The sequence below is a fragment of the Salarias fasciatus genome, chromosome 19 (assembly GCF_902148845.1).
Source record: "Salarias fasciatus chromosome 19, fSalaFa1.1, whole genome shotgun sequence".
NCBI lineage: Eukaryota > Metazoa > Chordata > Actinopteri > Blenniiformes > Blenniidae > Salarias > Salarias fasciatus.
This window is the reverse complement of record NC_043763.1, coordinates 9,657,706-9,723,575: the sequence shown is the minus strand read 5'-3', so window position 1 is coordinate 9,723,575 and position 65,870 is coordinate 9,657,706. Positions and strand designations below refer to the sequence as shown.

General features: G+C 44.1%; 1 protein-coding gene across 1 annotated transcript; it reads right to left on the bottom strand.

Annotated features, from left to right (window-relative positions):
- Nucleotides 1–10,923: 10,923 nt before the first annotated feature.
- cdin1 (CDAN1 interacting nuclease 1) lies at nt 10,924–60,961 on the bottom strand. Its single transcript, XM_030117046.1, has 12 exons — nt 60,908–60,961; nt 60,533–60,646; nt 49,930–49,975; nt 48,889–48,953; nt 47,956–48,016; nt 44,864–44,936; nt 37,965–38,044; nt 37,670–37,719; nt 36,158–36,225; nt 34,809–34,874; nt 34,525–34,630; nt 10,924–11,308 (listed from the first exon to the last, which is right to left on the bottom strand). The coding sequence occupies exons 2-12, from the start codon at nt 60,631–60,633 to the stop codon at nt 11,128–11,130; spliced, it is 897 nt and encodes a 298-aa protein (XP_029972906.1). The 5' UTR covers nt 60,634–60,646; nt 60,908–60,961; the 3' UTR covers nt 10,924–11,127.
- Nucleotides 60,962–65,870: the final 4,909 nt, after the last annotated feature.

The following is a 65,870-nucleotide window of genomic DNA, read 5'->3' as shown; positions in this document are numbered from 1 at the left end:
GTTAATAATGCTTATGTTATTGGCTCTCTTTCTTTCTTTCTTCCTTTCTTTCCTTCCTCCTGCAGAGCATCTGGTGGAGACTAAAGTGGAGTTTATGATCTGGGAGAGGAATAAATATTTTTAGATATGTAAGTGCATCTTCAGAGAGCGAAAGGAGGGAGGAATTCATTACCAAAAAGAAAAGAAAAAAGAAAGTTTTGCTTCTTCTTTGTTTTCCTTTCAAATTTGCTGATTTGGATAGTGGTCATAAAAATGAGCGCGCGCAGGGGCTGAGTGTCCTTCGCTGTGCAGCTGGCTCTCCCCAAAATGGCTTGCTCTGGGGGACAGTTTGTAGGTGTGTGTGCGTGTATGTGTGTGTGTGTGTGTGTGTGTGTGTGTGCGCGCGTGTGCGTGTGTCTGCCCTCCTTTTTTTCCCAACATTTCAGCAGTTTTCTCTCCTCTTGCCATAAGGTGTTTCTATGACTACGTTATGTAGGCCTGTGCGCGCGGGTCAGAGGCGGGGGTCCCTGGGAGAAAAGGGCCGCATTTGGCTGATCATTTATCAATGTCAACCGCATAATGATTCTCCCTGCAGTCCCCCTATTGATGAGGATAATTACATTAGCTCAGAGTGACTGATCAATAAAGCCCAGGGAAAATGGTTTATTATAGCACCGCCGAAAAGACTTTCTGGAAGAGGGGAGAGGGGACTGGCTGTTTTCTTTTCTCCCCCCCCCCCCCTTTTTTTTTTTTAAATAGAAGACAGACTTGATGTGTGCAAAGACAATTGAGGCAAAAAAAACTTTATCTGGTTGTAGTTTTCGCCATGTTTTTGTTCTTCAGTCTCGAAAATATGTTTATTCTAATTATTAAAATCAACATGGGATGTAAATTACTATTTGAGCTATGCAAAGATAGAAAGATAACTCACAGTTTGGAGGATTTTGTCAATCTGGAAGTTAAACGAGCATAATTGAGCGTTTTTTTGTGTTCTTTTTGAGGCACCTGATGCAGGAGAAAGTCTTTTAAATGAAAGGCAATTAAAAAAATACCATATAATATACAGAAACAAGCCAAGCGGATGGGCAGTGAACGCATCCCTGACCTCTCCTTCTCTCTCTCTCTCTCTCTCTCTTTCTTCCTTCCCTCGTTCTTGTGCGTGTTCTTTAATTGTCAACAACTTATCCCCTGCAGGAATGTTGCAAACTCTTTCCCCTTAATTCTCCGTGGTGCTGTGCGCCAGCTCCCATTTACCGCTGATGAACGTGTCTGCAGGAGACAGCTCCATTATCTATTTATCATTTATGGTAGTATTTCCTCAGACAATGGGAGAAAGAAAGCGCGCCCGCGAGAACCTCTGCATGCGTGCGACCACCGCGCACCGTGCGTAACGGGGCGCGCTGCCCTTTTGCAGGCTGCTCGTTTATCCCGTGGCATTTTGATCAAGACAGCAATTATATATTTATACATAAAAAAAAAAACAAATAAAAAAACTCATATGCTTATTTTTTTTTAAATTTAACTACACGTTTAGTACTTTGCAAGTGCCGTAAATTTAGAAATGCATTAATAATAAGTCTGTAATTTGATTTAAATCTGGCTTTTTTTTTTAGGTGTACTTAAAAAAGGGTAAAATTCAAAAAAAAAAAAAAAAAAAAAGAAGAAGAAGAAAGAAAAATAGAGCATTATAGACATTATTTCATCCGGTAAAAGAAAAGCAAAAACAAATCTTCCAACTGGATGGCTGCTGATATTCATGACTGTTTGCGCTTGGCCGCTGCTTGAATTAGAGGCGATTTTTTTTCACACTTCAGTGGGACTTGTCTTCTTAAAAATGAGTGACTGTCACACACACACACACACACACACACACACACACACACACACACACACACACACACACACACACACACACACACACACACACACACACACACACATCCCCAAGACACTCTCACCCCTACTAAATAAATCTTAATGATGACAAAAAAAAAAAAAAAAAAATTATAATTAGTCAGATAACATAGCTACGGGGGTTTGGAATTAACAGAAAGTGAAAATTGCAGTGGCCACTTGTGAAGCTGCTGGAGAGGCAGAAAGGAGGGCAGAATAAATAAAGCGCAATAAAAAGGGAAATAGCCGGAGTTTAGTCAAGCCTAGAGGTACTCAAACCTTTATTTCAATCAGTTAAGATTTAATTAGGCAAGCCCCGGGCCCGGCCGTCTCTTTTTTCTCTCATTATATTGCCTTTTCCAGCGCTGTGTGTTACAATGCCCCCACCCTTTAGGATGTCAACGTTTGGCCGTTTTTTTTTTTTTTTCTATTTTTCCGGTGAAATAATCACAGTTTACGGCTTGGGAACCCCTATAAGATTCACAAATAAATCCGGCGTTATTTCATTATAAGACAGACGTCCTCACTGTGCGCGCTGAAGATATCGATCCCTCCTAATTTATGGGTTGTTGTCCTAAGTTGATTCTTTTATTCCTAATTTCCCTCGGTTATTTGGAGAAGCTTGGAAGGAAAAAAAAAAAAGGTTAGAAATATCTTGCGGGTAGCCGAGGGCAGCAAAGTGAGACATTTCACAAGAACTGTAAATAACAGAGGGAGGGAGAGAGAGAGAGAGAGAGAGAGAGAGAGAGAGAGACAGAGAGAGAGAGAGAGAGAGAGAGAGAGAGAGAGAGAGAGAGATGTTGAAACATAACTTTGACGCTGATTATTGATTCACCAAAAGCAGGACGCACACGTTTCTGATCCATTAATGAAAACCCTCCAATATTCGTGAATAGAAAGAAAGAAAGAAAGACCCCCCCCCCCCCCTCATCCTCATCCCCCCCTCCCCTCCCCTCCCCACCACACCCCTGGGCGCACTGTTATTACATGATGGCGACCCCTTCTGGAGGCCACAGTAAACGTGTTTATAGACAGGGAGGCAGGGGAAGAGGCCGTTTGTCTGTCTTTCATGTTGTGACACCAGCGCCGGAGGAGCTTTCATTCACATTTCTGCTGTAAATATTGAGAAGAGCGATCAGATCTGTACCCTTCCTCCCCCCCCCCCCCCCCCCCCCCCCCCCCCCCCCCCCCACCCCCACCACACACACACATGCGCAAAAGCTCATGCAAAAAAAATGTTCCCTCGCCATTTTTGCTCCGTGAGATGATAAGACCCTGACCCGCCGCCGTAAACGTGACCTCCAGAGACTCTCATCTCATATTTACTCACAGGTATAAAGCTCCTTATGCATGTATTAGGAGGGCACGTTGATGGGAAAATCGATAAAGATGGATTGTAGGGTCAATATTATGCTTTGCACCTGGGGACTTGTTGCCCTGCTCCCCTTCCTGGGAGTGTGTGTGACACCGAGAGAGGGAGGGAGACGCGAGCAATTCATAATATCTCTGCACAGTATACGCACGAGTCTGCGTGTGTGTGTGTGTGTGTTTAAAGAAGAAAGAGAGTGTTTGAAGAACAGGGCAGCAGGGCTGGAGTCATCCAACCAGGGGCCTGGAGGACCTGGGGAACGCTGGCATCATTAATCAAGGCCCACTTGAAGATTATGACTGAAAGTAGAGAATCGGCAACCATTATCGTCTCGGATGGCAGCTAAAACATCTCCTTATTTTTCAAAACATTGTAAATGCACCCAGCTTTGCACGGAAAAAAGGACTGGAGAGTAAAGAAAGGCAAATAAGAGGAGGACTGGAGTCTGTCTAAAGTTTCTACGAGGTGGTCCTTTACAGTATATTGGAGTAAAATTAATAACAGCAAAAATAATAATATTCTTATTATTATCATCACCATTAATAATAATAATAATAATAATAATAATAATAATAATAATAATAATAATAATGTTTTAAATCGAATTTATTATTGATATTGTGCAATCTGTATCGGGTTTTAAGCTTAAATCAAATTAAGTCATTACGAAAAATTCGTTTGTAATTTAAATCTAACGTCTTTTTATTGTCAATAAAAATTCCGAATAAAGACTCATGAACTTAAAATCGATTTTTAGAGGATGAAAAAGAACAGTTTTGTCAATATTTTTCGACACTTTGGAAAAATAAAACATGAAAAAAACGATCGTGCTAGTGATTAATTTAAATTTATCCTGCGGGGAAAAAACATGAAGAAACAGCAGCAAACACAACATTTGGACATTATTATTGCTATTTTTCATTGTCCATTTCCTTAAAAAAAATCAATGTCGGGCTGTTTCGTGAAAATCATATTTTAATTTTAAATCCAAAGCGCGTTTTATATATAATGATTGGGAACATGTTCCTTAAAAAGCATAGATTTTTAGTCAACCTTCGCGCTTGTCTTTGGTATTCTATTAAAAAAAAAAAGTAATATATTGATATTCGGTGTAATGTGGAATCTGTTCATGCGGACTTTTGTGCGCGGTCTGTGCAATAAGTCAATGATATATTTCGGGTATTTCAGCCAATGAGAGCTGCAGGACCGGTCAGCCTGGTCCCTGTTAGCAGGAGGAAGCCCCAGTGATGAAAAGCAATAGCTGGTGTCAAGAACTTTTTTAGCACATCACTGCAGCTGGTGGGAATAAATAGAAGTCAAGTGAAGAGGAGGAGGAGGAGGAGGAGGAGGAGGAAGAGGAGGGGGGGATGGGGGCAGGCTGTGACATAAGGCTATTTGGGTGTGTGACCACAGGGAAGCTGGGTTTTTCATATCTCCCCCCTGCACAATAAGAGCACTGTGTGCGACTGTCTCACAAGTCCAACTCTGTTTCTCAACAAGGAGTGTAAACTGTTGTCAATATTCAGATAGCCTTCATCTGCCAATAATGACAGGCAGCCGGCTTCCTATCTTATCTGCGGGCCAGGTAGCGCCATACCTGGGGGGAATAACTGCTGCGATAAAGAGCGTCTGGGCCAATAGAAAGGCTCTTGTCTGTCTGTGAGGAGTTAATGGAGAACGCCACTGGAGACAGGAAGTCCTCAGAAAGTGAAAAGCACTTTATTGCACACCTGAATGGCCCGGCGTAGGGTTTCCCTCAAACCCAATGGGAAAACCACATTACAGGTCCTTACACAGGGTCATTACAACAGGGCAATGGAGTTCAAGTGATCCATTGCATTTGAATGACAACATCACATCGCTCCATTCATTCCTCCCTCTTGTGTGACCCGGCGATGATCCCTGTGGGATTGGGAATGTTGTCAGTGGAGTGACGTGCTGAAGTTACAGTACAGAGCGAGCGGGATTCGGGTCCATTCAAGTTCCCTTCAAAGTGAGTGTAACTCAGTCCAGCACACATGTTGCCTTATCCATTTGTCACTGAGTCCGAGTCCAGACAGTTGTGGCGATTGTTGCTTTCTCGCAGCTACAGGTTCACGTAGCCCGTAGCCTGACATCGCCGGGGCCTCTCGGAGTGAACCGCATCGATCCCTCGCAGGCCCATCTCCCATAAGTCAAAAAGTAGACAACGTGCCACATGTGTTTGGATGGAAGTGTATATTTACCTGTCACCAGGAACTCAAGGACATGGCAGCAGCAAGGTTGTATCCAGCCGCACAGTGAAATGTTTTTTGGGGGTGAAAATGAGTTGTAAAAATGACAAATGGCCCCACATTTCTCCAGCTAAAGGAGCGCCGGGGCTGGCACCATGCTTTCAGCCACACAGTTAATTGCTCCGCTCAGTGAAGGGCCCACAAAATACCCATAAAGCATGACAAAAAAAAAAGAAAAAAAAAAGAAAAAGAAGTTACATCCAGTCAGTCTCTTCCTCTCTGCCTCTTCCTCCTGACTCCACTGGCTAAACGACCACTTTCATCCCTTCTCTTCACAATTTCCCAGCACAATAATATTTTGTTGCCTGTGGCAACAGTTCAATAGAACACCCAATCACATCTGCTCTCTCAAATCTTTCCAAAATTAAGCTGAGTCCGTACATAACGGAGAAGTCATCTTTTCTGCGTGTTAGGATTTCAAGCCAGGATTTATTGCTCGGTGATAAATGATCGTACGGCTTGTTTTGACAAATGGAAGGGTCCTCCTGAATGAGCGGCGGGGCTGGCACAGCGTGCAGGCCAAACCCACTCTTATCAACTGGATTAGCGGCTCTGATTGTGTCCTGGATTCAGGCTCCGCTCTCAGCACCAATCAAAAGCCCGTGGCCCGCGCATCCCATAATAGCTCCCCTCGTCTCCATGGCTGCCGCCGCCCTTGTACTGTAACCCCGCCTCCTCCTAAGTGTACTTATTTCGTAATAACAAGCTCGCGACAGCTCCCGTCAGCCCGTCACGCTCACAAATGCAGGACAAGGAAAAGGGGGTGAGCCGGGGTTTGTTTTGACTGAAGCAAATTTTGTCTCCAGCCTCGTGTGAAGAACATTCCCCCCCCCCCCCTCCTTCTCTCCACTACCTCAGCTCATATTTTCCCACCACACGGCTTAAATCTTTGAAGGATGCCACTGGTGATCATACTGCTGGCTCTTCCTCCTCTACGTCTCCTCTGCCCTGCTGTTCCCGGCTCGGCGGACGTTCCCGGCCCTTCCCGCGGACCCTCGCTGTGAACAGGAGACGACACAGTTTCTGGGTCACTTCTGTCACGGCCCAAATGCCACTCAGGGGGGGCTGACCTTTCAGGAGCGGCCGGCCTTCATGCAGGTTGTCACCCCCTGTGGTTCCAACCGCAGGTGCCACGCCGCAGTGTCCTCCCGCTCCCCTTTTTTTTATTCAGGATAACGCAGGCGAAAAACAATGGGGACGAATTAAACCCGAGCAGGAATAGCCTCTTTAAAACACGGCCGATGTGATATCTTGGCTAAACGCAGGACTGTGACAGGCCCGGAGCGATGGCCACAGACACGTGCTATATCAGGTCTCGCTGGGAGGAACTCCAAATATGTTTCCTGGATTTATTCGAAGGTGTGGGTTACGCAGCCAGTGCCACTGTTTTTACAAATGGGAGCTTAACTCTAAATGGAATACCTCAATTAGCAAGAAGCCCAGTCAACACCTTTCTCTTTAACACAGTATCCTCTGAGGCTCGCGCTGCCAGGGGGGGAAGCAGCTTGAGTCGCTCATTTAAAGCTGGCAGAAAAAGGGATTTTCACCGTCCACATCCTGAGCGTGTTTGATTTAGTGCCACGTCAGAGTTAAAAGTGAATTTTTTTTTGCAGCCCTCTTGGCCACGTCTTGTCCAATACTGTCAGCAAATCCTTAGAAAAATAAACTATTACCCATATCTCTCTCATCCTTGGAGTAAATGTAGGTATTATGCTCCATCTTCATTCAGCTTAAGCTTACAGAGTACACAGCTAACTGGGCAAACGGACTCGAACCATGGATCCGCTCACTGTGAGGCGAGAGCGACAACCACTACCCCACCATGCACACTCAACCCAGTTTATTCAGACATACCATCTGTCCCCCATCTTGTCAATCAAACATCCTCTGCTCCGCCGTTTCTCAGTCCCCCTCCCGACCATTTTTCTCATGATCCATTGTTGTTTTTAAATAACAGCCTCTGATTAGCGAGCGGAGCATCCTAAAAATAAAAACTCGTATCTGCTCCAGCTCCGAGCGGAGAGACCTCTTTTTTTTTTGTTTTTTTTCCGATCTCCCCATTCTGTTATTCAAACCCTCAGAAAAAAAAAAAAAAAAAAATCCTTTTTTAATTTCAAACTGACTGGCTCTGACTCTTCCAGGAGAAGCTTTATTTCTTTCCAGCCTGTGATGTCTCGCCGGCTTGACGGAGGCTGAGAGGATCCCTGCTAAAAGCGCCGTGCTGCCTGGGGCAGAAACAGGCCGGAGCTCTCTCCACATAAATAACACAGGAGCGTGGAGGAAGTCCGTTTGGTGGTCTGCCGGGGAGCCGGCCCTTCGCTCCCCCGGTTCCGTCCTCCTCCCTCTCGCTGCTCTGCGTCTCAGCGGTCTGCACGGCAGCTTGGCCGAGGAGGCATTAAAACAGCGGGACGCGGAAGAGATCGGGCCAAGAAAGACGCACATCTGAGCGGGCGAGCCGACTTCCAACAGCCTGCAGGCCTCGTCCAGACCGGGAGGATGCTCTGAGCTACATCACACTAATCTGACACATGGGAGAGGCCTATATTAAAAATGTAAACCAACACCACGGCGTAAAATGAAGTGTGTGATTAAAACGCAGGCATTAGGGAAATTATGATTAATGACATCCTCTCATTTTCAGCAGGATTCATATGTTCAAATCAGCCTGTAAATAAAAGTTTTGTTCTCATTTCAAGGCCTCTTGAGGATCAGATTTCTCCAGATCGCGGCTGTTCTCAGCCCCAGGAAGTGACCTCTCCAAACTGGCCTTATTTGGAGAGCGCTCGAGTGCCCCATTGTTGTGACAAGAACAATGAATCTAAAAAGGGGGTGGGAGACAAGGGCAAGGAAAACACTAAATAAAACGTCTGGCTGCTAAAAAATCATCCGATGGAAATTTTTTCCCCCCTCTTTTCTATATTTGCACTCGCATCATGGAAATCTTGTCAGTTGACGCCGATCCAAGTTGTCGCCTTTGAAGTAGGTTTAAAACAAAAAAAAAAGAAAAAGCTGTATATAGTGCACATTGTGTATGGAACCTAATTTATAGGAGTTGACCCGGGCTACTCTTTTGTGCAACAGACATCTTGGAAAACAATGGCAGGAAGGCTTGAAACTTGAGAGGAACTGAATCTGCTGTTTTCCATTTTTTCTACTCTTATTCAGTGGAGGATTTTTTGTTTCCCCCTCCCGGTGTAAAACTGCTCTGTTTTTTGTGTCCAACAGGAGCCATAAAGTGATGTCTAAGCATACCACGGCCAGGCAATAGGCCCGAGTTTAACTGGACACATGGGGACAGTTGTTTTGTACCACATGGAGCGCGGGAGTGTGGGGGGGGGGGGGGGGGGGGGGGGGGGGGGGGGGGGCTGACGGAGGAAGCTGTAGCCGCCTGGCGACCCCGCCGTGACCCAGTGGCCTCCTCGCGGAGGGATCAAGGCCTAGAAGGGAGCTGGCTGAGGGTTAGAGGTTTAAGGGTAACAAATCAAGCAACACTTATAGCGGTATTTAACCCCCACATACCGTATCTCTCTAACTGCTCGGGAGGCTTATTTCTATTCTGTGCTTAGAAGTTGAGGAACATTTATAGAGTCCAGAGAAACGACGGGCATCAGCACATCCGAGCGCTTTTACGATTTTCATCAGAGGTCAAGGTGATTTCTGAAGCCTCCTTTATAAAATGCCTTCTCCGAGGTGACGGCAGGTTCCGCTCACCTTTTCACTTTCTTTCCCACTCCTTATCGCTTTAAAAAAAAAAAAAGGGAGGGGGGGGGGGTGGGGGTGGGGCCGGGACACGGACCCCCCCTATAGGCAGCGCATATCTTCCCTCTAAAAGCATCACTCAACTTTATGTGCACTTCTGGTTCCTCTCGCTCAGCTGTGTTTCTTCCATTAGCAGCTCCTTATAAAATGTATAAAGATGTGCAACAGATAACAGTCACACACACACACACACACACACACACACACACACACACACACACACACACACACACACACACACACACCCTCTCACATGGAAATCACCTGCAGGCTCTCCTGTGTGAGTTTATGGTCTTAATATCCATGAGTACAAACACCTACAAGCTCCCAGCTCAAAATGTGAGCTGAAACCAAGAAGGGGGGGGGAAATTGTTATTTTTATATTACTACAGGTGATATAAATGTAATTAATTTTGCGTGCGTTTGTTTATTATTGCAGCCTCATCTGTCTCAACCGATCCATTAATCCATCCGCGGTGATTATTTGCCGCTTACCGCAAGTGATTCGTGGCTCCCAGAAAATTAATTGCAAACCATTTTGATACACTTACTAATTGGTTGACACATTTATCAAGCAGAAAATACAAGGTTAGCAAACGCAGGAACAAATGGATTTTATGGTGAAGATTTTTGGTGGTTGGACTGGAAGTTACAAATAAACAAGATTTAATGTGAATTTATTCATCTTCACTGATCAATCGGGAATAATAAACAATAAAAGAGGGTATTTTAAACTCATTTGTCTCTTCCTAAAAAATAAATGACTTGATGGAGACAATCACACAGTATTGTGAGCATGAGTTGGGATTCATTTGCAATAAAAATCACAATTCTTCTTGTTTTACATGCTTTAAAAAATATATATCAAAGGCACCAGCTGTGATTTACACCAAATCACATTCAACTACGTAAAACTGTATTCAATAACTAAAATTGTATTTACGCTGTGGATAAATATGGTTTTAAGAATTTGTTTTTCTCCAAAATTTTATGGACAAGGAATCCCTCAGACCCCCAGACGTCACCGGCTGTTGGTCTGAAAAACACTGAAACACGGACGATATAGTTTGTTTAACCGGCTAAAAAAACAGATTTGTTGATGCACTAGAGTGAATGAAAACACTTGTAGAGTCACTATTTATTATTTACATTAAGGCAGCATAGACACTATTAAATCAGTGTCCCGAACTCAAAAAAAGAAAGAAAAAAAAACATACTGTGAAAAGGGTCAATGTGAGGTCGGCCTCAATCAGAAATGACTGTTTCCCCCCCAGGGAGGCGCTGAGGGGGCAGCGAGTGACGCAGGTGAGATAGAGGCGTCGGCGCAGCGCGGAGCGGCGCCCCGTCCCTCTTATCAGTCTATGGAAAAGGACGAGGAAGGAGTGACGAAGGCCAGGGCTCCGGGCGCGATAAGGAAGGGCCCGGTGTCGCGCTCCCGCCCCGGCTCGCGCCGCCGCCGAGGCCGTCCAGGGGCCAGGTGTCGGCCGCGGGCCGAGAAGCCCTCCGAAGCCCCGCGTCTTCGCACGCGGGTACGACTCCGACCCCGTCCCGCCAGGTATTCAGAAAGCTGTTGTGTGTTTACGCGCGGTCGCTCCGGGGCGGCGAATGGAAGGAAGAAAAGTGAGAGACGGCGAGAAACAGAAGGTCAGGTGAAGTTCAGGGCGCTTTTTTTTTTTTTTTCTTCTTCAGCCGTCTCACACTGCAGGAAAGCGAAATTGCTTCCGGATCTCAGTATCCACCCCTGCACAGTCGAGAGTTCCTACCCTCCCCACCTCCTTCTTGTCCTCACTCCTTCCTCCCATTCATCCTCCCGCCTTAACGTTTTTTTTTTTTTTTTTGTCTTTTGCTCCACTTCTAATCTCTGTCTCGCTCTTTGTCCTCGTCCTGGCGGTCTGGCAGGCGGTCCTGCTGGGCGGCGTGGCACAGGGTGACGATGTCCGTCGGGAAGCAGTCTTTGAGCAGGATCCCTCTGTCTCGCTGGCAGTCCAGCTCGCCGATGAAACCGTACCAGTAGATCACGAGGCCCGGGCCAAACCTGCGGAGCATGACAAAAGCAACAAAGCCCGGCGACTTGTTAGGACATCGCCGCTGTCATCCAGAGGGATTTTTCAAAGTAGCTAACAAGTGGTGCAGCTGTTTGAAATTCAGATTTGCAAAATGCTTACGGCTGTTGATTTTGGTTATAGCAATCATAATAACAACAACAACAAAAAGAAGGAAAAAGTTGGTGAAAAGACAGAAAAAGTGGGAAATGGGTGTGATGGATCGGTGAGAGATGAGGCGGCTTAGGTTCTTTTTGTTTGATCGTGCTCCAGGAAACTTGCGCCGAATCAAACAAAAACACCGCCGAGGAGATAAAGATCTTTCTGACAGGGTGATACACACTCGATCACATTACAATGGCAGCGGAGTAACAATAATCTATGAAATAACAAAGCGCCGCGCCGCGGCCTCCGGATCCTGCCGTCAGAGGTCTCTGGCAGCGAACGCAGCGCACAGAGTTCAGCACGAGAGTCTGGGACTTGAAACACGCTGCGTCTGGAGGATAACGCCGGCCGGTCCGTCAGTGTCCAGCTGCTCCATTCACACTCAGGACAAACTTTCCCTTACTTGGCGTACATTTCGGTTCCTCGAGGATATTAAAAAAAAAAAACAACAACCCAGAAGTCATATCCATAATTCTAAAATGAAAACTTTTTTTCTGCACTCATCATTTTGCAGCTATTGTTCGACGCAGACAGTGGAAAAAAAAAAAAAAAAAAGATCTGCCGAAACAATTAAAACAGAGGTTTTCTTCACCGAATGTGGAAATAAATCATCTTTGCAGCTATTTATTAAGCCCCAAAGAGCCACCGGTGGCCCCGCTCTGCCTCATATAGATCATGCCTTTTTCTTTGAACGTCGGCCGCCGCGCATAAAGACTTGTCACAGTTGAACTCTGGGCGGAGGAGCGCCTCAGCTCCCACGTGGAAGAGCAGATTCAGGGGGGCTGACAGTCCTCCGGTCCCAGATACTCTATCCTCAGACAGTTAACAACGCCGCGGGGCCTCTGGAGACCCGGACAGGAAGCTCGCCAAAGGGCCACAGAGGTTCAGCTCCAAGGTAAAGTACATAAAAGCGTGAACCTGTGATCAATCACTTCACATTTTAAAGTTTTGACGCGACTTGTGGCTCTATTTTAGCAACCATTATGAAAATCCTCCCTGTTTTGTGCGGCCGTAATTTACGAGATTAATATAAATGCCGGGATGGTTGAACTTACATCTCTGACAAGGTATTGTGACCACATAAATTATAAATGTGAGTGCAAGTCTCAGCTGTTGTGGCATTGTCAGCCCGGCCGGGCCTGGAGGCAGTGCATGTTCTACATACAGCGCTCGCATGGAGACAGACACATGTACAAGAAAATATGTGGCTATACATGTGCACCCCTCCCTGCGAGAGGCCCTCGCAGCGGTACATGCTTCTGCGCCCCGTCCCTGCATTCTGCGTTTTACAGTGTGTGATTTACGGCGCTCTATCTATGAGCAAACAGGCCCGAGCCCAACAGCCCGGGAGAAAGCCTGCAGACACACACTGCAAGTTCACCACAATGTCACACACACACACACACACACACACACACACACACACACACACACACACACACAGCTCAGGATCTCGGCGCTGCGCAAAAAGCTAAAGCCCCACCGAAACTCTCATCATTTCCACGCTCCGCCGCCGCACATGGCCAACTCTTAATATGGAAATGTTATGGAAACAAAAGCTAAACATTTACATTAGATGACTTCGGAAAGGAGGTTATGCTGTACTTTTTTTATTCGAGCCGCCGTGCCGTATGCGTTTTCCTGCCTGATCTCTGGACGGGGAGGCGAAGTTGAAAAGGCGAGCGAAGGGGGAGAGCGGAGAGAGAGAGAGAGAGAGAGAGGCAACCTTCTGAAAAGGTTAAAACTGTACATCAACAGATAAGGCAGCCGTGCACGATACATCATGTCCCCGGTCTGTCAGGGGAGGCCGAGCACAAATTGAAACAAGCAAAATTATAAACACTGGGGAACCATGTCACCAAGGCCTTTCCATACCGTAAAGAAAATAAATGGACTTTGAATCCTACTCAGGATTAATACAAGTCAATGCTTTAGGGAGCTGGAGGTAAAAATCTGGGACTGGAAACAAAAACACTGAGAGGGAAAAAGGAACGGCCGGGGTGTTGAAACATCTTGAGAAGAAGGTTTTGAAAGTGAATCCAGATTCTCTGCATTATAAAGCTTCAGAATGCCTCTGAAGTTTATGTTTTGCACCACCTGAGGAAGTGAGTGGAAGTTCACTTTAAATTTGTAGACAAATTATGGTTTATTATGTGGGCTGGCTCGCTTTAACCTGGCATGTGCTTATTACGCGCGCAACCTCCGAGTTGGAGTCAACCATCTTCCAATAAACACCTAACTATGTAACGAGTTGGTGAAATTGTTTGTGAAATGTAGCTAATTTCGGGCGAGAGGGCCCACTTGACGAGCCTGGGCGTGGACGGCGGCTGCCAGCCACGCTTTCGTTAGTGTTAATGAGCGGCTGGTGGTCGCGTTTCAAGCAGGTGCCAAGCAGCTTACTGCAGCCGCTTAATGAGAGCGAGGCACTCAGGAACAAAAACCCCTGAATGGGGGAAGAGGGGAGTGTTATTAGTGTCTGCCTGAACACACACACATGCATACACACACACACACACGCAGCATGCCTTGTCGCCAAGTCTCACACAGAGCTGAAGCAAAGAAGGAAGAATGCAAGAGCCATACTTATATTACTTGTATAGAAGAGAGGTATAAATACACATAAAAGTATAATAAAACAGTGACTATAACCTTCAAAAGAATGTGCAAACTTTCTCATTTTAAGGTGGCTGAAGGTCAGACGGTCCACCTTCCCCCCCCTAAAAAAAGAAGAAAAAAAAAGTCCTCAACGTTTTCACTGAGCTCACAGATCAAGGTTAATCTGATTTGCCACTTTTGGTGAGAAAGAGCGTTACTGAAACCGGGGGCCGAGCACTTCTGCCAAAACGCATTACACGACACGAGGGATCATCAATAAAATCGAGACGAATTTACGCCGGACTTTAAAAAAAAAAAACAAAAAAAAAAAACGGCCTCACTTCATTTTACATACCACACAGAACCATTAAACAAATGCCCCGGCAGTGATTTAGACAGTGTGAGCCTCCACCTGAGGGTGAACTCTGTGTCTCCGAGGTCTCTCCACAAAGACCTCTTTGTTTTCAAGCATCCATACATCAGGTCACAAGGTAGGGCCACTAAAGCTCTGCCAAACATTGGTCTTTTCTCTGCTTTTCTGAAATGTAGCTTTGGAATCTGCTCAACCCCGTTTAAGACAGACGGGACTGAGTGATCGCGGGGGCGGCGCGGAGGTCGAAAACTCTCTGGAAGACAGAAAAAGAGGTGTGCGCACAGCAAGGCAGACAGAGGAAAATGTGGAATTGTGACAAATGGCCTGTTTTTTTTTTCGAGATTGCTCAATAGATGTTCGGATAATGTTGGTGTGACGTGTTTGTGTGTGTAGAGGCGAGCGATATAATCCTGGAAACCATACGGAAACCGTGAACTAATCAGAGATTTATAAGGCTCTCTTCCCACAGAGGGCATCTCAAACAGGGAGGTAAATAATCCTCTACTACCAACACAACATCTCACCGTCCATAAACAACAACAGAATAGTTAACCTCTCACTGACAACTTATTAACATGAGCTAAGAATAGCACAACTTCCTTTGTTTCTCCACCCACTCCTTTGTTTTTATGAGTAAGGAAAAGTTCAATCCACCCGCTGTATGTAAAGCATAAATGACCAACTGCTTGTAAATTATTTAATAAACCAGCACAAGCTTTATAATTAAAGCGGACAAGAGAGAAGGTTCTTCTTTGCCAGGGTGTGAGTGTGTGTTATCGTCATGTTTGTGTCGAAGATAAAGGTGTGAAGATGAGAAGTGTGGGAGTCCAGTAGCAAGAGCTTATGGCAGTAGGAAATAATTAAAATCTGCTAATGCAAGGAGGGCCTTTTCAGATCTGGGACGAGAAGCTGCTTCATAATGGTCGCAGCCACCTGCACCTCCCAACACGAAAACTGGCTGCAGTGTAACCTCACCCACCTGTGGCTCATGAGCATAGTGGTAAATTTTACTATGAGATGCACCGCCCAATATTTGCTTACAAAAGGTGAAAAGGTGTGGCAATTTAAAGCTTTGGGCAGAATTTGAAAGTCAAATAGGGTTGAGAACAAAATCAAACGTGAGCTATGTCAGTAGGTGTGACGACAACTTCAGGATTTGACTTTTGAACTGAATGAGCGGCGTGTTGGACCGTGGCGCTGTGGTGACGACTCCTGCCTCAAAGTCAACTTCTGATACAGTGTGAGACGGTTAAAAACAAACCGTCAACATTTTAAACTACAGCTATCCACCATGTTTCTGCATGAAGCTGAAAACTGTTTATTCCAGCTATTTTCTACATAACCCTTAACTCTTATCGGCTTTAATCTCCACCATCTACACACACTGAGCGAGTTTCTATTCCCCACTAATTATTTAGCCAATTATCACTTTCCCTGACCCCAATCTCCCCACAAACTCTTATCACCTTGGCCACCTTCTCACATTAAGTCTTGAATCTTATCACCTTGGAAACACACGATCTGACAGCTGATGGATAACTTGTCTGACGCTTGATAATATGAAGGGGTTAATAACCATCGAGCCTATTTTAGTTTAGCTGCAGAGTGGTAAGAAGAAGCAGCGCTTCCTAGTACCATTTGGTCCTGGTTAGGACGTGCTTGTACAAAAACCGTGTTTCCCAAACATCTCCCAGCTGAGAGGAGGAGTCTCAATCAGCGTTTGGAACTCGTTAGCTCCCTTAACTGAGCATGTCGCCTGCCACATTAGCAACACACATCTGAGGGGGCGAGTGTGCGCTGTGTGGCGGTCCCGTCTCAGATCTGCGGCGTCACGGTCCGACGCGCTCTGACACACTCTGGTCTGCTTTGGATGTGGAGCGAAACCAAACAAGGTGTGGTTTGGCCCTCGCCTGTTCAGCGTTCGGGAGTCGGTTCAAACGGCATCCGGGACAGCGCAGATGACAAAACGTCCGACGGACGACAGCGACATGCGAGCGTCAACGTCTTTACTGAAGTTATGCTACAACCAGCTTGCTTTGTGTTTTCACTCTTCTGCACACGGCCGTTTGAACATGGACATATTAATACGTGTGTTTGATTCTCTGGCTGTATAAGGGTTAACCTTCAGACAGTCAGACCTCACCTGATCTTTTTCTCAGATATCGACTCCCCATCCTCCATAATGACCCTCTACATCACGGAAATGGCCTGATCTCCTCAGTTATGACACACTGAGTGGGTATTCATTAACACTTGATGCTGATGTTATTATACTCTATTATGGTGATGGCTGCAAATGGTGTCTCCTCGGAACGTACTGCACAGAAATCATGAGTAGGCACTTCATCGAGCCCGTGAATTCAGATGTATGTAAATATATTTTAAACGTGGAGTAACTACTGGACAGGATTAAGAGGGCTTTGATTGTACCTCGTGGGGGAAAAAAAATTACACACACACACAAAAATCTCCAAGGGCTTTCACTGATTTCAAATGAGGCATCTAAGTCTCTGAAGCCAAGCGCTGACCAGAGGGCTAATTTGGAGATCTGTTGAGAAAGTCCCTCTGGTCTTCCACGAATCCCCTCGTCTCTGAGTTCTGCTTGGAGACAGGAAGCTCCCCGTGGTGGTGGGGGAGCGCGCTGGGGGCTGGGAGGCTGTGCAGACAGAGGAGACTCCATCGTCTGGGGGATACATGCTCCTTTAACCTGTTATTGTGAACTCCCAGCAGCCCTGGCCGATAATTGCCACCCGTCTCTGGGGGGAAAAAACGCAGGCGAAGGCAAGCGGAGGGACGGCCATTTTGTGTCTAGCGCTACTTGCCGCCCCGCGTCCTAATCCTGCCCTTAACCCTGGGCGGCTAATGTGTCTTCAATTTAGGATGATCCCCCCCCACAACAGCCACGGCCCTAATCAACAACAGTTTGCACTGTAACCCTATCTGCCCCTCCCAGGGCAGCGTCAGTCTGACCGGGCGCCTGCAGATCTGCAACAGTGTTATGTTTTCATATGTATTTGCAGGGATATCGGATTTATTTGTGAGGTCACTCGATATGTCTTCCACTTGGTTGTTTACCTTCCACATTTGCCACTGAAATAAACAAACATCCACAAACAAATTCACATAAGCTTAGTTGCATCTGTAGCTGCAAGTCACTTCACTATGTAAACATTTGAAATAGCACAACAATGATGATTTTTCCTCCGACTTCAACAAACCTGTTATAATAAGCCTCGCATTCAACCCCGAACACGTGACATTATGCGGCGTCACGTCAGCGTCACGCTTCACCGAGGGCCGCATCAAAATTCATGGAAAGGCAGGTGTGAATGTGTGTTGCGTGGGCCTCCTGGCCTCTGCATCCATGAGCACAGCCCTGCCCCAAAATTAGAGTGTGGTCTCTAATGTCTCCCTGAGAGAGAGGGAGAGAGAGAGAGAGAGAGAAAAAAAAAAAGAGAGAGGCCTGGCTTTCGTCCAAGTCAGCACCTTTGGAAGTGCAGTCGTGTTACCACCACTAAATCAACATGTCAGCGCCCGGCCCAGTGAACTTCTTCACCCAGACTCCATAGCTTACAGCTACCCCACACACCTAATGGATTGGTGTGAATGCCTATCTGTCTGCTGAGGCGAAACGAGGAAAGGACGTATGAGGAGTCATTACAAGAAAAAAAAAAAATCTTTTTCAGCTGCTACATCGAACATTAGCCGACCCGCCGTCTGATTATCATCACTGGTATTACTCCGATTACTTGAATGAAAACTGCGGCCGTGGCTAAGCAGCCAGCGTCAGGTTAAGGTATCATCGCCGTCAACCTTGGCCTCTGCGTCCAAAATGGAACCGTCCCAGTTTTTGAGGGTGGCGGGTCTGGAGACGGACACAGGCGAAGGGCCACAGAAATCCGTGTGCTTACTCGGCAGTCTGTTTACATTCCTGAGGGTAATTTTAGCCCCCCCGGAGGGGGCAGAGCAGGGGGGCCGACATGTCGTTGGGGCTTGTCAGTGTTCGACAGGCCAGCCGGCGCAGGGGCGGCACCTGGACATCTGGGTGGTACGTAAGTACACATATATACACATACCTCCCGCAGGAAAATCACTGGAACCTAGCGGCTAGCTGAGCATTGGGCGCTTATTTAGTTTGTTTTTGGTATTAACTCATCAAAAACAGAAGCAAAAAAGTCAACCAGCATCTTTATATCAAGTAATATCAATGAATACGCTGTCTGTGACTGTAGGAACAGTTACCGACAAGGCCGCCGTGTGCAAAGCGAGAGTTGGAGTCATGCTAACAGGCCCACCGCAGAGCGCCATTAGTTTTGGACAACACAGGATATCCCCCGATGATCCCGCCGGCGGTCGGCGGCGCAAATCTAATTTTATTGTAGTTTTTAAAAATTTACTAGGCAAACAAAACAATAATCCCGGCTTCTGTGCACGTGCGGGGGACTGGTGTTTTTATTACTCCCAGCCCGGAGTGTCCCTTCAAAGGATCCGAAGCAGAGCGAAATGTCCGGGGGCCTCGTGGTGTTTGTGTGTCGATGCATGTGTAATGGAGAAGTTGAGGGAGAGATAGAGAGATAGAGAACGAGGGAGGGAGAGAGAGAGAGAGAGAGAGAGACCCGGAGCTTATCGAAACTAATTAGGCGAGGGATCAGGATGGAAGTTAAATACTGGGCTACATGTAATGAAAGAAGCCGAGTCGGGGACATCTAGGGGTCAGGCCCACACCAAACAGTGGTCCTCGGGCAATCTGGTATTGATTTTCACTCGTTTGGGGATGAAGGTGGATGAGCGGGAGGGAGCGATGAGGAGCGAGAGGGAAGGGGAGAGGCGGCAGGGCAGAGTCTAAGGGTCTCGCGAGTTGTCAACTTGACAGTTTAACCCCTTTTGGAGTAGAACAAACAAACAGAAGGATCTCCTGGGCTGACAGCGTTGATCTGTCATGGTGATGACACTGCAAAGCCCCACACAATGCCCACACAGGAGAGGAGGAGGAGGGAGGAGGGGGGGCAAGTGGATACAGATATGCACGGGCACATTCCTTAAGCTTGAGGAGATAGGACTGCACTGTGCTAAGCTTAATAAAAAAAATAATGCTGAGCTGAATTTAAGAATAAACCATACAAATAACTATTTTTTCCTTTGCTCTGCAGGTATGATGAAAGAGGTTCAAGGTGGAACTTGGAGGGAGATTTTGGCATTCCGCACTGTATAAAAGTTTGACAATCCACCATAATACAGTATTGGCGATCGTTCACAGGCACGCACACACACACAGATGTCAGTGCTCCTCTGTTGTCACTCAGCCCGGGCAGCCCGTCACCCGGAGCACCTTCCCTCTCATGTCCTTAAACACTTGAAAACCCCTTTCACTCTTCTCTCGGAGCGCCTCATCGCTTTGTCACATCGCCAAAGGGGACTCCATTAGCCTGGCCAACTCTCACTTATACTTAACACACACAACTGAGCACACACACACACACACACACACACACACACACACACACACACACTGTGATACTCACAGCTAAGGCTGTCCACATCAAATTAGAGCGGCCCCTATTGTCCCCATTACGGCCCGGGAAGGCTCCATCATGACGGATGCTACGGGGTCCCTCACTTGTCAGAAGTTGTCAGACAGACCGGAGTCTGGATACACACAGCTGACAGGTAATCTTAATGTCTTCAATTAGCCCAATTAGGCCTGTCATAAACAATTCGATAAATGTTCCACCAACACAAACAGATAAACGCGCGCACAAGGGGAAGCGCACACGCTCACACACACACCCTGTGGTCTGCAGGGTATTAATGAGAAGGGTAATGGGTATATCAGTGGACGGTTGACTTGTTTTTTGGCTTCGGGGAGGGGTGTGCCCCCCGCTCCCCCCATCCCGGGCTCTCAGCTGTGCACTGCTGGCTGCTACCTGGTCACTTCAAATTGTACTATCTCCTTTCATTAGCGCATCGCGGGCTGAGAATCTGAAAGGCCGTGACAAAATTCATTTGAGACGAGCGGGAGCAGATTGCCTGAAGCAGGTGCTATAAGGGAGATAAAACAAAAGCAGCACCTTTGTGAAGCTGTGTGTGTGTGTGTGTGTGTGTGTGTGTGTGTGAGGCTTTTCCCTGGTATTCACATTCTGTTCTTTTCCTTGCTATGGTAAATGGGTAATGACACAAAAGTGCTTTTGGAAAAAAAAAAAAAAAAAAAAGAAAAGAAAAAGAAAGGAAAGGCAGTGGAGGAGAATCGGCCCAGTGCACCCTCAAGAGCGTTTACCAAGCTGCAGAGAAATCTAAATATTATTTCGAGTGTGACTAAACAGGCTAACACCTTTCTGTGCCGAGAATGTGTGATAGCTAACATTGTTTGATTTGGTCTCAGCTGCACGATATCTCAGCGCTAAGCAAAGGTGACACCGGCGCCGCATCCTCAAGTCTTTGTCCGCTAACCGGTGCTTTTAATTCATCTATTTGCATCTGCTATCAGTTTCCTTTCCCCCCGCCACCTCTGGATGCAGAGCGTGTTTTCAGGAACCGCGGGGGTACAAGCTAATGTTTAAAACAGAGATTCCACAGTTTGCAAACACGAGAGCCGGGAAAGTTAGCATCAATATTTGAACAAGAACTCCACATCAACGGCGCCTTGATCTTATGTACGGAGGCCTTGAAATGCCCCACATCAAGAAAACAACACTGACACTTTCAATGCTGTGCTCGTCTCTGGGCGTTCGGGGTGGAGCGGGTAGAGAAAAAGATGTCCAAAATGTAATCAGAACAGAGGAAAACAAGTTAAAAACTGAGGCGATATTCTGAATGGTGAAAACCCGAGGCTCATTTTCATTCAGGGAGTCAACCAGGGACAAGAAGACAAACCGAACCCGCTGCTATCAACAAGATCTGTGATGGACCTCTGAATCCACGTCTGATCCTCACCTCAAGTGACGGCTACAAAACCATCTGAGAGAAAAAAAAAAGAGAGAGAGAGAGAGAGAGAGAGGAAAGAAAGAGAAAAGCCGTCACCGGGAAGTTGTAATAGGAAATTGCTTTTGGCAACTATTTGTTCAGGCACCGGATTTTTTTTTCGTCTTTATGCCAACCCAGCGAGCCCCCATTGGAAAACAGGGCAGGTCCCCCTAATGAGTAATCTATTTCAAAGCAGTCGTGTCTGGGCATGACAGTTTACTGAGAGGCTTGAAGAACTGGTAATTACCAGTGTTACGGGGCAATTAATGCATATTACACTGCGGCACTCATGGCGGTGACTGTCAGCTCCCCAATAAAAATGAGCACTCTTCAGCTAAAGGGTGACATTAATTGGGCCCTTAATGACTATGCAGAGGAACCAAGCCAAATAGGAACAAAACAGGGGACTCGCTCTGACACTAGCAGAGGGCTGGAAATTGGACTAAAAATGAGATTAATTGCTGTTTAGAAAAAAAAAAGGAAAAAAAAGAAGGGAAAACGTGGTGAGGGGAAGGGGGGAAAAGAGGCTGGAATTATAGGGTGCAGAGAGCAAGAGCGGTTCATACAGATGACAATTCAATTAATTATTTTATTCTGCATTTCCTATACCTTGAGAGAGAGAGAGAAAAAAAAAAGCACAGACGGGCCTCGGGCCTCTTTTGAAGGCTTTGTCCATGAAGAGCTACCCCTACATTTCCAAAAAGCACATCTAGAAAAGCGACAAGAAGCTTCTCCACAAAATACAAGAACACATATAGCGGTGGATATAAAGGGAGTTCAGTGCAACAGAGAAAAATCATCTTGAGAGACGATTATTGAGAATTTCTGGGCTACACAGGTTCCTATAAAGCTTCGGTCGTTTCGTATGTGTTTCCACTTAAAACCGTCCATAAAAACCTCAAGGAAAGCTTTCATTAAAAGTAAATCTACCAAATTGCAGGCCTTCCACCCCCAGAAATGTTTGTTTAGAAGGAGATCAAGGATGTGGTGGAGACATGAAGTAATTCTGATTAATGTTGCTAAAGCAAGGCACGTACTCAACACCACCTGAATATGCAAACCCCCGAATCATAAAAATATCAGCATGCAAAGCGTGCCGTCATTTGCATACATTTTTGATTCTGGATTTCCTTGCTTTTTAAATATGCAGTTAGAAATAGTCCGGCACTGCCTCTTGCGCTGTCACGCCGCATACTCACACTGTCATTGGTCCTGATAGAACTCTTCCGCTTCAAAGGGAGCTTTGCAATGGAGCGGAGAGCGAGCAAATATTTGAATTGCAAAAACACATCATCTTGCGAGGGGGAGAAAATTCAAGACAACTTTCTGGAGTTAAAGACGCCCCCCCCCCGCCTTCAACCCCCTCAACCCCCAGCAAGCTAACCTTCTGCATACGGCATAAAAAAAGTCAACATATTCATAGTGTAAGCAATCTCCTTACTAATTTACCATATCCAAATTTGTGTAATGGGATATGACATATTTTAGAGGGGATTGTCGAGGAGAGAGAGAGAGAGAGAAAAAAAAAAAACTTTAATTTGAGTCGAGAACCATAAAATGTTTAAGCTGCTCCTGTATTTAACTAAAATCCACCATACAAATCCAGGTTCTCAGACAACCTGACATGGGTTTGATTACGGACTGAAGTGTAATTAGCTTCTTAAGTCGTCCTGTGGAAGGTTGCGGCGAGCGGCGCGGGCATCCTCGCGAGCTATTTCGGCAGAACTAAAGAGAGCTTCGGATTCCGCGGGAGAACCTTTCCAATTAGCCGGTTTATAACCATTCGCATGCAGGAGCTCCGGGAGAATCCCTCTCCAACTTCTTCTCAGAACTTTCGGAGAGAGCGCGATAAATAATCTTCATGACAAATCAATAATGTGACTCGGAGCATTTTTCAAGGTATGAGCCGCTCAAGCCGATGCCAGGATAAATAGAAGACTGAAGCCAAAAGTTACAAGTCGAGCCTGGAAGGCCATGAACAACATTAACGCCGCTAAATACCCATCTTCAGACGGATGAAGAAAAAAAAAAAAAAAACCCACCCCCGCAAGGGGGGAAAACACTCATCTCTTCTGTTTATGATCGTAAATGTATTTACCACCGGCTGCGAGCTACCTTCAGTTTGAAATAAGGGAAAATCTGTCTGTCTTGAACATATACAGCAAAAAACGTACTGTAAATAAGGAACTACGGAGAGCAGGGGGGGGAAAAAAAATCCCAAAAAACCAAGGCCACATTTTTCTGTACATACTATAAATATAACAAACAGTTGTGGCTGCGCGGTGGTGCAGTGGTTAGCACTCCTGCCACACAGTGAAAAAAAAACCCCAGTTTGATGGAGGTCTTTCTGGATGTTTTCTCCGGGTAACACTTTAGCCCCACATGACCCCGAACTGGGTGAAGCAGTGGAGATGGTGAAGCCACATGATGTGAAAACTGTCAAAAATCTGATCATTTGAGTTTACATTTAAATGTAATAAAGCCAAGAATCTTAAAAAAAAGAAGTAATTTTAAAAGAAATTACAAGAGATTTGCCATCTACAAGGCCTACTGTTATTAATTTCAGTAACCGTTTAAAAGCAAATGTACATCAACATCAACAATTATTACATTTTCAGTTATATGTGTAATATTATAAACTGTTTAGCAAGTCAATCTTGACTCTGTTGAGCTTAAAATGGCGACCATGACTGCATTAACGGGAGATATTCTGCTATCGGCCGTGAAGTCAACATAAAGTTGAGCGTGTCGCCTCGATACGTCGCCGACGTCACGCTTCCTAACCGTCTCCCGGCCTGCGGCGTCCGCTTCATGAGAACCGCCGGGCCGGGCGCAGACAAGCTGGAGACAGGATCTGAGCCGAAAATCAAACGTGAATGATGGATGGCTTTACTGCACAATGACCTCTGTCACTGGGTTCTTGCCCTAAATCAATGCCGGCGATAAGGGCCCTGCGCCAGCGCTCACCTTGGTATGCTCACCAGCAGACCTTATCTGTGGCAGGAGGAAGTATGAGTAATAACCAGAGACAAGCTACGACAAAACCACTAACCCCACCTTGTCAAACATAATTTACAATGTATATCCCTCCCCCTTTTCTGCTGCTGTTAAACAGTAATTATGAGAACCAAAGAGATTTGAGACCGTGGGTTTGGAAGATTAACCTGTTATACGACGGCGGGAGAGCTTTTCACGTATCTGTGGTGCAATCGGGGACGTGGAGAAACCGAGCAGATGGATCCCTGCTCTGCCGGCCTGCGTACCAGCCATTCATTCACAAAATTATGAGCGAGATCTCTAAACTTCAGCCAAACTTTCAGCGATGCACACGATGAAAGGTCAGAGGCTTGAGTTGAAAGAAGGGTTGACAGGAAGTAGAAGGAAAGACTTCTTCGCGTTGAGAACTCTCAGACCTTTCAGTAGCTTTTCATTCGGCCGCGTGTGATGAAGTGTGTGTGTGTGAAGAGAGCGAGCGCGCTCCCAGGCAGTCGCATCAAAAAGGGGAGAGAGACCAAACATGACATCAAACGTTGCAATTAGCTGACCCCTTTCTCTCCGAGGCGCAGTTCGAGGAGCCCCAGCCTTTAAAACCCTGATTAAAATATGTTTGCTTTCTCATTCAAAATGACATTTGACAAGGTTAGTAATATTTCAACTAACTGCAAAAACATTCTTGAAGACGTAATCCTTCCCCCCCCCCGTCACTTTGCAGGGGCGCAGGTAACCCCGGAGCGAGTTTCCCATGAACTCAGTCCTACGATTTCAAAACAAAACTGCTGGGGGAGGAAAAAAAAAAGAAAAAAAGAAAGATGAAGCGGTTCGACTGTGTTTTGTTTCACCCGGGCAGCTGAAACTAAATGTTTTCTGATCATTATTCAGAGCATTTATCCCCTTTTCTAATTCAAACCACAGTGAATACCTTAAACAAAAGCAGTAGTCTGTTCTGGAAGGCGTGAGGACTGTCACCAGCTCCGAGGATTCAGTTCCTCAAGCTGTTAAATCCCCTCATCGCCAAATCAGATGAGCTGCACTGTGGAAACGTGATATAAAAGCACGACTTCGTGTCAATTTTGCACCGCAAAGAGTTGGAAAACCTAAATAAACGAAAAAAGCCAGTCGTCGGTCCTGACAAAACTACTTGAAGACGAGCGGGGAGGACGGCGACGGGGCTCCGAGACGGTCAGCCCCAAAACTCCGCCTGACATTAATAGTTTTCACATCCGCTCCAGTCGCGCAGAAGGAGAATGCGAAGTGTCGGGCCGGACAGCGAGCCGGCCCGGCCCGGGCTGCAGCTGCGCTCAGAATGGAAGTGGCACTTTCTATCAGAGGCCTTTCAGCAGACAGCTCTATTCTGTCCGCTCACTTCTAACCCCCGTGACACACGGACGCTCCCTGCAAAGAATCAGAGTGGTCATTTAAAAACACGCAGCCGTCATTGAAGAGACAGGATCCGGGTTTAACATGGAGGGGGGGGGGTGGGGGGGGGGGGGGGTGACGACCATGGTGCGAACTTGCCAGCTGATAGAGATATCCCTCAAAATGAGAAATAAGATTTTTCTGACGTCTCTGTGGCGGCCGATGCGAAGGGGGCGAGTCCAAGTCTAAACTCGGGGAAGACTTTAGAGCTAACTTATTCAGAAAACGTGTGCCTCGATTATCTTACATCTAGCTCTGTGAAAGGAAAATCATCCAAGACTTGTCGTTTCTGCTTCCTGCTGATGATGAAGCTTTCATTAGCTGGAATTACTTTCCTAACTCCTTCAGACCACGTCACAAAGTTAGTCTATGAAACACATGTCTGCTCCCGCATTACCAGCGGCCATTCTGTGAGTTCGGGGCCGTTTTAATGGGACTCGCTGACCAGATGCACCCTTTCTTTAAATCGTTTATAGAGCTGACAGAGTTTGTGGAGACAAATCCGTTGCCCTGATAGATCTTGTACATTAACTCCCAGAATTGATGAGCAAAAATCAGAAGGTCAACACATGGACACGGGCTCCTCATGTGTCTCTGATTACACACTCCCATTGAAGGCGAGGCCAGCAGAGATGTTTAAGCTATCAGGCAATCAGACCGGCGAGAGACGTGAAACTCAAACCAGAGACGGGGAGAGCGAGAGGGCTGCCTGGGAACCGAAAAAAAAAAATGGGGGAAGAAGGTTCCGACGGCGCTTAACAAATGCCAGGCGAGAGAGAGAGAGGGAGAGAGAGAGAGAAAAGACTCTGATGTGCTTGTATCTGTTTCATTGTTTCTGCCAACTATGCAGTTAGGTAAATTAATACAGACTTTAAAGCACAGCTTGGAGAACATGAGCAGAATTTCACCTGCTATACAAGTGGACATACTTGTTTATTACTTCATTTTAAACCCAAACATGTAAAGTAAAATGACAGGAGTTTCAAACACATTTTTGTTCAGTTCAATTTAATCCATAATGGGAAGGACAGGTAATCTAGTGTTATAATAACTTTTATATTTAAACTTTAAAGTTTTTCTTTCTTCTGTTGCAGAGTATAAGTAGTGCACATGCTGAAACTGCATTTATTTTCACAAAAGCTAAACAATGACCACAAAAAAGTAGAACAATCTCAACATAAAGCAGCTTTTAATGATAAGTTTTGGTGTTGAATACAGTGAACCGTCAGAAAAACTGTTGCATTTTGCATGTTTTTCTTACTGAACAAGAAATTTGATGTTAACAATTTGCTTTCTGGCACGCCGGGTCGAACTGGAGGATCTTCCAAGTTTAGGACACCTCCGCTTTAGACCAATCAGTACTAATTCTGATGGTTTAAGAGTACTTTTATCTTCTGTTCCCCCCCAAAAAACATATTTCTGTTAGTTTGCAAGATTTTTGGCACTCTGTATTATCTATTACATAGCTTAGGAGTTTTTTTCCCTCATTTCTTTATTGCAATAAAATAGTTTTTCTATAAGTATAAATCACACAAAGCTTTTTAGATCCATTCCAATAAACACAGAAGTTATTCCGAGGCATAATCCATATTGTAACCACTGACATCTGTGTACGCACATGCAAGCACTCAACGCATGTGTTTATCGGCCGCATATATATGGGACCACATTTCTGCTCTGTCGGTCCTACATTACCACTGATTACATGAAAATTAATTTATGGCAGTGAGAATTAACTATAGCTGCAAAGCAAAGCGGGTAGAGTGGGAGAAAGCTGAACAGAGCTCAAAAAGAAACAAAATAAACGCAGGTGAACAGAAAAACCAAACAAAAAAAAAAAAAAAAAACAAGGTTATGTGGGGGACAGCGAGCCTATAAAAAGAAGCCCACTGTCTAGGTTATCTATAAGGAACCACTTATCACGAGCGGCCAGCTCCACACAGTGACTGATGGGCCCATGCAGACCGCGAGGAGCAGCACATTATCTGGTACACACAGAGCTGCTCTTTAAACACAAAGGCAGAAATATGAAGCATTGTTTCCCTGCTTGTCATTTGGTAAAAAAAAAAAAAAAAAAAATTATTACATTTATTTTGGGTTCTGAAATAGAAATAGGAAAGAGTGTTTACTGGTTTTGTGCCTGCAGATACGCTGAGATACTGAACAATAACATAAATTAAAGACACAACGAATTAAACTCAGTGGAATCATTAATATGCAGCGTTTAAACCCTGATGATTTAAAGCAGGGCAGCTTTTAAAATGCTCACTTAAATCTTCAAAATGCCTTATGATGAGGATTTCCTTTTACTACTTAAAAACAAATCTTTCAGAGTTGTTGCATTGTTGGGATTTTTTTTTTTTATGCCAACTATAAATTTTGACTTTTTTTTTTAAACTTTCTACAACAAGCCAGAGGGTTCATGGTTGAGAGCTTCTCTTTGGACGAGAGAGAACACGGAAAGAGTCATCCTGGCCTCCTTCAGCAGTGAGGTTAAGACACGATTCAGCCTTTTAGGTGGACGGCATTAAGGCGGTTTCCAAGCAGCTGTGAAGGTGCACGAAATCAGATATTTTATTTCAGTTGTGCTCTGTATTTATGCTGTCTGCCGAGCTTCAACGCACGTCTGTGAGGAACGATTTTATGTATATTGAGGGCATAAACTGTAGGATTTCACCTCATAATTACAGTTTTTGAAGATGGAAAGATACTAGGCAGCAGTGAGAATGCAGGCCTTTGTGTGAAGCTTCAGAAGTGAACAATTTGTATGTCTGGGCATCGAGAAAATATTACTTCAACTTTAACGTCACACAGAGGGTAATGGAGACCTGAGAGCTTCTCTGGAGGTCAGGTGGCCATTTAAATCCGCCTGTTAGATTGACTTTTACAAAAGGCCCCTCTATTCCTTGCCTACTTCTCTCTTTGCTTTTGACAAATGCTGCTGACTTCTTCCTGGAATGAAACCCAGAAGGTCAATGCAGGAGAAAAAAAAAAAAAAAAAGGAGGTGAAAAAGACTGAGAAAATGAGGGAGGGGTGAAAAAAAAAAGGAAGAAAGAAGTGCGTCTCTGTAAGTCTGACGACATACATCGTGAAAGCTGACAAAGAAATGTACGTTCGTCTTTAAAAAGTTCCATAGCAAAACAGGAATTTATGGAGGAGACATGCTTGCACCTCATTTCACTTGAGGCTTTCCTCTCCATCTCGCGGTGTCACGGGCGAGCAGGGAGACAGGAGGAGGGGTGTGCGTCGCCGGGGTGCCGCTTTCTGTCCCGCTCCTCGTTTATACACACAGCATCCATGTCAAAGCCGCTCTCACACTCAATGGCGAATGACAAATTTGGATAATGCACACGCAGAAAAACCCCACCAAAATAAATAGGAGACATGGAGGCTTAACCGCAGCTAAATCCTGAGGCTGCCGCAGACCTGAGAGTGCGGATTACACCCCAGACGCCTTAGACAATGCACACAAATGTGCATCCTTAAAAGCATGAAATCCTTGAAGCATCAAAGCTGGCTTGTCATTTACCATTAATATTCCAAGTTGCTTGTGCTTTGGGGTGGGGTGTGTGTGTGTGGGTTGGGGGGGGGCCAGTGTCGCACTTCTGCTTGCTGATGTGCCCTAAAACAAACACTTGCAAAGCCCTAAAGGAGCCACCATTGTGGGTAGCTATTTTTTCGAGCTGTGGAATATTCTGCGAGAGGATGTCATAACAAAGGAAACAATAAAAGAGGCCACGTTCCTGCGCTGCATGGGGCATCCATAACTATAAATAGGAGAAAGGCTATGTCAGAGGCAAGTATGTGTTAGCAGGAACACTGCTTTAAAAAAAAAAAAAAATGGGGAAAAAAATACTACAACTGCAAATTTACACCAATTAAATATGAGTATTTAATACAGATGGGGTATTATTTATGTATTGAAACTACTTTCTAAAAGGACATTACATTATATGTATATAAAATTCCACCATTTCTTTGTTGTGCATGTCTGACAGGAACCTGAGGTAAAGCATGGTAGGGCGCAGGTCTCGGAGGTGTCATGCTGTCACCCTGGAAGCGTCGGTGCTTTTCCTCGGGGATGGCCCGGTAATGTCCGGCCTCATTGTATCAGCGGCAGCCGCAGCCTGTGGGCGCCCTCTCTCAGGTGACACCCCCGATCTGCTCCGGCTCTCTGACGGCCTTGCTGCTGAGGCTTTAATACTCTTTGCTATAACTCAAATAAGAAAAAAAAAGGGTCTGTACGACCTGAGTTTGTAAAATAAATAAATGTGTAGGAACACACACATATGTGCAAACACATCTACTGGCGTGTAAGTGTTCACTCAAGCGGAAGCAAACATCTAAAGACGTCAAGAAGGAAGAAATGAGACTTTAAAAAAGCTGAAATGACTTCAATACAACACAGTGTATTGTTACACCCTTGTAATTATGAATTCCTGTCGTCACCGCTTTGGAAAGTTCAACAAAAATGATGGACATGTCCATTAAAAAAAAATTAATTTGATGTCGCGAAGGGATTGACGTTCTTAAGACTATAACAGAATTACCACGCAATTCCATTTATAAACCTACAGCACACAGTTCCAGATATAATTGGAAAAAAAAAGTTCACAAAGAACTCAGGATGTCTAATTGCAGCTGTGTCAACTAATATAAAACATCACATAAATCTTGCTTCTGTCTATTTATTAGCCGATGTGTCAGGCAGTATTACTGGCGCTGTGGGAAAAGTCTGGAGTGAGTCTTCAGAACCAAGACTTCCAGATTAATGATGGCATTGTGTCCATTATTTACATTAAATAAGTCAGGCAAAGGAGAAGCAAGGACAAACCTGGATATAAATCGATATGTGCTTTAGGTAAGAGGAGGAAATTATAAGATAACATAAATTATCTAAATGGCAGGGTGTGGTTTTGAAAATTAAAGGAACAAAGAAACACATCATGCATGTTGGTGCATTCAAGTCCCAACAAATTTCCGAGTGGTCAAGCCAGATGATGTATAATGGCAAATCCAAAAGTCTTAACCCCCATCTCATATGAGGGAGAAATGAGGCATACTGTCCCATTATTTTGCTATAAATCATTTTTTTTTTTTGTGGACGGCTGACAGCTTTTTATCAGATCTAACCTTTTCAAGCCTCCATTAAGAGTGCTAACATTTTCAACTCTGACACGTTTGCGGTGTACGGATGGGACAGCTGATTTACTTTGGGGGGGTGGGGGGGTGGGGGGGGGGGTTGGCGGCATTGGTGCTCATTTTCACAGCAAAGAAGAACATGACTATTCACACAACTCTACATTTACAGTCTTAACTAAAGAAGCATTTCCTTCTCTTTGGTTGACATGACTCGTTTCTTTCTTTTTTGTTGTATAAAATGCTATGAAGCAGGGAAACTAAGGGCCAACTAGACCCCTCATAATCTGACAGATTAATAATGAGTGGACTCTGTCATAGAAAAGATGCTGTGAGGCAACAATGAGGAGACAGGCGTTGTATCAAGAGGAACTGTTAAAGCAGCTTTTGTTACATATTGTGATTGTGCTTTGATATGAAAGGCAGTAGTGCTAATGTTTTGACTGATTTTCATTTTAGTATTTTTTTTTTTGTTCAACCCATGACACATAGTCTCACAACAAAAACACCAATCAGTGATCTAAATATCTGCTTATTTATCTATCCATCAAACGTCCCAACTCTCGTATGTCTGGTGCGCCATACAGCAGACACACATACTTTAAAAACAGACGGGTCAATTCACCTTCCACCATCTGACTGGGGGTCACAAAGGGGGGAAAACGGTCTGAAAAAAAGCCCTTGAGCAAGACGCTGAACTCATACTGCTCCCAGCAGTGGTCAGGCAGACGCTGTGGGTCTACTGCTGGTGAATTGTGAAGGTGATCAACCCTGTGAAGTGTTTTGAGATCGCAGTCTATAAGCTGTTTTACACCACCGCCGGCCCTGATCCCTTTCATCTCCAATAAGAAAAATTAACTGGCTGGAAAATTGTCAAAATAGCTCTTAATAATCCCCAAACGTCCAATTCTGCATAAAAGCAAATCATTATTATCTGCTGGCAGTCAGAATTAAATATGTGATCAGCTCGACAGACAAATAGAAGAGCAGAGCCTTAACGGCTGCTGGTGGAGTTAAAGAAGGAACTCTGCCAACCGTAATTGATTTAAGCACGTCATAATCAGGAAGGGGCAGTTAAGGTGGAACCACACAAGAGTCCATATTTCATTACATGCTGTGTTTAACCTTACCCACTTCTCCTAAAACACACAAGAGGCTCATTATGTGTTTAATATTCACCAGCAGGTGAATAATTTTTATGCAACTCTGATAGTTGGGCGAGATGGATCACTCAATTATCCGAACATCCGTCAGAGCAGAGGGCTCGCCGGCTCTGGAACGCCACCAGCTAAGATTGATGGCTGGGAGACACCGATAGCTGCTGCTGCTGCCGCTGCTTCACCATCTCATCCAGGCCTGAACACAGCGCCCAATTCGAGAGAGGACCGTTTTTCTCACCGACCCCCCCCCCACCTCGCCCCCACACTCACCATCCTTTCTCTTTTTTCTTGGGAGCATTGTAGGTGAAGCGTCATTACCCCTCACTCCACTGAAGAGGGGTTCATTATGGGGTTAGTGTGTTGGCAAGACTATTGTTTGGATGATAAATGCAGTTGGTGAGGGCTTCGGAGGGAAAATTAGTTATGTTTTTTTTTTTTTTTTTCCTTCCCGTCTCCAAAAACATGTCCCCACTCTGCGATGCTCGAGGGCAAACAAAGAACAATTAACACAAGCACTGGGTGAAGCGGCTCAGTTAAAGCAAAGAGGGGAATTCATGAAAAATAAGCAAATCACCGCAAATGTCAATCAGGGGCAATGAAGTAATTACAAACACTGGTGTGCTATTCCAAGGGCAGTCAAAAAGAAAACCGAAGAGTTTAGACTCGCGCGCCGAAATCTGACTTTGAGGAATGAAGGAATGGACAAAGAGCCCAAACATCAGGCCTTCAGGCTCCGGCTCAGAAACTCAAACCAGCTAATGAGAAGTGAAAGGGGAATGATGTCAGCCCATCTCTCTGTTGTCACCTGTTTTTTTTTTCCTATTGGCTCATGGTTTTGTGACTACAAAGCCCCGATGATTTGTAGTCACAATGATTACAAACGCACACACACACACACACACACCTCAGATGACAATGCATAAGGCCTAACAATAACAGATGAGGCACATTTTGAAATGTCAGCGGTAAATGTCAATTAAAATTTACAAGGGCACAGGAAAAGGTAGAGTCTGAAGGGACTGACATTTTTTTTCTTTTTTCTTTTTTTCTTTTGACAGTGTTTGTCTGACTCGGCCGCTTGCAGACATGATGGGATCAACTTTGTCAGTTCCTTAACACACTTGGACGTGAGTGCCCCAGTGAATATAAATGAAAAGACACCCACAGGCAAATATGTAAAGCTCAGGCTAACTCCAAACCGGCCAATCAAGACGCGTGCATTTCTGTATTTGGGATTTACTGTAAGCTAGCATCACAAAGAACAGAGCTGAAAATCATGGAGACATGGCTGCTATTGTTCAAGTCTGAACACTCAGAACAAACAATGAAATACATATGCAGACAAAACATTGTTTATAATCAGTAGTTAACATGATCTAGTACCCAATGACCCAATAAGCTTTAGATTAATCACTTAAAATACATGAATAACAAAGGAATTCATCAAACTTAAATCATCCTTAAATCAAATTACAATGTGGCCACTCACAGGCACCAGATTAAAGTCTGGAACAGAGATAAAAGATGCCAATGCAAACCAAAACAAGACCTTTTTGGACTCGGCATCAAGGACCGGCGTGGGCACTTGGATCCAGCGCCGTGGGAAACCGGGATGTGGAGACCGTGTGTCAGTCACCACTCCTCAACAGTGTGTCAATCACAAAGCAAAGTTCTCAGATGACTTCAGTCAGTGGAGCCTAAATACCCTGAAGTGTGCTGATCAACATAGAGTGGTGTATTGTGTCAGCATTTGGTAGAAAATGAGTCAAACATGCAAAAGCATAAAAAATACTAAAGAAGAAATTCCAAAAATACCTGCAAGCTAAAAGAAACGTAAACTTGTTTTCAAATCTATCAGAAGACCACAATAACAAATCGGCTTTCTGATCTCTGTGGGAAGGAAAAATTATATTCTTGAGAGAGTTTGTATGTTGAAATTCGCAAACCTGTGCACGTGAACACACACACACGGACACACACGTCTGCATCGCCATGGACAGACCTCAATAGACTGCTCTTGTTTAAAGGTTCTTATGTCAACAGATGCAATGCAATACTCAAACATTTCAGAGTTTTTCGTTTCAGGACAATGTGTGCGCTCCATTTCTGCAATCAAGACTCTCAGGCAGGCCATTCCGGCAGGAAAAGAAAACTCCAGGAACCGGGGTGGATGTGGAAGTCGTGCGATGTAGAGACGCACTGGGTAGAAGGCTGTGGTTAAAGCGGCCCATGCCAGGGAGGAAGTGGTGAGTGTTGTTGGACAGAGATATGTGTTGCTTTTATGATACTGAGAAAAGCCCACGGTGGTTTGTGGTGGAACAAAAGGAGAAGTTGTAAAGAACGTGCAAACTGAAAACCGTGTAATTGCAAATTAAAGCTGAATACAAATCTGGAGATCACCTGTTCCAGTAGCTCCAGAACTGCTCGTTGAGGTAGGTGCGATGGCTGTGATCGTCGCCGAAAGAGGCTTTGCTCTCGATCCAGTGGACGATGTGCCCCTCCACCGCTTCTCGAAACAAATGATCGGAGAAATGAAAACATGTGTTAGGCAGGCAACGAAAACGAAAAGCCACAACATTCCCAAAGGTCTGGTTTAAATGTGACACAGTGACAAACAGAATCATCCTTTTTGAGGAAAAAGATGTCACAGTTTAGAAACTGATCTCGAACATTTGAATACTGACCAATCGGAACCTCCAAGATGATATCAGGTGTTTTGTCGTAGCCCATCGTTCTCAGCTGGTTTTCATCTAAAGGAAATAGTGTGTAATTATATATCACAGCTACTTCATAATTTACAAAAGGCTTTCTTTCTTTTTTCTCCCCCCACTGAAGAAACTGTTATATAATCAAGCAGTATCACCATCTTTCACTGGCTGCTGACCTAACCACATTCACCAAGATGCTGGTGACGAACCCCTCGGTGTTAACGGAGCAGAAGAAATATCAGCGGCGGACAGCCAGTGCAAGAAAACCATTAACTACATCTGCCACGTATTCGCTGTCATTGCACAAAAACCCGTAAAACCCAGTTACAGAGCTGCTCCCCAGTTCACAGCTTGACAGAGCTTTATAAAATATACAGCGGGAGGACAAGGTTGGCATTATAGCCTCTGTGAGCCTGACCCCTGCCTGCATGGGCTGCAGCCATTGTCCTTGACTCCTGGCGTGCTTCAGCCATTATCCCTACAACACCTGATTTCTCCATTAAATCTCGGGCTGACCAGGTCATTCGGTTCCAAGGGCCTGCCTCTTTGTCTCCAGCCAAGCTCAACTAATGGGGCATGGAAAGGAATTGAGGAGAGATGGAGGGTGGCGGTGTCAGTGGTGGCGAGGAGGCAGCATCAGCCAAGGATGAAGACGAGGGAGCTGGGAGAGGTCAGTGAGGCTGCGGAGAGGCTCACGCTGCAGAGGGGCATCCTGGATGCGGTAATGCGGGCGTGGCAGGATGCGCGGCGGCCTGGGTTCACACCCACCGGGCTGCTGACACACTCATGTGGCTCTGATCGCCTCTTTACATCAGCTTTGATTAAAATTAATGGGCCATCCCCGCTGTTGGCCAGCTTATTTCCAATCCATTTATCAGATGGGGTGAGGCTGCTTCAGTGGCCCCGGTGCCCCCTGAACTCTGGCAGTTTTAGAACAGTACGAAGAAAGGTCACTGCTCCACGTCCAAATAAATGATATGGTCTTAATGACATAGGGAATGACTTTTATCCTTCATCACTCATCTGACCTGGGGGACAACGATGATGATGATGATGATGATGATGATGATGATGGGATGGGGTGAAGGGGGAAAACAGGTTTGAGATTATGTCCAACAAAATCATCCCTGGACTGTTAACTATTAATTAGGTTCACTGAAACACGGTAGGAAGTATCAAAATAAAAGCTTTGCGAAGTTTGACAACATGATTTTCGTTCACAACAACAAAGAATTCTCATGTCATAGAAACTGGACTTTTTTCAATGAGCTTTACCAAAAGGCTCTAGCCGCATGAAGTTATGAGAAGGTTATGCGCTGGCTTACCGAGAAACGAGAGGTTCCTCTCCTTCAGCTTGTCACGGAGCAGCACCTCGTGCTCATGGCCGATGGCGCTGAGAGTAGAGTCAAGGATTCCAACAATAGAAGCAGGAAGCACTTCATGTTTACTAGCATGGGCAATAGCATAAATGCAAGTTATTTGCACAAGAATTCTGCTGCAAGTTTGTAAAACTGGTAACTGTGGAAGCGAGAGAACACAGATATGATGTGAGATCAACAGGGCGTGTGCATGTTTGGCATCGGCTCAGGATAAGACTCCGATTTCCCTCCGATATTGGTTTAGCATGCAAAGTGAAAGTCACTTCTGTCATGTCAATGTGGAGCATATTCAGAATTTCAGGTCAACTTGAATCTGCTTTCAAAACAAATCTCCAAAGTGCATTAGCTGAGTGAGTCGTGCAAAACAAATGGCGGTTTGACAAAATGCATGAAGCGCTCGGATCTCTGCAATGCTCTGCTCATTTCTCTAAAATCTTCCAGGGGAAAATTCTTTTAGAATATCTGTCGTTTTTTATTAGGTTTCATGAGTCTTGATGCACCTGGGAGGAGCCTTGCAAATAATAAGACTGAATACTAAAGAAGCAGAACTTCTTGTTTTTCATAAGAGTGTAATAGATAAGTTCTGATTGCTGAAAAAAAAAAAAAAAAAACGTTCTAATTAATACTTATACTGTGACTGTCACATATGCATAAAGAGGTATTCTTCTCATGAGGAGTTCTTTGAAAGCACAGAGCAGTGGGGCGGTAATCATGAACTCTTTGTGGCAGAGAAACTGACTTTAAGTTGACACTGAGAGGACTGCCACATAAAGGCAGGGATGGGGGGGGATGCAGAAGGAGGGCAGGAAGGGACAGGGTTGACTGACTACGAACAGAACAACACAGCCCCGCCGCACACGGGGAAGCCTGGACGGGCACAATAACATACGGACATACACATGTACACTCATTCAAATCGGTCTCCTCCCCCAGGAAGCAGCCGATCTCCTGCCCAGCTGGCTGCCCTCAAATAGCCTTCTCTCTCTCATTCTGGCTTTATAACCAGGGAGTTGTGCACAACTAAATCATTAATCAATTGGATGCTAATTAATATTTAGGTTGGTGAGAAGTGGCCTAAACTCCCTATAGTCCATGATAAAGTGATCATCACTTAATAAAATCCAATTAAAGCGGCTCAAAGTTCATCCAATATTAGTTATTCCTCCACCGCCAGGTTTGCAAATGATCATTTCTTCTTGTATCATAGAACACTGAGTGTGATCCACTGCATGCACACGGAGGTGCGTCACGATCGGCGCATCTCCTCCTCCTCCTCCTCCTCCTCCTCTTTCCTCCATCGCCTTCCAGCTCCCGGTGTTGGCGATAGCGGGATGGCAGGAAGGATGAAACACTTCCTCTGTGAAGCAGAACTTTTATGTCAGGTGAAGCCAGACACATCTCATCCCCTTCAATAGCTCCTCGTCAATTTCAGGCTTAAAATTTTATGGGATAGGATACTGTTTGATGCAGTCTACCAGCGGTCCATAACAGCAGTCATTTATTGTGCACTGAAAAGAGGGGGAAGAAATATTATGGCGCGCCAAAAGGGTGTGGGTGGGGTGTGAAAGGGGAGGTGAGGAAAGCCCGGAGAGTGCTGGGAAAAAGGGGGGAAAAAAACACAGGAGAGGGCGGCAGATTGGCAGACGTGACCGCCGGCGCTCCCATTACCTCATGATGCCGCCTGTCAGCCAGGCTTGCTTAATCCAAGCATTCTGCGATATCGAATAAATAATCCAAAACTTGAAGGTCTTACTTGTTGGACGTTGTAGGCCAAAACCTGGTCTGGGATCAGCGACGGGTCCTTAATCATGCTGTTGAGGACCAGTTTGGATGCTGAGAACAAAAGAGGAAAGGAGACAAAGAGAAACATAAACAGCAACAAAATGCATAATTCGCATTTAAAAAAGCATATAAACCTTGTATTTATAGAAATAAAACCAGTCGGCATTAAATCAAACACAGCGAATATAGAGACAAAAGACAACCTGGACGTACTGTAATTCACCATACCACTGTTGGTGCAGTATTTTCTGCAATGTCTGCTTGGTGTCTATACAGATTTTCTATAGATAAATGTTTCAGTCCAGAGCACAGGCACTTCATGTAGTTTATCTATGTTATGAACGCTGACTATTCTGCATCTCTCTTCCCCATTCTTCCTCTGCCAACATTATAAATCAGGAAGGGGAGCCTGCCGGATCGACTCGCTGTTACTGCAACAGCAAAAAAATTCCTTAAATCATTTCTTAAAAAGATTTGGATTAAATGGATTGTATCATTGTGTGACGAAATGGTCGAGGCACGCCATTTTAGTGATATATATACACATGCTCCTGACAGACTTGCAGCATTACAGACAATACAAGGAATGTTTCTATTCATATTTCAGGCATGGATGATGCCTTTACCAACACTGGAGAAATTCCTAAGCTCGTTTAAGGAAACCGCACATAGTATATATCTGTTGAAGACAGCGTATTTGGAGATTTATAAAAATGAATAAAATAAAAGACAGCTTAAAAACCCCCAAATGAAAAAGGATCGATTGATTACTGGCTGGATCATTAAGCGTCTGTTAAATGAGTTTCCATTAACAGAAAAACACTTAAAACCGTTTCTGTGTTATCTTTTCCTATGCATTGCTTGCGAAAAAAAAAAAAAAAAAAAAAAAAACAAAAAACAGAAAGGACAAACAGTGCTGTGATTCCTCTACTATGCTATGATGAAATAAAAAGAAGGGAGGGTGCATGAAGAACAAAGCCCATTCAGCATGCTCTACTCTCTTCTGGTTTTTATCTCTATCTTTTTTCCTCCCTTCCTTGCGACCAGGTTTGCGTTCCAGCGTCTCCCGGTCACGGTGCTCCCCCAGCCCACCCCATAACCCCGCTCTCCCTTTTTTTTTTTTTTTTTTTTTTTGTTGTAGAGCTGCAAGGCACAGGGCCCGTGCTTTATTCCTCCGCTCATTTTTCTCGGAGATTGGTACCTTCACACGCAGATCCATACCGCGCTCCCCGTGCAGTGCAGGCGGCGGTGAAGAAAGAGGGTTATATTTTCCCCTTGAGTTAGGACACTTCATGACAAATGATAATGGATAATCAATAAAGTGGGAAATATGAGGCAGCAAACTTTATGAAGCCAGGAGACATATTACTCCCCAACAACACTGGTTTCCCTTAACAAAGTCACTACTCGACTGTGCCTAATAATCTGAAGGAAAATCAAAGGACCCGCAACCACATCAGCAATATTGGCAACTTATTCCACTTTAATGGCATTTTGATTGATTTTTTCCCCTCTTCCTAATGGTCGTTTTATAGATTTGACGCTGCTTCTGCAAAACAGTAGTGTGTAATAAACCTCCCCGAAGGCAAACGTTAGCCATTAAAGCTCTTGTCTTACTAGCGCTCATAATTGGAGGTTGACCACCGCCACATTTTGGTCTCTCATATAACACACATTTCTAGGACTCTGGCTTTTCCCTCTCTCTCTCTCTCTCTCTCCCTCTCTCTCTCTCCTGTGCCGGGATATTTTTGGTGCACGGCAATAATAAGTGATAGGATCCCTTTCTCCTGCTCTTTTTGAGCGATGGGGTTAAAAATAGCCATAAAGAGGTGACCTTGGCGCTGACATTGTGAAATTTCAGCCAAGCATTGACCTGATGAAAATGGAAGGCCAGACTGCTAATAAATCAGGATGCTTTTAAAATGAGTTTACCCTAATGCTCATTCATCACGGGCCGTAATGCCATTTGCAGGCGCAGGATTCGCTGTTGTGCACAAACACAGCAGTAAATAACAACAGGGCCCTCGCATCCTTCGCATGGTTGCAGCCTCCAACATCAGCATACATTTATTAAAGACGCCCCCGCCTCGCACGGCGGCGCACCTCTACGGCACCCAGAGCTCCTCTCTGGTGCAAACACATACACACACACACACACAAACACGCCAGCCTTCGCTCTTTAAATACACACACTCAAGGCACACACGCAGGCACGTGCCGGAAAATAAAAAAGCAACAATCTGAAGAACACCAGACGCGTAGAACAAAGCCCCGCAGCACAACTTTGCACCTTGTAAACATTCGCCAAATTTACTGTAATTGTCCCATGCTGGTATAAATTCTGAATAAGGCGCCGTATCACACCGTCAACATCTGAACAGGAAAAAAAAGAAGAGAGGGGAGGAAAATAATAGATGTGAGACGTGTCGGCTCCACTGGGATTCGCAAAAGAAAACAAAACAGTGTAAACAAATCGCAGACCCGGTTTCACACGCGGTCCCAAAAACAAGGTAGACGACATAAAGAAAAGGCAGCGGCAACGTAACGCGTGTTGATTTCTCATTGCTCACTTGTGTCATTTGTAACTCCTCTTCTTTTCTCCACTAGGGTGAAAAAGTCATTATCTCTAACACAAAAAAATGCAGGGAAACCTCATTAAATAGCAGCATTTGTTGGGGGAGGACCGTAATAAACAATAACAGATGACGATTGTTATTGCCGCTGACACTGATGAGCTCCTCTGCAAGTTTGTTTATTAATTAAAAAACCCACTTTTTCCTATGGGTGGGGATGGGGGGGCAGTTACCCACATCCCCTATATGCCCACCTCCCCACCCCCCAACCACACACTCCCCATGCTCAAGCCATTGAGCTGTGGAGGGGCACTCGTTCATCAAACTTCATGGAGCAAAGGAGAGACAGGTCCTGATAATGTGCGCCGCTAAAGCTGATTTTCCATGATGAATCTCGGAGCATATAAATTGGCTAATATCTGAAAACATTTACAGATACTAGAGGAATTGACTACTTGTGGGACATGATGGATGAGGCTCTCCAACACTGGCCGACAGCTCTGCAAATCTCTGCGGCTGCCTAAAGCCCTCATTTGATTTTCCAATTTACTCCTTTTAAATTTATCCCCCCGCACTGAGGAAAAAAAAAAAAAAAAAAAAACAGAGGATGGGAAAGAGAGAGGGAGAGTGGGAGACATGGGGAAAAAGGGAGGAAAAATAAAAGGTTGGGTTTTTTTTTTTCCTTCTCTAAACTATCTGTGGTGGTGTGTAGGTGCTAGTTGATGATATGAGGTGGTATCTCCAGTGCAGGAGGAGCCCAGTCCCCGAAGAGGTTACTGGGGCAGAACTGATCTGCTTCCACCTGATTCTTCCTGATAGCGGTGAGATGAGACTCTACATTTCTCTGCGAGTGTGTGTGTGTGTGTGTGTGTGTGTGTAGTAATAGTAGATCTGCCGGGGAGGCTCTGCTGTGGAGCGAGGCTTCCCAGGTCAGGCCATTAGACTGTGGCTGAGGCTGACTGGAGCTTCTCTGTTGAAAAGGAGTAATTAGTATACTTGTCAAGTGAAGTGCCACGGTGCTGCTTACCTCCCTCGCACTCGCACACATGCACAGTAACACTCATGCTGTCTTTGCCTCCTTACTCCCTCCCTTTTTTTTGCTAATGAAGTGCCCTTGCTCTCATTATTTTGAAAAAAAAAAGGCTGCGTCTACACGGCGGCTTTGCCACTGAGGAGAGGTGAGAGAGAAGAGGGGAGCACTTGAAGACAAGAAAGAAGGAACCATAACAATCACAGTGGATACCGAGTTGAGATTTTTAGAGGGGAGAGCACAATACAATATTCAGTTATCAACACGCTTTATCTTCAAAACACTGGAGTTATTATGAATTCTGTCAAGGAACCAAAGGATCACAGCAGACACTAACATTCTCACAGTGTTAACATCAAACACAGGACATTTATAACCCTGCGTACAAGGCTTCTGTAAAGGAATGTGACAATAAATCTTAAAGGCGGTCGAATCACATAGTTACAAAACATGGAGCAGCAATCTAATCTGGAGCTGGGCCTTGGGAAAATGGAAAAGGTCAAATAGCTAGCAAAATTGCCTCCTCAAAAAAGTATGTCTAAATCTAGAGGCACATCAAGTCCTGTCAAAGGAGGAATAGAGAGAAAGATGAAGAGATAAGACGAGGGGGGGAGAGGAAAGAGCGTGAGCTCCCCCAGTGTGCCTGCAAGTGACTTCTGAGAAGTAATCTACCCACACCGAATTGGAGAGACAATACAGTGGTTTACAATATAATTCTATCAGTGGGTCACTCTCATCCCATATCCATCCAGATCAATCAATTTTAATTTTCAGGTTTTTGTTCTGTAGAACAGTTACTCAACTTTAATGACCATATTTTGTGAAAATTCCTTTGTTTCAGCCGCAGAAGGCAACAAAATATAAGTGCAACATCTTCTGAATAGCAATATCACTTGTGTGATAATAATGATAATGATGACAACAGACTTTTCCCATAAACCCTAACCCTGACAACTATACTAAAAATAGAAAACATAAGCTTAGTACTTATAAAAAGTGAGAATCTATTATTCACTTCTATTATTAACAATGAACTTCATCCACTGTGTATCAGCTTAGTTAAAATTAATTAACTCAGTGTTTTGTCTTGAAGATGTATGTTTCAATGTTAAAAAATAATGTACTTTTTTTTTGTATCAAGAGCTTTTGGAGTAGATATACACACACACAAAACACACACTGACATTGAGGCTGTCTCAACTGGATGCACATGTGACCTTTCCTTCCCTACTGCTGAGTTTGTTTTCACGAGGCAAAGGAGCATTATGGATGTTGATATCATATTCAATATGCGATAAAACTGCTTTGAATGTATTGATTCATTTACAAGAGCCACCAGATAGTCTTTCACCCGGCTTGACTGATGCTCTCTCCAATACTTTTGCCGCGAAGGGCGGTGGGGGGGCGCAATGTGTTGGCGGTGTTGTCATGTAGAGGTGAGTTGGTGTGTGTGTGTGTGGGAGGGAGGGGGGTGCGGGGGAGTGGGAGTGGAGGTGGGGGGGGGGGGGGGGGGGGGTAACAGCAAGCAAGCAAAACAAAACAAGGAAGGTACAGAAAACAATTTAAAACTCTGTATTGATCCAGCACTAGTGATTGTACATATATTCCATAGTCCCAAAGGCCCCATTCCTGTGTCTCTTAAATGCAAGGGGAAAGAGAAGGGGAATAAAAAAAAAAAACAATGGTGCTAGGCAAAGGCGAGCCACTCACCCAGTTGGGGGTAATGTCCCTTATATAGAAGTCTATTGATCTTTGCAGCGCGCCTGCCTGCCCTCCCTCTGGAGTCCGAGTAAAACACACAAACACACAACCATGCACGGTGGAGTGCGGTCTGGGGCTGAGAAGGGGGTGGAGGGGCGGGGGGGGGGGGGGGCATGACAGATATGCCTGCCAATAGCACTGAACCAACCTGTTAGCTAATTGCCAGCAAAGACAATTATCCTTGCATTGTTTCAAAGTGAAAACACATTACTGGAGTCTAATATACACACAGGGAGATTCCAGGATTTGACCGCGCAGCCCATGTGGGCAGCAATTCATGTGCAAAGGCCAAGGAAGTCACTGAGGGGGGGGGGGGCTGCAGAGAAGCTCCGCCATAACTAAAGTCACCCTCACTACTGTCACAATTTGCTTCATGTTTATATTGCAGGCCACAAAGAAAAGTGTAGGTAGCGTCCATAACTGCGTCCCTTTATCTTGTGAAAGTCATCCCGTTTCTCACTGGCCTGCTAAAAGTGAGACGCCGCGTGCTTTTGCAACAACGCTGGAATTAAACAACGGCCATGCAGGAAGTTTCATCTGCCGCGGATCTATTCTGAGCGATAATAAAGCATGTTTTCACTGTATGGAGATGGACGGATGCGGCGCACTATTATCTGAGACAGAGTGCTTCTCCTGGATGAATGCCCTGTTCTACAAGCTGCTCAGACTAGTATTTTGACAGGCAGTGGATAACGGTGGGTCCAAAGCAATCACATCTCTGACTTTGACAAATGGCTGTGCTGTGGTGAAGTTGAAAATAACACACATCCACTTTAATCTCTTTCTTGATTAAATTGGAAGTACGTCTTTTTGACACCGTGCGATTCACTCTCAAAGCACTGCCTGCACGGATATACACATGCATGCTCCCAAGCACAGGCCTGCTGAAATGATATGGAACTCGGTGTGCATGTGATATAAAAGAAGACTTGAAATGTTCAAGTTTGTATTTATGGTCACAAACTAATTTATTACCCACCTACTCGGTAAAATATTCTCATTAATCCATAAAAACGTCTTTGTAATGTTCAAATAAAATATTTGCATGTGGAATTTTACTCTCTAGAGGAATACTTTATCATTATGCTTCAGTTTTTTTTTTTTTTTTTTTTTGCAGGATGCCAACAGGCTCAAAAGAGAGGGAGGATGAGGGAAGAGCAGACGGTGGGGGATAGATGGATGCATCGGGGGGATGAAGGAGGGCGAGGGAAGAAATCAGCGGCGTTATAAATAACACTGATGAGGTGAGCCAGCATTGATCCACACTGCAGATGAAAGGTGGGTGGTCCTACGAGCACTTAATTGCCACTCATGTACCCTGGGATGCGGCTACCACTAAATGTGGTCTATCTCTCATTAGGGCTGGACAGGCTGAGAATACGCCGGCGAGCGCTGGGATCGGGACTCCAACAGAAAGCGAATTCAAAAGACAAAGTGCTACAATTAAGACTGATGTGGAGGACGACAGAGGGGACAGGCTGAGGAATGGAGGAGTGTTTTACTCACGCGCTTCGCCGTCCAGGCTCTGGAGGAACCTGTCCAGGATGATCCGAGCCATCAGCGCGGGGGACAGGTCCGCCTTTACATGGATTGAGCAACAAAACAACAGAATTACCTTTGATAAAACAACTCCACAGCATCAATGGGGAGTTAATAGCGCTTCAATACACGCGGCCATGGACGGATCATTATTCCTTGCTGGAGAATTGCTCCATTTACAAACCTTCACACTAAATCCCACATTTCCAGAGAGAAGGGCAAACATATTTTCAAGTGTCTCAGAATTACAGCAGTGAAATTACACAGCCGGTCTACCTTTGGGTGATGTCACATAGATAATAATGACCGTAATGGCTCCAAATTATATTATCGCATTCTCAAACCTTGACCCAACTTTTGACAGTCCTCCCGTGCAAATTGGTCTTTGAAAGCCTTGCTTTGCCGTAACCTTTCCCCACAGGAACAGGAGTTCGCCCATTACGCAGGCTGGCTACCTGGCTGGATTGCCTTCGCCCCTGTCAAACAGAGAACCCCCCCCCCCCCACTCTGTCTCTTATCTTGTAAGAAATAGCAGCACACGCCAGGCCCAGCCAAGAGACAATGGAGCGCTTTAATCATAGAATGATCACCAAGGCAAAACTGCAGGAACCAATAGGACACACCTGAGGGACCATGGGAATTCAGTCCTTAATAGGAAGGATAGAAACCTATGGCAGCAGCGCTCTTTGAACACAGGCACTCTGAGAGGTGAGAGATGTTTTTTGGTTTGAGAGCAGGATGAAGCTCTGACAGGTAAGAGAGCACTAATGAATGATGCTCGAGCTATCTACCTGGACACACTGTTGTCAGCAAGACACACTTCCACAAGGAAAGACTGTACTGAAACACACAAAACTAACTAAGCAGGCAGGAATTAATGAAAAACTACTGGGGCTGAGTGTAAAGATACATGTGTTAGTTTAAAAGGCATTTCTCCTTTATTTTGGATATACATATTCTGTAAATAAGATCTATGAAGGCATTCACAGTTAAATTTTTACAGTCTACTCAGTAACAGAGAGAATTAAAACATTGCTGGAAGACTTCGCCATTCCTAGCCAGCTCGTTATGAAACAACATTCTTGCAGCCAAAAGATCATTTTTCCTCTTGTTAGCATAATTGGGGGACCAAAAGTGAATTTGCCCTCAGCTCGCAGTGAGAATTGAGTGTTTCATCTTTTCTGTGATGCTTCCTGGTAACGCTGGGAGCAAAGACGCTGCTGTCTAAACAATGTCTTTTCCACCCACAGTAGCATTTGTTAACATCTCCATAACATTGCACTAAGAAGGCACCTTGTAAAAAAAAAAAAAGAGAGAGAGACCCAGCATGTCTATGATAATTAAGAAGTGAGCACAGAGTTTATGCCTTCATTAAGACCTCTGATGCCTTTTCCCAATTTGCATTTGTGGCCCACAGCTGAAGCCGAGTTCTTTTGTTTCTCTCAATTCCTCAAATTTCACCCCCTTTCCACGCGCTCTCTCACTGCGATTTTCTGGATAAGGAGAGAGCATCAGATTCTCGGTAACCTGCATCAGATATGACACATGAAAAATGGCGACATTACCCAGGCTGGCCCCGCCTGAATAAGGACCATCTGATTAGTTCAGGTACTTGCGTCTCCCTAATTTTCATATTAATCATGAGTCCGTCTTCACTCTCACATCAGACAGCGGCATTTCGTGAGCTTTACATGTGACTAAGATTCAAAGAGCATCGTATTCCGGATGAGAATAATTACTGTTGGGCAAAAAAACTCCGGTTTTATTAGCTCCCAGTGGAGCATAACCGTACCTGTTCTGCAGCCGGTATGTTTAAGTAACCTTTGCATAAAGCTCCTCATAAAGCACGCAAAAAACAGCAAATGTGGCATTAAAAGGCCTCATTGACAGACTTCTTCGGAGGGCAAAAAATACCGATGGAATACTTTTCATCATTGTTAATCATTTTCCTCTGCTGGAGATATATTGTCTCATAAAGAGATGAAACTACATCAATTAGCAGTCTGGGAGACCATGAGTGCTTGGTTTAAATGTTAAGTAGCATATTAAAATGACAGTTAAATGGTTCATAGACAGTTATCTCTGTGCTGGATTTAATCCTTTGAAGGAAAAAAAAAATTGTGTCAATTAAATGGAGAATGAATAATGGCGGTTAGCTTTGAGGTACCGTTGATGCATGTGAAGTACTCTAATTTTAGAGTAAAAAAAAAAAAAAAACTAAAATCTCATTGCCTGGTATTAGCACCCATCAAGCTTTAAGTGTGTATTGAAATGTGGAAAGAGGTTATATAGAGTACTCCACTGAAAAGATTACAATTTGGTCGAAAGGCGAAAATCCGGCTTCAAAAACCACAGGGAAAAAATAAAGTCATCATCTAAAAACAGACTAAGAAGAGAGAATTTAGATGCATTATTTTATTAAGAAATAACTGAGTATTTAAAACTTCTCTCTAATGTCAGTGATAATTCACAGAGGAGGTGGAAAATATTACACACACATGGCGAGGCCAGCCACGTTAATTTTCGCTAATGCACTAAAACAGAAACTTCAGCAAATGACAAATTAAAATTGGCTATTTTATAGCAAGCACACAAACACCAAACACATGCATTTAGTGCTATTGAACGCTTTGGATTTGAGACGTGTGCATATATTTGCTACTGGGGCACAAATCCTCCTCTGACCTCCTAAAGCGAACAACTGATGAAGTGTTGAGGAGGGGAATTAACCGGTGACCCCCGTCTCACCTGTCCGCAGTTTGTGTGTGTGTGTGTGTGGGGGGGGGGTCAGCCTGAGCTGCAATTTGGAAAATTGCATTATAAAACACAAAAAAAAAGTATTTTCACAACTGCTTAATAGAGCTGAGAGCCAATTGCATTAAATAATTGCTAATGATGTTGACCATTTTACCAATTTTGATAATGACTAGCAGACAGGGGGGGAGACTAACAGAAAGTGGCGGCCAACTCAAATCTGTGAATTTATACAAAGGAGTTATGAATGGAATAATAAACAAAAAAAAAAAAAACCCAAAAACAAATAAATGTGATCTTATTACCTGATTGGCCAACTCCAGCAGGACGGGAGCAGTGGGATGTGCTTTGGACTCTCGCAGATACCTAAATTATAACAAAGGACAGCAGCAGTGAAACACACACACACATACACACACACAGCCCACAAAGGCAGACAGAGGGGTTTAGGGGGTTAGACCAGGCTAGCCAAGACATGCTAATGTCCCTGATGACTTTGCCCTGGGTGGCATATGGCAGGCTCCGTGTGGTTAAAACAGCACTGCTTGAAGGGCTTCAAATTTCCTTGAAGCCAGACAAGCATGTGATAGTTAGTTAACCCCTGCCGCCCAAAAAAAACAAAACAAAAGAGCCTTTTTTCCCTCGCCAGCTAAAACTGCAACTCCCTTTAGATCTCGCCCAGATCATCTCCGAGGTTTGCTGTTGTAAGTGGATTAGAAGTGCATTATCCAGCCTTATTTTCCCCAGAACAATGGCCTAATAAGCTTGATAAAGGCTAATTGCAATATGCAAAGAGGCTTTTCCCGCACAGCCTGTTTTCTTCTTCCTCTTTTTTTTTTTTTTAATTTAGCCATTTTCATTGAATTACAGATAATCATCCCATCATAAGCCTGCGTAAGGCAAATGTCCAAAGGCTGGTTATTTATTTATTTATATATTTTGCTGTTTTCACTTGACATGGAGAACAGAGGTTTGGCTCAGCAGGTGCAAGTGGAGGTCTGGAATGAATCCTGAGGGTGGTGATTTGTTTGGAGGAGATTAGAACTGTCATGGTGGCCCACCTACTCTCGTGTGGCTTTGGCAAGCCCCGCGCTCAGTCAGAGGATGAGGAAGACAAAGAGAGGAAAACGCCGTTTTTGGAGATGAGAGGAGGATAATCAGCGAGCTAGACTAAATGAAAAGAAGCAGTGAAAGAAACAAAAAACAACAACAACTGCAAAAGCAAGGGAATACAGTACCGCTGGTAGTGGCTCTCCATGACGTCGGGCACGTGGTGTCTCGAGATTGTTTTTTTGGTCCGCTTCTGCCAGTAAGAGAACATCAAACCAATAAAATCAATAAATAAATAACGATCGTGACTGTCATGATGTCCGCCTACATGTATGCGTTTACAATTAACTTTAAATGATCGTTGCGTAAGAGATTTTGGGTCACCGTAGATCTAATTTCCATCATTTTGCTTGGGGTCAGAGTGTGCCAACGCACTCTGGCTCAACCCCCCCCCAGCTGAAAATCAGTATTCATCGCCCCCTTTTTTCCCCCCCCATCAAACGGCGACATTATTTCCCAAATCCACATCCTGACATTTCCATGAAATTCAATTGCCCTCCTTGCTGGGGAGGAAGAGGACAGAGGATAAAAGAGGAAGAGCATTGGTTAAAAACAACTTATTTAAAAACTACTACACACAAGGAAAAAAAAAAAAAAAAAAAAAAATGTAATTCCACCGAGACAGGCAGCGTGAGTGACACCTGTCAGTGGGATGATAAATGACTCCATTTTCTGCCTGTGCTGCCTTCTGCCACTGGCGGCAGCGGCCATTTATCATCATCCGCTGTCAGCCGTGGAAAGCGGCAGTGACAGTGCGAGTCAGCAAACATTTAGCACACGCAGCCGCACTACACGGGGAAATTATTATTGTCAGAATAATAATGGTTTAGCATAATTTATTACAGGTCCACCAAATAAGCAGGGGCTAGATGTTATTAGACAGATGGATGGGAAGGCTTGGCAGACATCCACTGAGGCTCAGGCAGGCAAAGGCCCTCAACGTGAACGTCGGGAGGAGGAGGAGGAGGAGGGGAGGAGATGGAAGTGATGGGGCGGGGGGGTGAAATAAGCGGGGGTACGGCGGCAGCGGCGGCGGTGGCGGTGGTGGTGGGGGGGGGGCATTCTCCAAACCAATCAGAAAGCTGGCAGTTCAATTACAAAGAAATAAAGGGACATTCATCATTCAATTAGGCACCTGTCAGGGCTCACAAAGGAAGAAAACTTCTAACCTGGTACTCCAGGGAGAAGATGCTCAGAAGAGTGGACTGCGAGTGACTGGAACAAATAAAAGAAGGACAAAGTTAATTACCAGAGTGCATTGCACAGAGACAAAGGGAGAGGGGAGCTTCAAAGCCGGGGCCAGCTGCCCTGTAATCTAAAAGAACATGAAAACAAGTGTGGCAAAGTTGTTCCAGATGAACACCTCTGACAAAGGATTCCTGCCACGACGGCGTGGGGGTAGAAGAAAGGGGGAGGTCCTGTGAGATGAGGAAAATATAGCCTGTTTTATTTTTTTTTCCCCTAATTTCAGTCAATCATACATTGAAACCTCCTTCCTCCTTTTGTCTGCCCATTCAACGCTAAGATTTTCGTAATTTTAAGAGAACTTTTCGCCGTCGTCACGATCTCACGCCAACTCCACCAAAAGCAAGTGGACAGAAATTAATGACGTTCATGCAAATAACTGACAGAGTTCAAGAGCAATTGTTGAGGAAACCGCGGCACTTATTAGCAATTGAACCCTTCCGGTTTTGGTCTACCTCCACACTGGATGGACCGCTGTAGAAAGGCAAAGTCTTCCTTTTTTTCTCCACTGTCAGTGATGCCCTCGCACCGCAAATGATGGGCTTTGAAAATGGAAACTTTCACTCCATGAAGCCGTGACTCCCGCGAGTCGGCCCGTTCCGTGGGCCGCCTCGAGCCGCATTAATCTCCGGCTCTCGTCGACGTCAAGGCCCTGGCAGGTAGCTCCGAGTCCCTCCGATACCCGTCCTCGACCACCCTGCTGCATATCCTCACTTCAAGATATTTAAATATGTGTCAAGAGTGATTCTAATTGGATGGTGCACGGCTCTACGCCACACACATCAACAAAAATCCACACACAAACACACGCATATAGAAATTCTCAAGTGAGTTTGCATCTCAATATAAAGCCTGATTGTTAAATTTAATGGACATTTCATTACAAGTCACCTGAGAACACTATGTAAATGCTCAGGAGAAGCCGGAGCTTCCAAGCTGCATTACAATATTGAGTCGGCACAGGCCTCTCGGCATCAATCACTATAACCCATGAAATCACCATGTGACGCGTAGACAAAGGCAGAAGGGTCTCCGACATCGCTTCCTGTCTGTGACGGTTCCTTTATGAAAAGGGGGCTTTCCTGCTTGGAAAAGTTTGGGAGTTTTATATTGACTTGCCCGACAAAAGACGTCACCCGGAGACCTCCAGATGCCAGTTTGAGCCCGTTTTACTGCTCTGGCTGGAGGAGAGCTTGTTCTCTGCCATTCGGGCTCTCGGGAGGCTTGACCCATCACGCCGATGAGTCTCGTCAGGCGCAAAGTTACAGTTACAAAGGGGACCAAACGCATGAAGGTGGGGGACGCTCTCAGAAATAACACAGCGAAACCTCGGCGTTAATTTACAATGACGCTCGGGGATGAAGGGGGCCGCTGCAATTAAGAGGGCCATTAAATGGTCAACTGTCAACATGTGGACACTTAAGGGAGAGAAAAAAAAAAAATTTCTTCCACACTTCAACCTTGCACCTGAGCATTTCAACAACATTACAGCCTTATTGTTGGCATGGGACTGCCGCGATCCCCCCGTCGGAACAGACATCTGTTAGGTTTTAAATGGATTACTCTCTATAATGAGCATGATTACTGCTTAATTGCTAAATCTATACCCTGTTAACTTTAAAGGCACATAAACTGCTCTTAATATCTATGAAAACATATCTGTTTCATAAATGCTAAGAACTTTCGGGGCTTTTGTTTTCCTTTCTCGATGCAATCAGATTCTGCTGCCGAAAATTCCGGACAAAAATGCCAAGATGGTTGAGCGGGAAGAAAAGAACCAAAACAAATAGAACATTTTCAGACACCTGGATTAATAGCAGTAAAGTTGTCTATATTTTACAGTCCGTCAATCTTTACATGGCTATAAAGTGGGTTTTTTTTTTTTTTTCATTTAGGAGACTTTAACGCACTTAAGTTACTGTAGGCTTTACTTTAATGTATATCCAGCCTGTGCTCTCCAGGGCACTGTATGCTCACTTTATGCTAAAATATGTAACCAATGGCAGGCTTACAGTGAGGATGTGATCTGCCTGCTGAATGGGGCCGTTAAGAGTTTCACTGTAACCGCCGCGCTTTAATATATCTGATCTCAGAGATAAAAAAAAACACAACAACCCAAAACAATGAAAATGTTGCCAAAACAACCTAGATAACTCTTTAAAATCACATTTTTTTCCTTGTCTAGTTTAAACATAATGATTTTCTTTTCTTAATGGAATAAAAACATTGTTGTTGATATGATAAATAAATCTGACAAGTACTATAAAGTTAATGTGTTCTGTTTGAAATGATTGTTTGAGTAAATACTAAAAAAAAACTCTCAGTTATGATGAAAGGAGGGGAAGACCTGAGCGTCAGACTTATTTCTCTAATGTATTGGTAAGATGTCGAGGTGAATATTTAAGTTCATTAATCACTGTCCTCTTTCGAAACGCATTACACCAAACAAAGAACAAGAAAACTCATTTGGAGGAGAGTCTGCAACACCGAGGCGCATCTTTACGTTGACCTTTACGTGAGGAAGAGGAAAATAAAAACCCTCCCTCTCCGATATAATTTAGAACACGGGGAAACAGACGGTTGGGAGACAGAAGAGTGGTTTGGGAATCATTCACTCTCAACCTAATTACCCTTCCTTACAACGTGAGACGGAGCATTAATATGCGCTGGCACCCAAAATAGTAAAGCAGCAGATTAAATTAAAAACAATTAGGGACTTTCACTTCATCACTGGGCTGGTATGGCTGTCTGGTCAGTGCTTCAGGCTCTATTAGGCTAGGATATCCACTGGTTGTGAGAGTGAAAAATTCAAGTTTGAGTGTTGAACTACCTTACCTTCTCATGCATTCAGAGAGCATCAGTGTCTTAACCATACTGGGGGGGGGGGGATGCTGCAAAAAAGCCTTGAAATCCCCGTCATTCTAATTAATAGGAGGTTGGGGGGAAAATTCAGGCTATCAATTATATTCAGAATCTTCCTATTTACAAATAATTAATTATAAACAATAGCTGTAATTTGGGTAATGAAAGCCACCTGGCTAATGGCATTGGTATCATATGCTGTGACAGTACTTAGCATTTGGTGGATCTGCATGCAGCGAGCGTTGTGTGGCGCGACTCTTCGGGGCATGGAGCGAGCTAATTGAGGCGGAGCACATATTTTTACTAATGGAGCTAAAACAATTTTCAGAAGGGGGGGAAAACGGTATGGATGAAATAATTCACTTATACAGATTGTGGGGAAACCTGGCTCGGTTTAAATGACACGTCTACACCACCGGAAATCGTACTCGACGACTCCTAGTGAACTTTTAATATTCACACGCCAGCTGAAGACTTTCAATTTACTTTCCTGTGGATCAATATTTTATAACAGCTGAATGCCAGCTAAAAACACTGGATATGCAAATGCTGTTAATTACACATGCTGATAGGCAAAATGCTAACATCTGTTTCACAGCGAAGCCTAACGTCATCAGCAGCAAAACAAATGTGTGCGGGTGCAAAAAAAAAAAAAAACCTCCTCTTTATGCATTAATGTAAAAATGTGATGTATTTTGACAACGGATAGAAACAAACAGGAATCCCAGTGTGTCGTTGAGCTTCAAACAAATACTTGTACAATGAGCACACGTGTTTACAGTTCAAATTAGGTTTTGATCTTTGCACTGCAACTGGAAAAAGCCTGAGAAAATCCCCACAAAACAATCTTTGTTATAGATAATAACTTATAGAAGTATTTTATTTTTATGTAAGTTGTTCAATCAATCCACAACATTACTTTTTTTTTTTTTCCTCCCCATAACTGAAGTAAGTTTAAATATGAGCCCAACTCGGAGCACATTCCACTGCACTTCCTGATCGTGACCCCCACCTCTCACACACCATCTTTCTGCTGAAGACCGTACAAATGTACAAGCCCGTGGGGAACTATGGACAGAAATGGCTTTAGCAGAGGCACAACAGGACATCTCACTGCCTCCTATTGTCTTAATGGATGAGAAAATATGACCCCTACCAAGCTCCCTTTGCTTTATTACAATCTTTAAAATTTCTGTCGGCTGAGGTGCCCTGAGATGTCAGAACTGTTATATAACGGCGCGAAAAAGAGCGAGACCGTCCCCGCGATCACCGCTCTAATTGTGATTCCTCCTGAAAGCCGGGAATCTTCACGACTCTGTCTGCGGCAAAACATGTTATAACTATTATGGCGTGCTGCCATTGTTATCGTGTAATTACTGTCACTGCCGCTTCTGCGAGCCCTCACGGAAAAAAAAAAACAAAAACGAAAATGAGGTCCGTGCTATCCGTCAAGTGGCGAGCGTCCACTGGTCTGGCAAAGAAACACATTACGCTGACCAATTGCCTACTCCCCCAAGCGTGGCTGGAGAACTTGTACCATTCTGGGCAATTTGTTTCATTCTTCTCTTGCAATTGATCCCAGTATGCAAAGAGAACCTGAGGCAAGAGAGTCGACTGGAGCTGTCCAGCTCAACTGTGCTATTGTGTACTGTAGCTTTCCCTCTTCAGAGTATGTGGCTTTGGGACGAGAGAGACAACACTGAAACGCAAAGGCCTATGCTTTAGATTCCTCCATCAGTACAAAAAAACATAACTGCTTATTTCTCCATGCAACCTAATAAGCAGTTTTTAACCTTTCAGAGCAGCATCCACTATAACTGCTATAAGTTACACCTAATTTGAGCAATGGGCTGCTTACCTCAGTGTTTTTTTTTAGCCCAAATGAGCCAAAAAGGCTTTACAATCTATACAGGGTGCTTGGACAACGTCCCTACGATATGAGGAGGAAGTAGTCATTCCCGTGCTTCCTAATCAAGTAATTGATTGCATCTATTATTCATGAACTCCTTAGCCCGGCATGAAGTTGTAAACTCAGCACAGCTTCTCCTTCTTCCCCCCCCCCCGTCTCTCCTCTCTGCTTACACTTCATTCATCCCTTCACCCTTCCAATGCTCATCTAACCACATAAAGCTGCGGAATTAGTTTGCCAGCCTCTCAGCCTTCAAGGGTTGCACCCCTAAGCCCCGACTGCCAGTTTGTGTTTTGTTCAATGTGGGCAGCCAGAAGTGCGAGGCCGCGCACTGGAAGCCCCCACAGGCTCTGCACTTGATCAGTCTCTGGGTAATGTCATTGCCACTTCCAGCCTACCAAATAGCTGCGGAATTCCACCTCCGAGAGAGCCACGACGGAGGAGCTCAATTGATTCTCGAGGCAAAAGAGGAAATTAAGATAAAGTGAGGAAAAAAATCTGTGACTGTGCTGTTTCTTTTTTTTTTGAATTGTCAATTTCTGTTCTTGTGTATACTTTATGCTTTAATCCATCTTGAAGATCCTGATCACACAAAGTGCCATATCCTAGATGTTTTAACATAAAAGACAAACAAATGAATAAACAAAGAAGTAAATGAAGAACAGTCTGTCCTGTTTTAAATTGGGCTGAAAACAGTGGTGTCAAACAGAACGAGTCATTAAAATTGGCACTGCAGACATATTTAGTAGTTATTGCTGAAAATAATTTTCATCAAGTATACTGCAGAACAACAAATTCTACATTTTAAATTTAAATTTTATTCTGCCCGTTTAAAAATGGGTCACATGTGACCCCTGAACTTAGATGTGTGTAACACTCCTGGGCTGAAAATTCAAACCTAAAAGTATAAAGAGTTACCTAACTTAATGCATTCTGTCTGATATCAAACACCAAAGTTTAACCAAGTTGTATTCAAAGAGGAAAAAACACTACACCCACGATAAATAATCAATGAGAAAGTCCCCCCGCTTTATCCTGAGTTGAGATATTACCATAAAAAACAAAGTGTGTGAAGCCAAAAGAATCACCATATCAATGGCACATGCCACAACAAGCGTGGCCCGCACTTCCCTTCTAAAGATCATGCTAGATAAACCCCAAATAACAGAGAAATTAACAAATGCTTGACATTTGCTCAACATCCATTATTCTGACACTTCTTCAGAATTTCAAAAGGCTGAACGCATGCTTAATCAACATTCATATTCCCAAAGCGAGCGCCGGCACCATATTGCAGCCCGCCTCAGTGCTGATGAAAACGGCACATTAGGGCCCGATTCGAAAAACGTTCAGGGACTCCTCACCAGGGAGTTGTGCGTGTGTGTGTGTGCGTGTATGAAAGGAAAGAGAGGCACTGGTTTGTGTTTGGAGGAGAGGGATGTTTCACACTTTACTGTTTAAGCATTTTCCAAAAACAGTGGCATCTGCCCTTTATTCCCCCTCCTCGCCCTCCTACTTTGATGACTGTGAAAGCCATATGAGGAGTGGGCTGAATGGCATTTTAAAGAGAGAGGGGGGGGCGATCATTACATCCAAATTCATTCATAATGTGGCACAGAAGGACACAGAGGACTCGCACATTCCCTCCCTCTTTATCTTGCCCTCCTTGCACCAACTCGCTCTCTGGGGACAAACGGTGGAAGGACTGGGGTCCCCTCTAGACCCAGGGGAAGCCGGGCGAGGCCTCGGAGAGCAGACCATCATTTCCAATTCTAATATGTGGCAAGAGAAGGACCTGATGGGACTGATGTCACGGGCCTGCGATGAGCCCCCTCCAGCCCTGCGCCGCCCCCCCCCCTCCCCTTCCCCTGCTGCCTAGCCACAGTCCAGATACTAGACAGGACACCACGGCTGGCTAAGAGGAGGGCAAGGAAGATAGGGCGAGAATGGGGGGGGGGTTGATATTTGCATGTCCCTCCATTGTGAGCGGGGGTAAAAAGTGACAGCACCGTGTCCAATTCTTTTCCCCCCAGAGCAGCCCGGGCCCGGCGAGAGAGGCCAGGCTGACAGATGACTCCCAACATCTGTGTTATGCAGCCGTTACAGATGAGGGACTCCACATCGCAATCTCTCTCTTCTCTGTCTGTCCACGGGACCCTCCCTCTCTCCTCCCACTAACCCTTTTCATGGCACGGCCAAAAGACCGACAGACCGTCCGTGGAAATTACCTTGAAATGGCGAATAGCGATCATTTAGCTTCAAGTTTGAAATTTTCTTCTCTTTTGAGACCTCAATCGAAAGCAATGGCCGTGAAATTTTTTTTTCAGCTTAAAACAGTATTCATAGACATGAGGATAATAGGTCAATGGTTATTTGTATTCATCTGTTTTTTTCTTTTTCTTTTTTTTTTTACTTCTGCCAATTTAATTAGGTATTTCTTCTTTTGAGGAAAAAAAACTAACTGGACAAAGAAAAACATGTTTTATACATTATTATATGAGAGGAAGTAAAGTACATTATTACAGTCCAACTTTTTTTTGACAAATGAATGAGCGCACAGCTGTGCATCGCCTCAGCAACATTTTTATATATTAAACTTATAACGTCTTATTATTATGTAATCAATTCTTTTCACCAAAAAATAAATTATATCCATTACAAATGACAGACGGATCTAAAGTTCAGCACAGTTTGTATAATTAAAATATCACTTTTTACAATTCAAAATGATATGATACCCAAAATACCTGTCCTTCCTCCCTCCCTGAATATTACAAACAAAATCATTATTTAGTCCATCTCTCCAGCGCAGGCCTGTCCACAACAAGCCTCCAACCCCCGCCACCCCCCACCCCCCCCTCCAGCCCCAGCCCTGCCAGCTCCAGCCTGGCCAATATTTACGCAGTGGCAGGGCTCCCACACGGTCCGAGGGGACAGGCGGGATGTGGGGCGGGGGTGGCTGACTGCTGTGCCTGAGCGCATGCTAAGAGATGATGGATGGCCTAGTCGATATGTTATGTCTTAAGAGCCTGATTTCCTGCCAGTCCAATCACTAACCCTCCAGAGCCCAGCTCAGCTGATTGGACAACCAGAATAATTTCGCAGGCTGTGAAAACACTGCTGCCGTGCCTGTCTGTCAGGCCCGGTGACGAGACTCAGGGATTTTAAAGAGCAAGGGCCTCCCCGAGATTGGTTACGGTGAGCGAAATAATAACAATAACCAGCAAGACTAAACAAAAGAGCGAGCACCTCAGGGAGAGAGATATGGCGCGGAATTATTGGAATGAAAATGGTCCAATGTTTTCCTTTAATTTTTGCACCCACCAGTACTGAATTAAAAAAAAAGAAGGTATTTGAAGACAGTTTGGACTCGGAAACCAAAAGGAAAAAGTGAAGTCCGAATAAACATTAAAAGGACCTCCTAGTGTCGCTGCATAAACATTAAGGATATTGGATGCACTTTTTACGCATGACGTATTCTGTAAAACGCTGACAATAAGAACAAAGACGAGCCGAAGCTCCACTTTCGTCCCTTCGGGGACCTGATACCTCCTTCTAGATTGGTGATTAGGCCACAATGGAAGTAGGAAGCACCAAATACATGCGACTTTGTAAGTGACCTCGGCGGGATCAGCCGCGGTGTCCCGGTGGCCTTGGGGGATTACACATGTTACATTCAATAAAGTGAGGGCCCTCAGTGTCAAGGAGAAAGGCAAACACAACCATTAACCTCTCTCTTCGATTTGTGAATGTGCAGGTGCCGCATGGCAAAAACGCCGGCTCCTGCTGTGGCGGAAGCCAATATGGAAACCTGTGCGGCATTAGTGATCATAGCAGTGAATTAAATGTAATAATAAATGTTAAATAACATGAGACACAAAGAGCAGAAAACCTCCCTGTCCCATCTATCCACATCACTACCACACAGGTAGAAATACCAACCAATATGAACCAACATTTCTATATTTCAGTCACCTCTTTCTGACCTCAACAACCTCATTAACTCATGTTAAATTTGAGCTCCAAACTCATCTGTTCAGGCTTTCTCACTCTCCATACTTTTTTTTAATTACCTTATGTTGTATAAATTATTAGTATTAATAAAAAGAGCAGTCATGTAAATTATTACTTTTCAATAGACTAAAACTATGATGTCATACTCAGTTCAGTTCAGATGCATCAGACCAATTAAAAGGTACAATATAAGCATATAAACAGCAAGTAAACCTTTTTTGTGCAAAGGAGTACAAACAACTTCTGAAAATGTCCAACTTGATTACAGCGATCAACAGACTACACATAGTATGAACGTGCATGGTGCACAGTGTCCAACATGTTGGACTGAAACCAAAGCACAGCCAAGCTGAGGGTCCTGAATCCACCTCAATATGTGTGTTTCTGATACTGAACACTCCACCTTTGATTTGATTTAGTGTTTATTTATTTCGAACATGCATATAAAGGAAAACGAAGAAGAAAAAAGCCATTTAAACACACAAAACAAATACCAAAATTACACAAATCTAAATTACACATGAATAAGAAGTAGGAAGTAGGAGTAGGAAGAAGTAGTAAACTTGTTTACTCCAACCCCTCAAGTGCCCCTGCATCCTTACAGCTCACATACATATCTTTAAATGAAGAACAATTGTGTCTATGTATATCATCACACTGATATTGCAATTTTATATATATATATATATTAGACGCATTTTCCACTAAACAACCCCTTATAATTAGTTATAAATAAAGTACCCCCAAAGAATCAATTATTTTTTGAACGAATTACCGGTATGTTTGATATTTGTTTTATTTCCTCATGCTCCTTTTACTTCCTGTTGTTCCACAATTTAACCCCACAGAGAGAATGCTGCCAGAGATAGAATCCACAAGGATAATGTTTTTAAAGTAGTGCACACTTTGTAAACCTACTAATTTAGTTTTTCCATTAAAAGGTAACCTCTTTCTCTTACACAAAACTTTTTTTTTGTGGATGTTACACAGCAATAAGTTATTTTTTGCTTTATACATCATTTTAATGGTTTTGAATTCAAAAAGATTTGCAAATTTCAAGGATCTAGATTGCATAAAAAGTGGAACAGTGTGTTCTCAATCACAATTCTTATTGCTGTTACTTTCAGGATAAAAAGTCTTTTATCATGAGCTTGCATATGTGTTGCCCCACACCTCCAAGCAATAAGCACCAGTGATTTATAAGGAATGTAAAGTTATGTCTTTGGTCAGGACTGAGATGCCTGAACAGTGTGCCTGACTCCAGCATGCCCTTGGTCACCTGAACATGTGAATTGCTGTTGCATTGTTGCACTGACCATCACAAGCTGTTGCTGCTTTATGCTGTGCAATATTGTACATATTGCATTTTTTCAAATTGTATTTGCACTTCAGCTTAGTGTATTCAATTTCATGCCAATGGTCTTTTACTTTATCTTGATTTATTTATGCACTATGATCTGTGCTGTGTTTTGTTTTTATCATGTCATGTCGATTGAATGACAAAGCAGTCTGAGTGTTTCCCAGCAGCTGTCATCTGTGTTGTCACATGTTTGCAAACCCCATTAAATAAAGGACATAGTGGCAACAGCAGTTACAGATTGTGGGGAAAAAAAGACCTCAATGAAGATTTCAAACTATGTGAGGTGTTCCATGGAACTGGATCGGACCCAGTGGCTTGCTGGGTTTGACCCACAGGGTAACCATAAAATATCAAGATCAAAGACTGATGTGTAGCCACCTACTTTGGGAATCTGTCCTTCAGCATCCTCATACACTGACGTGTCGGTCTCAGATGCTCAGTCCATCTCGATATCTCTTTATATTCAGCACGGGACAGCCTCATGCTGGAGCCTTATCTGTGCAAATATGGGCAGAGAGATGAATTAAAGGGCGATCTGGCCTCCAAAAACCCGCATTTAACGATGTCAACAAGGTGTCAGCTGAGAGAAAGCAGCTGCGCTGGTCAACATTAGCACCGCTACTAGCTAATACGGCACAATTAAGCTCAAATACCGACATGAAACAGGTCGAGGAGCCACTACATGCTTACATTTCTGTAATATGAAGCCAGGGAATTATCTTAGGACAAACAAAAAAGTACAATATGCTTTGTTTACCTCAGGTTGCTCTGTCAGTTCCCGATAGCCGCTTCCCGCTAGGAAGTTGAAGATTACACGTTCGTGTGAGCAGCGCGCTGATTGGTCGGCTTCGGCCCAGGGCTGAGTATGTCGACAGATGATTGGTTTGTTGTTAGAAAGGAGGCGGGGACAAGGTGAACACGTTGCTCCAATAAATCCATGCACGGTTGTCTGCTGTGGGCGACGTCTGCGGAGAGCAGGTACTATTTATCACAGAAAAGGTAAAAGCTAAATGTTTTGTAAAGTAAGGACATGGAAGACATGATTCCACCTTTTTGCATATACACACGAGGTATTCAAAAGTGTCAAAGTTTTTTTTGGGCATGTTTTTTTTTTTTTGTGACAGCCTGGAGGAAGCAGAAATTGTCATGTTTAAAGCTCTGAAAATATTGGAACCCTGGTAGTGTCATCCCCTTAGAAATACGCTAGTTTTGACTAGAGTGACTTGACTGGATTTGGTGCAGAAGCTGAACAAAGATTTAGAAACAAATCTGAAACAAATTAAATATCCATACCCATGAGCATTAAATAAATAGCTATAACAATTGTAGCAATTATAATGTAAGTGTTTTCATTGTTGAGCAATGTCTCTCACCCCATTCATGTTGTCCTGAGTAACAGCATGAGCAAATTCAGCAACAGACTTAAACCACCTCTACAAAGTCACAGAAGATCCTTCATTCCTGTGGCCATTTTACTCTGTAACTCCCCTCTGTAGTGTTTGCAGTGTTTTCTCTTAATTTTATAGTTTTTGTACTTATGGAAGTCACTGTGGATCCAGTACATATTCATATTTATTGTTATTAATTACCTTTTTATCTTCATTATTTTTATTCCTATTGTTTGGTGTTTAGCTTTATTTTCTATTTAATATACTATGTGTTCTGTGTGGGGGAGCACTTGAAAAAAAATTACTTTTGCAATCAATGAAGCATTCCGTTGGTATTCTATTCTAAACTGGTCAGTCTCAGCTTCTTTATAAACCTTTTAACTTTTACTAACTAAAAAAATGTCTGTGGTTGAACAGAAAAACTAACAAAAACTCTTAATCTTCAAAACAAGATATGACTATCCCTTTAAATTTATGACTATCCATCAAATTCAGTATTGAATTGAGGGCATCAAACAAAGTGTCTGTCTGTCAAAGAGTTGTATGGTTAATACTAAATATATGGCCACAGATTCCTCAGAAAAAGACTTGTATCTAAACCTTTGAATGTATTTTTTCAAGTTCTCCACCTCCATAAATACCACTTTTTATGAAGTGGTTCCTTATTCCCAGCCTGTCTTTATTTATTTTTACAAAGCTACAGGAAAAGTTTTAGATTGTGTCCACCTGTGGGCCTCTTGAATTATTCCTACCATGCACTTGTGAGGTATAGAACTGTAACTGCCCATGGTTTAAATTTGTAATGGGGCATGATGATACATGAGAATACAAAGACAGAAAACACTCAGAATTTTTCACACATTCGAGACTGATGTTAAATTTGTAGAAGAGGCATCTGCTCCCCTACAGCTGTGACATTAATAACTCCAAACAGCTCAACTTTAAATAGAAATAGCTGTTACTGTTGTATTTATTTACCTCTGAATCATGTGGTTTTCTTTGACTGGAGTGTTGAGTTTAAACAGCGCTGAAATGGGAGTAATTCGTTAAGACCTAATTTGTCAAACACATCCCGTGAGATCAATATAATTTTACTATGACATTATTGTGTAATTAGTCTCTGAACAGTGCTAAACCTCATTCCTTAATAGATTCTTTTTTCAACGCTAGGTACAGATAAAGGGGAAGTCCTTTTTTCTATATGCATTTTTCTTTTTTGTTTAAGAGTCATCACAAAACTACTAAAATGGCATTTTTTGTTCACAAACCTTTATGATTATATCAAATAATTGTATATGGTAGAGTCAAACATTCTTTTGGTTTCCTTCACTGTGAGTGAACAATGCATCGGTGAGCAGAAAGGCTCTATCTGACCTGTGCTGCGTCAGAAAATAGAGCTCATTGTTGTTGGGCAGTGTAGTATGATGTCTGAGATGAGCCGAGGTCTCGGGCTGTGTGTTCGCCGGCATAGTCCGTGGGTCTGAAAGGGCTCAGTGCTCTGTGGTTGCTACAAAAGGGAGCTGTGTAGTGGGATTGGTATGGCCCGATAAGATCAGGGCCTCTGAGGAAGTCTAGTCTGATTGCTACAAAGGGCTGAGGTCAGGGGCAGGAGGAGCAGTTTACTCATCTAGGTATCAGAGGATCAGGGGTTTTGGTGGGGAGCCGCGTGTGTAATAGGTATAAAAGGATCAGTGTAATGTGATGGTATAAAAAGATAAAAATCAGAGAAGGGGTTGGAAGGCAGCGTACTGTAATGACTCCAAAAGCGAGGGGATCAGAGGCTTGGTTTTTTTTTTGTGTGGCTGCGTGCTCATGTGAGCGGGTGTACCTCTGCGTGTGTGCGCATTGAGTAAGTTTGTGTCCGCGTGCATCTTTGATGGCGACGAGAGCCTCAGTGGGATGTGATGAGAGCTGAAGGGGAGAGAAGAGCGATGTTGGGGATGCAGGGGGAACTGCGAGCGCTTTGGAGACTGTGTGTAAACAGGGGCAGTGGTACACCCAGCGCCGTTAACCAGCTGTGAAGCCTGCTCACAGTAGGAGACGAATTTACAAAGGATGTCTCCCTCTGATATCCAGGAGATGCTGCACTGATCTCTGCTCCACTGCTCTCGGCACGCCATTGTAGTGCTAAGCACTGTGCCACTAATGGCACTTATATACCTTAATGCCTGGAAAACATTTGCATTTTGCTTGCAGCAGTGGGAAAGTGTGTGGAGGGAAAGAGAGAGAGAGAGTGTGTGTGTGTGTGTGTGTGTGTATGCGCTTGAGGAATAGTTTTTTTTAATTTAGAAAAAGAACTAATTTATCACTATTTGTTGGAATTAAGATTTGTTACGCTGTGTAATTTTCTTTACTCAACACACGGTTTAAGAAAATGGTAAACCCAGCCCATGTCTTACACATTATCCCCTCCTTAACATATCCATTGATATTACTCACCATGTAAGGAGATCATTTTGTTACACTAAATTGTCAGCATTAGTGTCATTATTGTTCTCTCTTTTCTCCCCCATATGTGAGGTTAGTGACTTCCACTCTTTGGCATCACAGAATTGCTCTCCAATCTTCAGGGAGTCTGAGATCTCACCTCTACAAAAATCACATTTTTAAACATGAGGCAGACCATAAGCAGGAAATGCCTGCAGTATTAGCAAGGTATCGGATTCATACATCCCCCCTGTACAGCATGGCTGCCCCTGAAAATCCCACATCCATATTTTACATCACACAGGACAAGACACATGTGTTTCTCCCCAGATTTCAAAGCTGTTTCTTCCATTTATTTTATTATCCTTTAATGAATTTAATTAGAGGACATGTAATTAAATGCAATTGTGCTCACCCCCTTTTGCACACACACACACACACACACATACCCCCATTCGTGTGAAAACACACACACACATACACACACACACACACACACACACACGCAAATTTGGCTGTAAATTGCTCAAAACAACATGTGCAATGTGAACAAATCTACCGGATTAATAGGGGATTGATAATATTTTGGGATTGTATTTCACTCCAAACGGCTGCATGCGGAAACAAAGGCTGCAGCCCAAGCTCATTAATCATAGTCAACGGATTGCCCGGGTGCAATTTGCATGACCGAGGTGGCTGCACATGCTGCCGCTCGGCCTAGGTTGCTGGATCTGCCTCGATTTGGCCAGGCTGTTAACGCTGCGTCAATCAAGGATAACCCAATAACGGTATGACAGAAGAAGAGGGGGGAAAAAAACATTTTCTTCTCATTACCCAGCACTCCTTTCCCCGCCCTCCCTCTCCCTGTCTGCCCAACTTCTTATTTTAGTCAGGACTAATTATACTGACCTGATGAAAAATGAACTCATTTTGTTTAATTCATTACTGAAAGTATAAATTCGGGACTATTCAAAAAATAGTTAAATATGCTGAAAGAAAAATCTTGACTGTTTCCAGTATTTCTTTCCCTGACACATTCGTGCACTTTTCAAGTAAACTAATAAGCTAAATGCAGTAGTATTTGATTGGAATGGTACATACATTTCTTTCTTTTTTTTTTTTAATCAGACAGATCCATAGCCTTTTAACTTATTTTAGCAAAAGTAACTTTTATCTATCAGGGAAACTTTTCTGGTGCGTCTGTGTTTTTGTCAGTCACAGTTTGGAGTCTCGCTAAGCCATTTTAACTGCAGATAATTGGGTTGAGGCGTGATGCAGTGAACTTCAAAATGAAGCACAGTTCCACAAAGCTGTAATCTCTCCACTGGCTCCATACGCTGAATTCTAATTATCTCATCATGAACATTAAAGGGGGAATAAAAAAAAAAGAGGTGATTTTTAATTTAGAAAAAAAAAAAAAAAATCTGTGTGTGTGTACATGCACGTGTGTGTTTATGAACCTGAGATTTGAGTTGATATGTGCGTGCTTGCGTGGCTGTTTTGTTCCGTGTGTGTCAGACACACACACACCCACACACACACACACAGACACCCACCATCACCACACACAGACATGTGAATGCGGCTTGTGTCTGGTCTGGCCTCTCTACCTAGCTCTGCTGCCGAGCCTCACGCTGTGCTCCCCCCCCCACCACCACCACCACCACCATCCCCTAATATCCTGGAGGCATTTTTCTCATTATCAAATATTGTTTGATGTCTTTGTTTCTTGATGATTAACCATGGTCACCAAACACTGGTCTGGATTGTTTAAAATTTAATTTTGGGGCTCTGAAGTACCTGCAGAGTGTCTGACTGGTGGGGACACCCGTATTTTATGTATGCTATTTTTCATGCTGAAATGCAAGAGGACACACATTGAAAAACACCATAAATCCTGAAGGA

What these genes read in the sequence shown, in the direction of transcription:
- cdin1 (XM_030117046.1), bottom strand. Translation starts at nt 60,633, where the DNA reads ATGAGGCTGTCCCGTGCTGAATATAAAGAGATATCGAGATGGACTGAG. An exon ending in TCTTCTCCCTGGAGTACCAG is followed by an intron (nt 48,954 to 49,929) that starts GTTAGAAGTTTT and finishes TCTTACTGGCAG; the next exon opens with AAGCGGACCAAAAAAACAAT. An exon ending in ATGGAGAGCCACTACCAGCG is followed by an intron (nt 48,017 to 48,888) that starts GTACTGTATTCC and finishes GTTATAATTTAG; the next exon opens with GTATCTGCGAGAGTCCAAAG.